The sequence below is a fragment of the Necator americanus genome, chromosome I (genome assembly GCF_031761385.1).
Source record: "Necator americanus strain Aroian chromosome I, whole genome shotgun sequence".
NCBI classification, from domain to species: domain Eukaryota; kingdom Metazoa; phylum Nematoda; class Chromadorea; order Rhabditida; family Ancylostomatidae; genus Necator; species Necator americanus.
In genome coordinates this window covers 11853109-11923479 of record NC_087371.1, presented here as the reverse complement: position 1 = coordinate 11923479, position 70371 = coordinate 11853109, and the positions used below count along the sequence as shown (strand labels likewise).

The 70371-nt window shown below is 38.9% G+C and overlaps 4 protein-coding genes across 6 annotated transcripts; 3 read left to right on the top strand and 1 right to left on the bottom strand.

The window, feature by feature from the left end:
- Window positions 1–13297: 13297 nt before the first annotated feature.
- On the top strand, window positions 13298–22939 carry RB195_005212 (uncharacterized protein; the record flags this gene model as incomplete). Its single annotated transcript, XM_064177568.1, has 8 exons — window positions 13298–13384; window positions 16514–16639; window positions 16707–16849; window positions 17136–17220; window positions 17290–17373; window positions 21745–21867; window positions 22161–22243; window positions 22639–22939. The coding sequence occupies 8 exons, from the start codon at window positions 13298–13300 to the stop codon at window positions 22937–22939; spliced, it is 1032 nt and encodes a 343-aa protein (XP_064034693.1).
- A 12203-nt stretch (window positions 22940–35142) lies between these two features.
- Window positions 35143–51434, top strand: RB195_005211 (uncharacterized protein; the record flags this gene model as incomplete). 2 transcript variants are annotated; one of them, XM_064177567.1, is made up of 15 exons in its annotated part: window positions 35143–35204; window positions 35800–35881; window positions 36906–37042; window positions 40586–40661; window positions 41264–41404; window positions 42826–42933; window positions 44673–44850; window positions 46840–46955; window positions 47034–47192; window positions 47567–47651; window positions 49096–49217; window positions 49649–49744; window positions 49841–49935; window positions 50021–50044; window positions 51359–51434. In XM_064177567.1, 15 exons carry the CDS (start codon window positions 35143–35145, stop codon window positions 51432–51434), a joined length of 1557 nt encoding a protein of 518 aa, XP_064034691.1. The 2 variants fall into 2 exon arrangements, with proteins under 2 accessions (XP_064034691.1, XP_064034692.1); XM_064177566.1 differs by lacking the exons at window positions 50021–50044; window positions 51359–51434 and having other exon boundaries at window positions 49841–49960.
- Window positions 51435–52554: 1120 nt separating this feature from the next.
- On the top strand, window positions 52555–62857 carry RB195_005210 (uncharacterized protein; the record flags this gene model as incomplete). Of its 2 annotated transcripts, XM_064177565.1 has the most annotated exons (13): window positions 52555–52692; window positions 56882–57018; window positions 57139–57340; window positions 58099–58200; window positions 59191–59313; window positions 59374–59488; window positions 59569–59641; window positions 59725–59863; window positions 60576–60660; window positions 60723–60812; window positions 60873–60995; window positions 62329–62460; window positions 62694–62857. In XM_064177565.1, the coding sequence occupies 13 exons, from the start codon at window positions 52555–52557 to the stop codon at window positions 62855–62857; spliced, it is 1623 nt and encodes a 540-aa protein (XP_064034690.1). The 2 variants fall into 2 exon arrangements, with proteins under 2 accessions (XP_064034690.1, XP_064034689.1); XM_064177564.1 differs by lacking the exon at window positions 62329–62460.
- Window positions 62858–64732: 1875 nt separating this feature from the next.
- On the bottom strand, window positions 64733–68572 carry RB195_005209 (uncharacterized protein; the record flags this gene model as incomplete). Its single annotated transcript, XM_064177563.1, has 13 exons — window positions 64733–64837; window positions 64952–64997; window positions 65500–65642; window positions 65708–65792; window positions 65932–66087; window positions 66141–66211; window positions 66271–66384; window positions 66447–66611; window positions 66667–66810; window positions 66897–67000; window positions 67791–67870; window positions 68273–68386; window positions 68439–68572. 13 exons carry the CDS (start codon window positions 68570–68572, stop codon window positions 64733–64735), a joined length of 1461 nt encoding a protein of 486 aa, XP_064034688.1.
- Window positions 68573–70371: the final 1799 nt, after the last annotated feature.

Genomic DNA, 70371 nt, shown 5'->3' with positions numbered 1-70371 from the left:
CAGTTGCGCTCGAAGCGACCCAATGGAGCGTAGCGGTTGGAATCGACAGGGTACCATCACGAACTACAACAGTGAACGGTGGTGGAAGTGGTCCTCACTCGATCCTAACCGCTGCGCCTCGCCGCATCGCTTCGCACGGCACAATCGCCTACGCAACTGCGCTGTGTTTCATGTCGTTTTGACTCTACTATACGTGAAAACGCTTCACACCGCACCGCGTCCACCAGCGAGCGGTTGAAAATCAATTAGATCTCCTCAGAGGCCAATTCAATTGAAACTAATGAAAGGGTTTCTAAGGGGACCAGAGCGTATACGAAGAAAGAGGCGCGTTCTAGCGTATCTCGGAGCAGCTAATGCCGCTCCCTGGCCATTTTTCGGGACGGTTGGGAGGAACTGAGTGGGTCCATGCTCACGCTCGTAATCTACACTTCGAACTCTGTACTCGCTCACAGAAACTCCAACATCGTCAGCTTCCTGACACACATTTTTAAGGAGACTTTTCAAGCAGAAACTGGTGCAGAATCTTCTTTTGAAGGAAGAATTAAATGGAGACTAGGGAATTTAGGCTGAAGATTCTAGCTCACCTTCCAAAAAGCATTTCTGTGAAAAGATTCCTTTTTTAATTCTATTCCTTCTAATCCTTCTAATTTTTTTAGTCCTAAACACAATAGTCTTCCTATGCTATCGACACACAAATTACACGACAACTAACTGGATTTAATCAAAGTGATCTGCCCTTGAGAAATTGATTGGTAGATGAAAAATTCGAACATCCGAAAACGTGGCGAAAAATTTACTACAAACTGTAGAACCTGAGATATATGTATATATCAGTTATTTAGCCTAAACGGAAACTTATCACCTTGACATAAATATCATCGGAGATTTCCAGACGTTCTAATAACATTAAAAACAACATTCAGAATTAAAAAAAAGAAAAGAAACAAAAGAAATGAGGCAATACTACCATAGTAATATTACTGGACTACTACAAAGGTTTCCATAAAACTGTAAAAATACAGCGGCTCAGTAGAAGATGGAGCTGTACAACAAGTTCATTGAAAATTTCCCCCGAATTCCTTGAAATTGTTGCAAGACTAGTAAGATGCAAATAAATCACAACTCGAAAAAATTGCAAAAACAATGATGTCGTGTTGAAATAATTGCCAGAAAATGTTTAAGCTCACACCTAAAGTCTTCAAATTTATTATTGCATTCTCCGTAACTGCCTCAAACCCGCCAGAAACTTTATCAAATCTTCCTTAAGAATTAAATCAAACCAAATACAAATACAACCAATTAGAAATACCACTTTCTCAGTGACGGTCGAGAATTTTCAAAGGAATTGGGGAGAGATAACTGCGAACAAAAAAAAAAACGATAATATCTTGGCGCACAGACTGAGTGGAAACAATTCCTCGGCTTACTTTAAAGACAGACGAGATTGACGTCTCTGTGGATAAACATATGGAGTTCAAGGTGTAGCCTAATTGTCCTGAACAGCGGCGTGTAAACTGCGTTTGTTCTTACGAGGTACGTCAAAATCAGACTCGTTTTTACACTCTCCGGTCCCCTAAGCAGTCTAATCATTGGTTTTACTTGGAGACGCTTTCGAGGAGACCCAATTGATTTTAGACCGCTCGCTCGCGAATGCGGCGCGTGCACAAGAGTGACGCGTTCTAACGTACCTCGTAGGAATAAATATCAGTTCCCACGCTATTTTTCAGGACGATTAGAGGGAAATGAGCGGGAACACGGTCAACTTCGTAATCTATAACCCAAACTCCATATTAACTCCATATTATTCCAAAAGAAGGGGACCCAACATCGCACACTTTGTGATGCGCTATTTCTAAACAGACTTCAAATATATACATTGAAGATGGGAACCGGATTGGTATACAGGAGACGTTCCACAAGGACAGCAGATGTTTTCTTGCGAAGATACCCAGCCAAACGGTTGCAGTCGTTAAGATCCCTCTCATAATAAATGAACGAGTTTCGAATCTATGCATATGCTTACAGTCTCAAATTCGAAAAAAAAACTGAGTTTTTCGCCATTATTTCACAAAAAAATAAATCATCTTCTCACCTTCTTCTCAGAAACATGAAGCAAAAACAAAATTCTCATTCGGTTCGTTCATTTTTCTGAGTTATTGATGATGAAATGATGATATTAATTATCGAAACTTGTTCCACAGAAGTCGAACGTGGCGAAATTAGTCGTTGTTTGAATAATGACGCATACAAACTTCTGCTGGAGAACATGGAATAGAATAACTTTTAAAAAAACAAGAAAGGAAAAAATATTAATAGTTTTGGGCACCACATCAGGAATTTTCCCATTCAGAGTGACAAGGAATCCTTTTTAGACGATTAGATGGCACTAAACTGATATTTTATGGAAACCCTTAATTGCGATGAGACAAAGAAGAAGTCTTTAGCGAAATGATCCTTAAAACATGGTTTTACAGGGCTTCTGTTTATTATTTGTAAATATTACTATTATTACTATTATTTATATCACATTTATCTGAGAGTTCTATGATGATATGAACAAAATATGGCTAATGAGATGGATACGACCACGAACACGTGAAGTATCATCATTTTTGACGGTAGAATTCAACGTAAGCTATGCAAAGCACGTCATCCTGAATCAGGCAAGTAGTGACACAGAGTCCGAATAGGGACCAACGCTGGAAGTGGGCTAATGAAAACGTCTGATTCGGTGATTGATCATCGATCGTGTGTTTGGGAGGAGTTCAGTCGATGTGCGCGGCGACCGCTGGCTGGGGGGCAACGCCTTTCTTGCGCTCGACGACACGCCAACAACAGCATTCGATGACTAACGGTGATGCAGTCGGTGCTGGTTTCGAGGAGAACTTTCAGCAAAATAAAAACCACATCGAAAATGTGGAAGTCATGCAAGGGGGTCCCCATACTTTCTCGTTACCTGCTTCAAGCGCCACTACGCTAACAACTTCCAGGACTATACGGATTTCGCGACGGGTCCGACGTTAATTGTCGTTAAACATACTAGCTCTACAACTGGTTCTCGATAGTGAGATGACTGGTGGTTCGAGTGAAGTGAGCTGAGTCGACTAAATCACATAAATTTTCTTATAGAACTGCACTGTTGGTTAATATTGTTGATTATGTCTTTTTTTTAATTTCCAGTGTATTTCATTTTGAAAAGTAGACAAAAAACTTTATAGAGGTATCCGTGAACTCAAAACTGCATTAGACATTGCGCTCGATTCAAAAAGTGAACAGTACGGATTGTAAAAAGAAGACAATGAGAGAAGGAGGAGATTATCCAGGGATCGCAAATTTAGCCAAAATCCACCGAAAAATCTCTTCTTCTCTTTGCAACTTTGTTTTTCTTTGGAATGAATCCGCTAATCGCTGTATTATCTTTTACCAGAACCTTATTCTCATAACCTCATCCAAAACTACCATTAAAGACGCAATTGAAGTGCATCATTTCCAGAAAATTCCCATGCGTCCTGAGAAAATGTCATCCCTACCCGAACTCCTAAAAAATACTCCTAGTCTTCCTCATTGTGAGGTAGAAGAGCGGAATGGTATATGAGTTGATCGTCAAGCGAACAGGATCGCCAGTAATTACCAACGATGTCATGAGCTTCCGGATCTCATGAACAACCAAGGATGAGGTTATTTGTAAATACTTCTCTGGAACAAGAATTGCGCATAGGATGGAAAGCAGACAAAGGAAATTACAGCGCCTCTTTTTGAGTTCACCCTGAGGTGCAAACGCACCGAATGTTTGCGTAAATACTCAAGTCACTCTTTCGTGAGGTCCAGCCTGGATACGTGGACTAAGCTTTAGCGTACACCGCTTTTTTTCACTCACACCTGTACTACGCGGATTGGAAACGATCCCAAGTGGACTAAATCTGGTTCTTACCCCAGTTTTTCCACTGCAAAGCTTTGGTAACTTTCAAAGTGGGGAATTTATTTTTTAAAACAGGAGGAAAAATTGCAGCAGAATTCTACACTTTCCCTCTCCATTTTCTTCCTCATCTATTTTTTACTTTGTTTTACATGAACTGAAGAAGGCATGAAAACGAAAAAACTGGCATTATCATAAATTTTTCTCTTTACTTTTGCAATAAAAAAGCATAAACTGAAGTTAAAATTGTGCGGAAACAATTATTTCTTATTTCATCATATTTACCTCCAGCGTGTGTGGCGCAGTTGGTAAGAGGTTCCGCTGCGTCTGCACGATCGACCAATGGTTCACAACTGTTCTAGCGCCAACCAAGCCTCTCATCCCTCCGAGGTCGGAAAATTGGTATCAGACGTGTCTGGGAGGATAAAAACACTGATTTCGTAGATCGGCTGCCCCCGCGGGTCAACGCATACGTAGGCTAAACACACGTTCGTAAACCTCAAACGATTCGGAATTGAAGTGAATGGATTGGCACATCCCAAGCCGATTGATTAACGGCAGTCACATTATCCTTTTACATTACCTTATTTGCACTCGCCTTTCATAATGAATCCGAAAAAAAAACACGAAGATTTTTCTCTTTCTCAAGTACTTCGAGAATAAACAAATATGTTGTTGACAGATCCAGAAATTCTCCGTACGTTCTGGTCTTTCTCTAAAAAATCGCCAGTTGCGCAAGAAAAGCTGTCAAATTTATGGTAGCGCCTGCGCAGCATAATTCATTGACTCGAAAGCTGGTCCAGTCACCGTCTGTTGCTGCATGAAATAATCGCATACTCGTCGAGGTAGCCGCTTATTCTCTGGATTCATCACCACGTTCAGCATCCATTTCTGACAGAACCAAAAAAAAATAAAAACCAAATAAAAATGTCATTCTAGCTCGGCCCTAAAAAATCATATAATTCATAACTCATATGCACCCCTCTTCTGATCAACTGTATAGCACACTGCTAAATGCTGCATAAAGTAATGCAGTATATTCAGGAGACTAAACACAGCAAAATCCACGCTTGTGTTGTTATATTTCTTCGCTTCTCTGGCAAAAAAAAATCCACTAATCATTAGTAAATCCCTCCTCCAAGAGAAGCCTTTTATCCACTTGATCGGAGCCACTAAGTGACCGTATATTCCAGTTGTGGAAAGAGGCGCAAAGTCATGAGCGATACCCTCTAATGATGGTTCTTCCGAGAAAAAAACGGTATGCATAGCAACGAAGTGCTCTGGGAATCGAAACAAATTGTGAAATTATTCAGAACGTTCAGAAGCGTCGATAAAATCCATTAGTAACCATTAGTAAATCTATGAAAAAGGCGGAAAATTGAAGAAAAGAAAAAAAGGCAAAATGGAAGAGGTTGATCTCATTAGATTCACTGTTTTTTGTTTTATTTTTTTATTTTTTTTTGATTCATTGTTTTCATTAAAAAAAAAACCGGAGACAGAGAAAAAATTACTTTAAAAAATTTACATCCATATGCAATGTAAATTCATTCAGAAGATAGTGAAAATCAATGAGAATCAATGTTCGTCGGTATTAGACCAACTGGCAATCTTGACGTAATCAGCTGTAGTGGTTTCAGTAGAAATTCTAAAGATTATTCATTATAAGTTGCTAATTTTTCAATACATTCGTATAACTCCAATTTTAATTATTTACCAATCTCAGAATCCAATTTTACCAGGAAATTATCCTCACTATTATTTCGGAATGATATACTTTAACATATGCCGAAGAGTCGAGAAGAAAAATTGCGAAACTATTTTTGAGGGGCTGATCGTTTGCTTTCAAACAAAACCCGCATGAACTGGCCTTAAAATGACAATAAATTATTTACGGGGTCCCGTAAACTGAATTCCCCACCTGTCCTCCCGCACTGGGAACCATTTATGGCCCTCATGGGTTAATGAGTTTTGCATGACATGTGCCTGCAGTTCTCCTCCACCGCTCTCTCCACATGGTCGCCCTATAATTCACCTGCCCTCTGTAATTCCCACCTTCCGGTATTCGCTCGCTTATGCATAGCTATGCATTCTCTTCGCAGCGGGCGGTACAGTGTATTGGCCGCTTACCTCTTTTTGGTTATGGAACACACAACCGGCCCCTTCTCTCTCCCTCTTGGTGTGCCTTGCTTTCCTTCTTAATGAGGGGGTTATTATAGGGCCGGCCGTACGGCCGACCATCGTCGTACCTCAACGCGCAGCCGTCTCCTCTCACCCTCCGCCTCCAAACTGCTCCCTGCCACCGAAACCAATGCCCCCACTAGTCTCCTTAGAACAGCACCTAGTCAATTATTGGCGAGCATTGATTTTCCGAGTCCGAATTGATCCTTTTCCAAAAGTTCTCCGATTTTTATCCAGAAATTCCGAAGACAGGATGTTTTTTTTTTCTGTTTTCTGCAAATCGCCTGATGTCCAGAAGTAAGACGGGGCTTACAAAATGTGCTTTCACCCGAGTAGTTACAGTATCCCTGTCATTCTATCCGTTATCACCCGATTCTTTTGTTCTAAGAATATTGATACCATCAAAACAAATTCATTATTAATTCCAACTATTCCAAAAACCCTTTTATTTATTATGACGCGTTCAAAATATATCAGAAAGTTTTTTCTAATTTGAAAAAAGTTGTTTTCAAACCTTCTGTTTTAATCCTTGTGATAACTCTAAATTTTCAACAACTTTTTAGAATTACGCGACAGTGTCTGCAGAACAAGCGCATACATAACTGCTCCTATCCCGTTTTTATGGATGAACCCGGAAAAAATCAAAAACGCTTATCCCGAACTTTTCACGTAATCCGCCTCTGATTCCTAAAAAAAATCTTCTCGATGTTAGTGAGTAGCTTCGTTCAAGTAGAGTGGTATCCTCTATGAAGGTTCTCGACTGACTCGTTCCATTAACTTATAAAAAAAACTCTACTTCTAAGCATATAGTTCATAATCGTTTCTTTCCTCATTTCTTCTCTTTCCTGTTCCTCGCCCTACTTATTTCCCAACATCTAGTTCCATCTTCTCACTTACCGCGTTCTCAACGTTACCGTGCTGAATCGATGGCGATCCAAGCGCACAGTGAGGGCAATCGCGCTCCACTTGTAATAAGAAAGATTTTCCATTAGTTGCCTCAATCCTTTTCCTGAACGGAGAAGCAAAATCGTGTTTAAGAGGTATCACACGATAAAAGCTTTTTCCACGCAACAGTAGTCCAGTACTGTTTTGGATTGTTACTTCAGATTACTGTACAACACGATATTTTCTACAGTTCCTCCACCTTCAGTTGACACCATTATTTAGTGACAAAAATACCCTAATTTTTGTGCATGGAGCAACCATTTGAAGACAGTGTACCAGGATACTGACGATGTTGCCTCCGCGGACCAATATACAGTCCTGGGTGTAGATTACGAGAATGAGAATGCCCACACTCAATTCTCCCTAATCGCTCTGAAGAACGGCGTGAGAAAATACGTTTATTCCTACGAGGCACATTAGAACGCACCACTCTTGCGCATGTCCTGGTGCCCTCAACAGTCTGTTTAATGGGTTTACTTGAATAGGCTGCTGAGTAGACTTCAGTGATCTTCGACCGCTCGTTCGAGGACGCGGCGCGTGCCCAATGGTGGAGTGTTTCCACGTACCTCGTAGAAAGAAACGCAGTTTCCCACGCCACTTTTCAGGACGATTAGGAGAAACTGAGCGGGGCCAGAGTCATGCTCGTCATCTACACCACGCTCATCTCGGTTTCCCAACTACGCCAGCTTCGTGATACGCTCCTTTAACCAGCTCTAAACTCTCCTGACTCTGACTTCTCATAAAATTTAAAAAAAAAACATCACTAGCAAGAGCTGAATAGAATCTAGTTAAAGTTTGGGTTCTCTGGTTAGTAAAACGCATTGCATTCCACTTTATAAACTGGTCTGAAATATATTTCTTACAAGTCAGAATACAAAATCGTTTTTTTTCTTCTGGAAATTCCTCGAAAGAATCCACAAACTGTTTGTTTTCTCCGAAAGTTTCGATTCTGCAGAAACTCCTAACAGTAGAAAGTTAGTCAGTACACTCGCCCTCCGTACTAGTTTTCCAGCAATTGTATTTGTTTTATAACTTCTTCCATATGTAGAGGTAACCATATTCGAAAATGTGTACCACATTTCTGAGATACCGTAAGGCCTTATACCACCGTTTGAATAAACATGAAATTTTACTTTTTTTTTGCGTTTGTTTTTGCAAGTCAATGATTTTGAAAATGATCATTCTTAAAAACGAAAACAGTTGAATTATAAGAAGCCTTTGCGTAGGAGCTCGTCCACGAGTTAAGAGTAAGAGGTTAAGGATCATTTATGTTGGACGGTAACGTCGATGCGTAGGTACGTATGCCAGTTTCTTGTTTATCCAGTTACCGGTTGGTTGTGCAATTTGAATCGTAACGATATGGATTATTCAATGTCGCGACGCCACGGACGATGGATTTCTGGATTCCCTTTTCTGATTTTTTTTTGGATTGCGAATGCATTCAACCACTTTTTGATTTTACTAACTGTAGCTGATTTTTGACCGCAAACTTTCACCAGAAATTACAGGGATTGATGAGGATTTGATGTTGCACGGTGCATCCTTGATCTTTTCCATTCCAGCCTACATGAACGTGACCACAATATCTTATTAGCCATCATTTCAGCTATATTATATTATTTTATTATTATATTATTTTATATTATATATTGCTATATATTATTTATATTATATTATTGTTTTATTTTATTATTATATTATATTATTATTTCAGCTCCAAACTTCAAAAATAGTGCCCCATGTTCGACTGTCCTTGAATCTTGGCATGATTTAATTGATTTGTTTGAGCTTTAGCCAAGATTAATATTGATCTTCTTAACAGATTTTATTTTATATTATACTTATATTGTATCATTCTTTTAGCATGAGTATTCTTATATTCTTGATATTATTAAATTAAAAATTATAAAATAAAATATTATTCATATTTTTATATTGTTTACAAAATTTTACATTATATGTTATAATGTTCTTCAGAAGGCTGTTTTTGTCTCATTCGCCATCAAATTCCCCAGCAGTACTGTATCTGCTCTTCTTGTATGTATATGGCAACATAACAGCATAGCACACCAGTATTCAGCGTAGCTATATGTAAATAAAAATAGAAACTTCGTTAACAGAAGGGACGTATTATTCAGAATTATTCTAATTTTTCTTTAATTTTTTTAATAAGCAGCCTAGATTCCAAAGCTCTTAAGCATCGAAAACTGCAATAAATTAATTTTGGGTGTACACTTTTTTTTTACAAGCTATTAGCATAATTTCTTAATATGCTGTCAATAAATTTTATTGACACATAAAGCGTTTCGGATTCTTCACTGAAAGATGATTGATAAGCTTGTTTCAGTATTTTTCTCGGGAAGCTCAACGATACTGTTACTGGTGAGAGCTACTTTTCAGAGAACTGTATTCCTACAAGCGGAATTCTACCCCTCACTTTATGGGCTATCCATGTCCGCAAAAAAAATAGAAGAGGTATAAGTAGAAATTCCAATTAAAAGGTAAAGCACATACAGCGTTGATTAATCCCTATGGGGATGCGCCTACGCGTTCCACACCAATTCAGAATCATTCGAGGATTTAGGAGCCTTACATCCTAACAACAACTTGCGGGAGCGAGAAGATGTGTCAAGTCAGTGTTTTATTCTCCCAGACTAGTCTGGTACCAATTTATCGACTTCGGAGGGATAAGAGGTTTAGTTGATACTAGAGCGGTTCCGAACCATCGATCGATCGTGCAGACACAGCAAAACCTCTTACCGACTGCGCTACACACGACTCAGGCGAATATGGTGAAATAAATATGTAGCTGTTCCCGCACAATTTTATTTTCAGTTTATGTTGTTCATGGCAAAAAAAAGAGAAGAATTTGTGACAACGTCAGTTTGTTTCTTTTTCGTGCTTTCTCTAGTTCTTGTAGAATAAATTAGGGAGCAAATGAGGAGATGAGGAGAACAAATGAGGCGCTACACCCGGCCAGATCTTTCAATTGCAAGTCAATTTAAAACCATTTTTTTGGATTTCTGATCTCTTGACGTGTAGATAGAAAAGGACATGGCTACGGGGATCCTTGTGGTGTGGATAAGCTCTGCTATGTTCCACAGTTAACAGATCTTGGGCAGCGGACCACTCACGAGCGCTACGGATAAATTTTTCTTTCAAATTTGCTTGAGCAAGTTACATACACCGTTCATACCATCTGTAACATGCGCTTACAATGTTGTGTTCTACGCATCTATGGTATTTAGAGAAGTGGAAATCTAAATGCCCTCCTGTGAAAGTCTGCGTCATGACGTGTTTGGAGCACAGAAAACTATTACAAACGTGGTCGACACTCCAAACAAACCTCACTGTTCTCTGAGAATCTCCGAAAACACACATTTATACTTCTACACAAAAAAAATTAGAGACTACAACGCTCCAGGTAACGCTTGACAATTCAATTTCACTATTGTAATTTCTATGGTGGTAAAAGAGAATCCGTTAAAACGAAATAAGGATAGAGGTTGAAAATTAAAAGGGATGGTAAAAGTGGTCAAGTTGCGATCTTTCCTAAACGTTCGAAATACTGTAGGCATTCCGCCATCACAACTTACTACAAACCTCAACGTCCTCTAACCTTCACTTACCTCCCCACCTACATCAGCACAAAAATCCTGCAATGATGCCTATCCGAAAATTCGCTCTCTAACCTCTAACAACATTTGAAATCATATAATCCTTTTTACTTTGTTTACGTCACAGTAACTGCAGGTACATTTGCACTTGTTGAAATCGATCTGATCCATGCGTGGCGCGACTTCACCGATGCAACGATGACTTCACAGTATTCACAACCACTTATTCTCTTATAATAACAAGCAAAATGTACCATTTTTTGAATAAAAAAGCTACACATTTCCGATTTTGCATCTGGAAAAAATTTTTAACTCATTCAAATAGAATACCTAATTTTTGAAGAGCACAAATGGAAGCTATAACAATTTTTGGTTTTCGTCTACCAATAGCAAAACGAAAACTATTTAAACTTCCGAAATAATTTTATGAGATCGAAATTTCTGGGATTAAAACAGAATATTTTCGTTACTAAAATTTGGCTTTTCACTGGTTTCTATAAATTACTTCACAAGTAACGCTGTATATGTACCTCACTACCGTCATAAAAATCCAGTTTGAATGGAATCCTGCGTTACTGTGAAGAGCCGAGCACAGCGTCAGAAAAAGGCTTTTCACGAGAGCTTGGGGTTATTCTTAAAGGACGAACACCTTCACAAACGTATCTGTTTTTCCTTGCAGTAACAGCCACTATCATCGATTATGGAAGAAAAATCTGCCCTTATAGACGACAATATTAGTCGTTCCTCTTGTGTCTTTCCTGTTCTAAAGAATATTTTGCATTTAAGCAGCCCAAAGATTCCTTTTATTTTTGAGTTTTCCACAAATATCTCTTAATTATTCCCTGTAACACTATTTCTTTCATCCTTCATTTCTCATTATTTGAGCCTTATCTCGAATCCCTTCTCTTCGGAGAAATAAATGCTACTAAACACCCTATTCTTAATTTTCTTTTTTCTTAACACCCTAATTCGCCCCAGTATTTGTGTGATTATGAGAATCTTGTGTGACAAACTAGAATTATAAATTATATAGTTTATCAAGATACTAAGTAGATGAAGTAGAATCCTTCCCAGAATCTTCTTTGAATCACTCTGCCCTGAAGACAATCTTTATCTCACTCATTTCTTCGATCTTCTCTTTCGTACACATGCACGAACTGTAAATAAAAGTGTGTCCGTTTGCAGCAATTTGGAAGAAAATAAATTTCTGCTTCTTATCTTAACCTCTGCCTTTTTCAAATGACCTGTATCATAGCTGTTTTTCTTCATCGCTTATGCCATAATTTTCAAAGAATGTTCATCGTTGTACGTTGTGGTTCTCGGGTACGTGAAAAGAGGGTCCCGGCGGATTTTCTATCATACCCTGATCATGCCTAGGCAGAGCAAGTAACGATGGCGCGCGTCCTAAAGAGATTTACCTTCGTTGCTACCTAAATAACTGAATCTATTCACCTACCGCTAATCATACGCTGCGTCACCAGCTGTAATTCACGAGCTACTAAATTGTTCTGGAGAATCAGACACATCCACTGGAATTTTGCGATGTGATGTGATCTCAGGTTTGTAACCTATCAGAAGCGGGACAAATCCTCACGTGAAATATGAGAGAAGAATGTATCCAAGGATAACGATAAAGTCACTGGCGTATCAAGCCACTTGCGATGCGCCAACGCGTTTTACTGCAGTTCGTAATGCAGATAAATGCAGTTTATCGACACCGAAGGGATGAAAGGCTTGGTTTGCAGTAAGATGGCTTCGAACCACCGACCTACAACGGACCTCTAACCGAGTGCGCCACACCCACCCGGAGGATGAAGGTTGAAAGGAGGTATTGCCCACGTTCGACTGTCCTTGACTCGTAGTTGTAGTACGTGATGGTCCGTTGCGTTACCAATTCTAGCGAATGAGGTAAGCGCTAGCCAATGTGTTGCTGTTCGACTTTGGCTACTGTTTGAATGCTTACTGTAGGCGATAAGGCGCTTGACAGAACAAATCACTAATGGCTTTGACTTTTCCAGGCTCTAACGAAGGGGAAAACGCCGAAACGTTAGCTGTTAATAAATATTAATACCAATCTTGCCCACAGCTCAAGCAAATCAATAAAAAAGTTGAAAGGATGCATCTAGTAGCTACAAATTACGTATATGAAAACTTTTCGTTAAAAACGGAACATTCCAGCTATCAAAAGTAACGGGAATGAGGATTATTGTTATTTTTACTTCTAACTACATTGTTTTTTTTAAAATTTGTTCTGCATTTTCGACAACTCTATCACATCATTCTTCTTCACATATATCCTTGTAACCACGCAGTTCTTTGCGTCTCTACGGCTGGAAGAGCATCTAAGACGTTTGTCTACGTCTCCATGAACGACCGTAGCGTGACTTCGCCTATGTATGTTTGCGTATCCCCAGGCACATCCAAAACCCACGTAATATCTCGGAGGCATCCGCTGAGAATCTGCCAGGATCCTCTCTACTGTTCCCCGTGGTTTTCATTTTGTTTCTAAGCGATACTAAACATTCTTCTCACTTTTGAATGTTCCTCCAGTAAAAACAATGAGATCGGAGCGGTGAAATTTCAGAAATCCACAACGAATTAGTGAAGAAGTTCGTCGAACCTTCCTCATCGCTCCTCCCCGATGAGGTTGATCGTAGTGGCTGCTGTGCTCATATCGTCGGGTCAACCATTTCCCGCTATTATCAACACTTCTATTGCTTGCGATAAGGTGAGTCTTCGAAATAACAACGCTTACATGCATGTAAGATGCAGTTTCACTTCAAAACTGTTTTTTTTTTCCTCTAGAAAACCGGTTACTGTAGCTTTTCTTACGATACGTACACATGTGTATCTCTCAAGAATAAAATCCTACGAATATTAACGTTATTACTCGTTAAATTCCATCGTCAGTATTCTGCAACTGCATAATCCAGTTGCTGTCTCGAGGCCAACTTTGCTTACTTTTATGTTGGCTATGAAAAGGGATGCCTCATGCTGGAATCGAACCAGCGACCTTCTGTTTACTAGACAGACGCTCTGCCCCTGAGCCAATGAGGCTTGTCCCTGCAGAATCCGAGCGCTCTGAAAATGTGACTGCATTTGAGGACTAACGTATTTTTGTGACTTCCTGTCTCTGTATTATTACAAAAATTTCGTAAAAGTTTTGGAAATAAAATTTTCCAAAACAGAGAATTACAATAATGAGTACAGAACTGATTAGTAACATGAACTAATCCGAAAAAATCGAAAGCAAGGAAAACTAGGGAAAGTCAATAGAGTAAAAAGAGAGAATCTGAGGAAATTTCCAACAAAAAAAAACGAAAAAAATAATTGATGATCAAAAATAAATATTCAGAAAAAAAAGCTAGTAATTATAATCATTTAGAATCGGTCAAACATAAGTTTTAGTTTACCTCGTTCTTATTCTTTCTTGTAGTTTTAAAATGTTCTTCTGGAAATCGCAGACGATCGACATATGTAGTGTTCCCTTGACGTTGTATCATAGAATTGCTGCAGAATGATTTTCTTCTTTCCTTCCTTGTTTTTTTTTTCTTGTTTTTTTTAAAATGGAATCTGGAGTGTTATAGACTAAAGTGCCTTTTTTTTTCTCATCTTTCTTCAATGAATTTCCATTTGTAACGGGTGTGTGAGAATATTTTTAGCACATTAATAGCATAATAGGGGCGGGTGTGGCGCAGTCGGTTAGAGGTCCGTTGTAGCCATACGGTCGAGGATTCGAATCCGCTCTAGTGCTCACCAAGCCTTTCATCCCTTCGGGGTCGATAAATTGGTATCAGACTTGTCTGGGAGGATAAAAACACTGCCTTGATCATCGGCTGGATCCCGCAAGTCATTGTATAGGCCAACACTCGTTCCAAAACCTCAACGATCACGAATTCCAGTAAAACGCGTTGACGCATCCCAAGTGGATTGATACGCCAGTGACTTTATCTTTTACTAATAGCATAATAGTATGATATTAATATGAGAATAGCATACACAAAAAATATGACAACAACATTTATAACCAAAAATATAAGACAAGTGTGTTGGAAACGACAACAACAAAGAAAAAAAAACGTAGAAAAGCTAAAAGAAGCTCAAAAAAAAGCGGTGGACGCCATTATTCATAAGAGTTAAGGCTTTCAGAACCTCACTGCTGTTAACAGAAGAAAACCGGTGCAGATTTTTTTTTACTTCTGTGACGGCAAGAACCAGTCGAATTCTGTTTAATTTTCTTCCTGGAAATGTTACAACAATTTCAGGTTCTCTTTTTAGAATTTATAACTAATTCGTGACTTTGTAAAAATTATTTCATCAATTTATACAGTCCCGATTCGAATTAATGAACTCTTCAACTGTTTATTCATTTATTTGTGGTCTTTATTTATTTACGGTCTTTATTTAATTATGGTTTTACTATAGAACGTTAAATAAAATCCCTTGATCACACAAATTAACATTTTTTTGAAAATATCTGTCAAGACAAAACATTTCAAAACTAATACCTTCTTCCATAGGACTCATCCATCATTAGGTAACCGTTAACAATTTTCGAAGGGATATTTACTATTTACTAACGGAATATGAGTTATTGGAGATATGCACAATCACTAGAATATAGTTATAGATATATGAATAAGAAAGTCGCTCTGGACAACTAAAATAACATTAACCCTTAGGCGACCGCGCCGTTCAACGGCTCTTTTTCAAAATTTCCTGGGTTTTTTTTTCTTGTAAAAAAGCTGTTTTGTACTTTAAGAGGTGAAGGACATGGAATAAAAGATTTTAGTGAAGATCACTAACCACAATATTAACAATTTAATTATTCTCATTATTCATTAAAATAAATTATATTATTAATTACTAGAACTATAGATGGACTTTATCTTCGCTCTGTTTCTCTCTTTGACGAAATATTTCGTTACGCGGAAAGATTCCAGCGCGAACACCGCTGATGAGAATACCAACACCGGAGTGGAAAACCCTAACCAAATAAAGCACCGATGAACGAAAGAACGACAAAAGATGTTGGCAGGAAAAAGTCTATCTTTAAAAAAAAATTACTCCTTTTTGCAATAGTCACACGTGTAATATTCTTCTAAGAACTGCGTACTAAAAACTAAAAAGAAGTTATTATCCGAAAAGTCGAAGACTTCAAGGGGTCTCGGAAAGTTCTAAGCATGATGTGACAACTAAACGAACTAATTCGGTGAAAAATGCATTCTGGCGAAAATTTATTATGCTATTCAACTTATTTGATCCATTATTTTTAAATCCAATTCAATTAATTCTATTTAATTAATTATACTTGAAATTTGACGAGCAAAGAAGGTCATGCAAGATCTACATGGTACGCACACCCTGGTTTCGTTCAAATCTTTAGAATAGAGTGCTCCAGGTGAACTAGGCAAATCCAGATTTAATTACTAATGATTAACTAATTATTCAATGATTAGTCAATTATTTAACGACTAATCTGTTCAATGACTGACTTTTGATATTTCACGATTAATCTCCAATGAATTCCCCAGGAATTCCAAACATAAGAGAAACCTCGAAGTGTCATTCTAAAAACCATTTTGCCGTGCTTGAGGCAATAAATCCAAATATAATTCTTCATTGCTCATTCTCAGAAAATATAACCATCTCTAAAAATCCACCACGCTAAACTTTTTCGCATTTCTGACTGCATCCTCCGTTATTGTCACCTTTAGTCTCGTTGAAAACAATAAAAGTGTTTTTGTTTGGAAAAATGTAAAGAACAGTTGTTGTCCATGTTTTCCATGGAATTTCTTTAAAAAAAAACTGTATTTCCTCCTAAAGCAGCAATGCACTCACGTATTTCTATTTTTAGACAGATTTCCTTCTACGAATAAAATTTAACGAAACATTCACTGGTTTGATACAAACCGAGAAAGGCGATCCTAATTGTGTATATGTGAATGCGTCAATTCTACGTAGCTCTGACTATGAAGTTAAGGTAAGTTGCCAAATTTATCGAAATACGTTTTTGTTTAAACTCCTTATCATCTTTTCCATCCTTGCAGATTCCACTCGTAGGTTGTGAGACAATCCGAAATGCGGAAGGGAATTACGAAAACGAGATCTCTGTTCAGAATGGAAACATTTTTAACTCAAAAACGGACAAACGATATCTTCTGACTTGTATTCCAGCAAACCCTATTTTCAGGTACCGTATATTCTGTAAATCATAATTTAAAAGAGATTTATGACAAAGAAAATAAAATTATCATGCGAATTGTAAGAAATCTTGAAGATCTTCTTCTTTTTTTCTTCTATTGTATTTTAGTCAGGAAATTCTCTTGATTTCACTGAATTAGCGCTTATTTCAATGAATTTTCTCAACTACCTCAAAAAATTATGCGAAGACGTCAGACGTTTGTAAAATTAGACTGAATCAAATTATCAGATAGTTTGAAGAATCAATGGAGAACGGTCCAATTTTATATTTTCAGGGATTCACAAGTAACCGTCTCCTTTGGTGGAGTTACCATCGACACTGAAATGACAACGGCAGTTTCGCTTGTGAACTCTCCAAAGGTATGCTTTGCTAATAAAATTTCCAGTATTTCTTCCAAAAAAGAACCTGGAAGTATGTCAAAATTGTAGGTTGACTACGAAGTTTCTGTTCGGGACGGGGATGATCCTTCCGCGCCACCGCTGAAACGACCGTTGGCTGTGGGAGATCGAGTGGTGAGTAGACCGGCAAGGGAACAATAATTATACTTTTCACGAAAAACCCCACGTAGACAGTTCTCATACTTCTCAGGCTATATTTTTCGGAATATATTTCGATTGCTTAAAGGTTGTTAAAGCCAGAAACAACAAAAACAACAAATTTCTGGACGAATCGAATCTCGTACACTAACTACACGAGTACGAGAGTTATTATCGTTTCAAGGCCGACTACGGGTAGTATTTGACGTGGAAGGAACACTTATTGCCTCCATATGACTGGCCGGTTCATAGTTGTTGCATTGCGCCCCGAAAAGCCAACCCACACTCACATACACACTCATATAGCAGGGACAATCCGCTCTAACATATTGCTATATATTTTTATGTTATTTCAGAGAATTTACTGAATGTCAAGAGTGGCTGGTATCGGAAAGCGATCAGAACGAAAGTATGAAATGATTACAGCTTGAATTACAGCTAAATCCACATGTTTGAATTTTGATTGCACAAGAAGAAGCTCAGATAGCTGAAAACCAGATTTCAATCATGTGATGAGCGGAAACGAAAATAATCGCCTGAACGCGCCATGGTAGTACTGTGTGAAGGTGCGCCTCGCACTTCACATACTCCATTCCATTACATTTAAACGTCTACACTTTTTTAAATCGTAGATAATGGGGAGGAGGGTGATTCCGTTCATTTCTTCCTAATTGCCGTAAAAATTTCCCGGAAGATACGGCTTCCGGCGTTCCGGCGCCCTATTTTCTACAACAAGTTCGATTGGAGCGCGCCAACCTTGTGCACGCGCCGCATCTTCCGGGCCGTTTTTTTACGGCAGGAAGAACCGGAAGAAACGGACGGAATCACCCACCTCTCCATAATCTACTATGCCGTATACGAATACTCCACCTGAAATCCGTACCACCTCAGATTCTTGGGGCAATGCCTTTAGACGCAGCGTACCACTAAACTTAAGATCTTTGAATCCCCTCGGGCAAATATATATTTAGTTCGGAGCGTAGATTGCGTGAACGAGATTCCGCTCGATTCCCCCTTAATCGTCCTGAAATAGGCGTGAGAAACTACATTTCTTCCTATGAGGTAAATTGGTAAATTGGTACGTGACACTCTTCTGCGTGCTCCACTTCCCTCAGCAGCCTATTCATTGGTTCTACTAGAACAGGCTGATGAGGAGACCTCATTGATCTGCGATGATTGCTTGTTCGTCGATGCGGCGCGCGCGTCTCTAACGATGGAGCGTTCTAACGTGTCTCGTAAAGAACAAATGTCGTTCTCATGCCGAACTTAAGAACGATTAGAGGAAGTTGAGTGAGGCCACGCTCATTCTCGTAATCTACACCCCGAACTATATATTTGCCCTAGGCACTTTCATGATATGCTGCCTTCAAAGTAAACCAAGGAATTATTTCCACTTAGTTTGTGCGCCAAGATCTTATCGTTGATTTTTCTTTGTTCGCAATGACCACCTCCCCAATTTGAAAAGTCCTGACCGACACTGAGAAGGTGGTATTTCCAATCGTCTTTAGTTCGATTTAATTCAAAAAGATAAGGCAGCAGTCTCTTTTAATCTATTTCCACAATATCTATTTCGTACACAACTTAGTCCTTGTAAAATAACATAGCTCAATTTACTTTATCTGTTTATTTTCTTTTGCATTATACATTTGTATCTATTTGTTTCACTATTATAGGTTAGAATGATTTATTTGGTTGCTAGATTTCCCTCCTATTTCCATACGCACCCTTTCCTTCCTAGTTCTTCCTCTAAGCTTCTATTTTTGCTCAAACCGTTCTTATTTACCCTCCCATAACATCGAGGGCAAGCTGTTTCAAAAAAGGATCACGTCACATATATACGTACTATGTCTGTTTTTATACCACGTCAATATAGAGGAGAGAAAGATATCAAATATATCTCCGCTAAACATATTTGTTTTATTTTTCTCATAACGGTGCTTATAAAACCTATTCCATGTTGCTGGTTATAAAAACGAGGAAGGCGATGCCTGGAAACTGCTGGATTTGTACCGTTATCACTGAGTCTAAACTCTCAGTGGATTTCTGCATAACTCATGCGCCATAACCTTCACTACCCCAGGTACTTTAAGTACGCAAAAACCCAGAAGAGGCAGCTTGAATCCTAAGGCAATTGGTACAGCAAGATTCACTCAAAAAGCTAGAGGCTCTGATGTCGCCTCACATTGAATAAGGCCAAAGGGATTTCCTTCAAACAGACCAAAAAAGTCAGAAGTTAGCAGGCAAAGATAACTCCTGGGGCTTAGCGTAGACAATACATATGCTAGGCGTGGATAGTGCAGCTGTCCCACCCGTACAGGCCTAGAGAAACCGACTGTGTCCCACAAGTGGTCTTTTTCGTGAGAGAACAGAAATCATACTTCAGAAATTGCTCAAAAATTAAAAGGTGTGATCCAGTATGAGCCCCGGGCACTAAACCATAGTAGGATTAAAACGACATGAAGTTCGGTGAAGTTTCTAAGCGGCTGCTCTCGAAGCCGTGCGGTTTGGAGAAGCGATTGGGACCTAGTGAGTATCCTGGCTGTAGTTGCTACGGTCCCAAGTCAATCCAACCGCTAGCCCCACCGCGCCCCTTCAGGCCCAGCAGCTCACGTAACTGCACCGAGCTCCATGTCGTTTCGACCATACCGTAACTGGGTCCGGACAGGAGAGATCCCCATTGGCGCTGCGTATATTTACGAGAAATCCATCGGTACCTTTACAGCAAAACAATGACACTTATATTTTTTGAAGCGCCTGCGAAGTCCTTAAAGTGACACGTTTGCGACAAGTTTCCGAGTACGTTAACTGCATGAAGCTCTTACAGCAAATACTTTATTAGTCATCTCGACACCATAAGTACGACATCGAATAAAATGACTTTGTCTCTGAAATCATAGCCGTGCTTGAGAAGCTGTCTGGAATCGTCGAGATTCAGTCAAGTGACTTCTTTTAGGCGTCATTACGCTGAGGCACACTTTTTGAGTGCTTGAAAAAGTCACCGAAAGCATCGTCAAGCAAGAACTAGTTCATTTTAAGCTGCAATCATTCACAGAGACGAATATTCGTCATTATACGTGCGTTGACTTCCAAAATTGTATGTAACAAGCTTCGGTCACTCAAGAAAATCCCCACGAAGACAGAACATCTGAAAAGGTGCAGAACCAGAAGGTATTGAAACTATCTGAACGGAAAATCCCGTAAAATGAAGGTGTACGCAGTGAAATTGTTATGGATGAAAGTGAATGGCACAGCTCGAGGCTTCCACTGACATTCTCTATTCCTTCCTCGGCGCCTTTTTCCTTCCTTTACAGCCGATCCTCGAGAGATAGCAAAAAAAACGTTCCTAGAAAAAGAGTAGGACAAGATTTCCGATTCCGGACTTCTTCAGCTTCTAAATGCATCGATATTTCCCTTTCGTTTCCTTTTTTTTTGGAAGCGAAGACTCTATTCGATACTGTAGCTCAGACTTTAAAAAAGAAATATCTAAAAAGACTGCAATAGTTTAAGGTTATAAAGGTAGCGAGACACATTTCTTCGGTCATTCATCTCCGAACATCAAGAAGATAAATAATTTTAAAGAGTGAACATAGGGCAGTAGGAAGAGAAGCGGCTGTAATTGCCCTTTGGGTGGTTTGAAACCGTCGCAGGGTTTCAGATGTCGAGAAATTGGTACCATAGCTGTATGGAAAGAGGAAACACTGACTTTCTGCATCGGATTGCCCCATAGAAATCGATGTAAAAGGGCCATCCTCACGCCCACGAAAACTCAAGCGATTCTGAACGAACTTTTTGGCAATGAACGATATTAATTAACTGTCAGTTCACCTGCATCGTTTGATTTGACATCCTCTGAACTTGTTTTAGTATTTTGAAAAGGAACTATTAACGACTAGAAGAAAACAACGCTTCACAAGAAAAAGATCGCTTTGCATAAGAAAAGCAAGAGCTCAGCATTGGAGGTTCCGTTTCGTGGATGCATTCATCATAGCAATAAATCAGCTCTGAACAACAAATCCTGCGAAGATTAGCGAAAAATAATAATCAAAATAAAACGATTAAAAATATGTGTTTCTCAGACGGGGTATCCTTTATTTCCACATAGAAATATTCATCGGAATTTTCTTTCAGTGATTATGTAACAGAAGAAGTCACTACAGTGGTGATTTATTGATTTTAGTGTGTTTCTTTTTTAAACGTATTGATTATAGCGTGTACCAAACAATGCCAAGCGCGCCTTTCTTAATTTAAATCACAAAGAAAAATTATTCCAGGATATCAAAAAATAAAAATAAGATAGAGGTAAAATAGGAGAATTAAAAATAAATAAATTCAAGTCTGCTTTTCTAGACCTATACCGTACATCTCGCTCCAACAACTCGAGGCAGGATAGGACGATGTTGGGCGAGCGACGGCAGGAGTGAGTTAGAGCTTAGCGACAATGACGGTTGTTCAGTACAGCGTTCTGGAGAGGCAAGTCTTTTTTCTTCCTTTTCTGAAATACCTCGATCAAAATACAGTACAAAACATTCCGATTCAAGTAGAACCCGGTTCCTCTATTTCCGCGATCCATTCGACAAATTTCCAAGAAATCTCTGGAAGTAACTGCCTGGCAGTCATAGTCCAATTAATCGATTTATTCGGTCGTTTTGTGATTTGTTAAAAAAATACAAGTCAGAAATTTTTGCATAGGGCTCCGGACGCTCCTGGTTTATTGCAACGGTACTTTTTCTGTCTTTCTAACAATCCTAATGCAACAATTCCAGGTATGGGGAGATTTCGAAGTGTCACGTGATGAGCATGGAACGACGTTTCTTAACCATATTAAAGCATGGGCGTTTCCGACCAGGTAAGTAGATACGGTACTCGTAATTCCTCCTCATAGTCTGATGTCGAACTCAGCGTTTACGATTCCCCATTGTATTTTCGGCATCCCTTCCGCCGAAGAACACTTTTCTCCTCGTGATTCCTTTGTGATCGCAATTAAAATCGCCAAATGAAATTCCGGGAAGAATGACTCAAAGAATAATTTTTGTCAGGATGACATTTTACATCCAGTTTCGTATTGTCGTCGAGCAAGACTGTGATTCACACAAATGATCTCCTGAATATTACAACCAAACGGTGGTGGTCGGAACCTCTACGCAACAATTACGCCTAGACTCTGGTCCCCATCTTTGCGTCTGAAACTCTTTCACTACCTCAACACTCCTAATCAAATCTCCTCCACACAATGAATTTCAGCAATGAAGTGAACATTTTCTGCAACCTGCATGTTTGCGCCGACTGTGAACAACTCTCGTGTCGTAGTCGTCCGCGACGAGTTCCAGAAACAAGCGGTGACGGTACGGATGAGCAAACCGGTGAGGACTTAGTGCCACCGATCCCAATTCGGACAAGTTTCCGATTGCGGAGGGAAACGGAGCCGCTTATTTCGACGAGGTTACCGATTGAGATGCCCTCCGCATCCAGTACCACTACTCTGTTGTCATTCATTTTCTGGACATTTTTGGCGTTGTTGTTTGTGAACTCAGCGGATTTCTGATGAGAATAAATATTAATAAAAAGGTTAAGCTTTTTTTTTGTCAACGAACAGAAGTGCCAAGGACAATTTGCTCAAAAGAGAGCCAATTGCGGCCAGTCATGCTGCTTTTGAACAATTCCTCTGTGTTTTGAATTAGCATTATTAACACTCTCAGGGCTGCAGAAACATCTTTCCAGAGGAGTTTGGAATTCCGCGCGAATAACGCTGTCCAATGCAACAATTTCGATGATATAGGATTTTTTTATTCTATATTCTATTCTATTTTTATTCTATATTTTTTATTCTTTTTTTATTCATGCTCACAACTTGTTCCATAATTTTTTTTGTACTCTTTCTTCTATGTGTGAGTGACAGCACATTCCAAACACCATGAAGACGACAAAATAAAGTAAAAGAAGGCAACGATTACCTTTAATAAATCTCCCTACAGAAATCCTAATCCAATATTATTGACGTTTACTATCCGTATTTATTTAAAAAAACAAATTATAGTTCCATAGCGAGAAAAAAGAAGGAAAATTATGGGGCTAGAACCTTCCAACATCTGAGTACGAATGCCTAACTTATAAAGTGCAGCTTACTACTTAGAGGGAGTAGAGAGGACTATTTAATCGGAGTTTATCCTATTCGACAGTTTTCAAATGGAGTATTTCTGAAATAATCTCTTCGAAAAATTATGGATCTTCATATGATATGATCTCAAATTGAGCTAATCTTACAAAATCCGCTAAAAAATACTTTCCATTTCTGCTTATTCGCACGATGATAAAGGATAAAATGCCTGTCGTTAGCCGATCCGCGTGGGATGAGCGAATGCGTTCACTTCAATTTGGAATTGTTTGAGATTTACAAAAAGGTTGTCTAGCCTGTACAACAATCTGCGGAGGCTAGCCGATGTATCCATCCAATGTTTTTATCCTCGCGAACAACCTCGTTAGCCATTTTATCAACTGTGGAGGGATAAAAGGTTTCGTTGGCATTGTGGCGGTTTCGAAACATCGAGTGAACGTTCACTCGAATTGGAACCTCTTATCAATTGCGCTACACACCCCAGAAGCGTATATGATGAAATTGAAAAAAAAAGTAATTGGTCCCGCACAATTTTAATTTCAGTTTTTGTTGTTATGGCAGACTATCACGCGTACCAATTAGTCTTGACGTAACTTTGTCACAGAATTCACAAGTATTTCTGATATTTTTTACATTGTATCGAGACCCCAGTCCATCAATTTCCCTTGTTATCGATTTTAATGTCGCAAATTGTTTCAGGAATAATCTGTGTTAAACTCTTATATCAAACGCAGGACATATGATCGAACTTGAAAGTTTGCAATGGGAGAAATTTGCAGCATTTCTTTCAGGGAAAAGAGAAGAATTTCTGTTCATGGAGAAGGTTGTCGCTGCACGTTACATCCTTCCAAGTACTGATACGTTTCATCAAACATTTCCGTTAAACATTTAACGCTTGCTGAAGGGAACTGCAGGATGAAAATTATCGTGAATATAAAAGAATGTTTCAAATGAGAATGAATATAAAAGGACTTTTCGAAATTCGATCCGATTGATGTGGAAAAATGACCAAAAAAATAATCAGTTGGACGATTTTTTTCGAGTTTTATAAGTCGGATAACATTTTTCACAACAATTTTCCTTTTACTTTTTGAAATTTCTCATCCTTAAGTTTTGCGCTTCCCTTATGTCTGTCTTTGTTTCTTTTGCACTCTCCGTGAAACTATTTTGAAAAATTATGCAGGAAGAAATTTGTTTCGTTTTTTGCACTAAGTTGAATTTCCTTCTCAAAGAATTTTTTCGATTTTTAAAAGATAAATATCCGCGTGAAAATGTTTAAAAGCACCACTTCATTGATCCTCAAACATCACAAAGTGAATCGATCCTCTTAACGAAAATTTCTAACAAAAAGAACTTTAACTTTACCCAAAAAAGTTATAAAAAGAAAGACATAGCTTCGTTTCATTTCATGACCATCTACGTCCAGAAATCGTTTTTTTTTTTTATTTTGCAAAAGTTAAACGTCGTTAGTTATCATAAATTATGTGCATCAGTAATTGCAATAATGCAACCAGTTCTTAACCATACTCCTACCGTTCCGGGGTCATTATGGTCTTCAGAAGCAAAAAGCAAAGAAAATCGGGGAAAATCTGTATGAAATAAGAAATTAAACTAAAGAAAGAAAGAAACTATAGAAATAGGAAGGACGGTAGCGCTGGTCGAAGTGCCAGCGTTAAGCGCTGCGTCCTGTAAGACACAACTAAGTAGTATTGTTGTACTAAAAAAAAAAACGCTTCTAAAATTTTCAAGCTAGAAAAAACTCAAAGAAATTTCAGAATAATGGTGAACACACCAATCAATGGATTCATCTTTTATCCTGAGCACCTGTCTTTTCTATTTTCAATTTTAAAATTGGGAATTTTTGTCTTAATCAACTAGAGGGAAATGACTCACTTGACTCTCGCCTCTTTCGAACTTTGGACGAGCTTATGGATAAGTCAACGATATCGAGGAAAGGCGAACGGTTATAGTATGTAATTTCGTGTATTAGTTGTAACTAATTATAACATTAAGCATTTTACTATTATAGTTGATATTATTAATGGATTCAATGTAATATTGAGCAAAATCCGTGAATGAAAAGGCCGCCTACTAAAACTCAAATAATTTAAAAATAACTTTTTGCACTTTGTGCATGGACCGACATTTGCAACATAACTATTACATCAAATTTGATGGGTTAAGAAATAGCAATAACATGTACAAATACCGACTAAAAATAGCCGTTAACACTTGGATTTAAACAAATTTCAAACTCCCCGAAAACCCGAATGATATCGTCGTTTTTCTACCAATACTACTAACGACCTGTTGACGTCATGAATCATAGTTAAACTCATATTCTGACGCATTTGCTTTAAACCTACAAAAAAAAGTTTATTGAAACTTAACACAATAGTTGCAACAAGACAAACATTATCTAAATATCTATTTAAGTATTAACTTCAAAAAAAGCGGTGTCACTGGAGGACAAGAGAGAGGGAGAAAAAAGTTAGAGAGAGAGCTAGAGAGAGACAAAAGGACAAACATGCTCGAGAAAGGGCAAAATTTAAGGATAAGAACTTCCGAAAAAGAAAGAAATACTGCGGTATTCTCATCTAACCTATAAAACTCGAAAAGAAATATTCAGCTGGTTGCTTCTCTTGTCATTTTTGCTCTGTCCTCAGATTTATCCCTAAAAGGATAGAAAAAACTAAATCAACAATAAGAAAACAGAATTTTCAAAGAATATGTATATATATTCTTTGAAAATTCTGTTTATGTCACGAACAAAATTTTTCAAAAACTGAATAGTTCTTTACTCTCCGCAGGAGTATGCTAAAAATAAAATGGAAAAGATACGTCTGTAGTTGGATTCAATAGACAACTGCCGACAAAAACCTCATAATGGTACGCAAGTTACTGTCATTCTTCAACTGAGCACCGACCTTTGTTATTTGATTAAAAACGATTTCTGTAAAATGTGCAACTGCGCCCAATGTCACAATTGCTTCGTTGATCCGATCGTTTCCATAATTCCTGCAGATTTTATGAAGTAAACAGTAGTCGGCAGCAGTAGGAGGGAGCGGAACGACGGTTGACGAGTTACGTAGTCTTTTTTCCCTCTCTTTCATAGCTACTTCAAGAACTGGTCGTACGCTCGCAATCCTCAGGTATTGCAAGGGAAAAAAATAGAAATGTGTGGCGCTTCACAGTGATTCGCTGAATGTTGTCAAACATTCTGACCACCGCAGTAGCGATAGCAAGAAAAAACTGAATAAAGCAGTTGAAGATAAAATATGAGCAAAAAGAGAGAGTTAACCGTGTGAGGGAACCGCTCCACAAGGAGGTAAGCTCTCAAAGAACACCAATACCAACACCAACGCTGTGAACCTTAACCTTGCGTCTGAACGCTACTGATCGGTTATTTATTTATGAGGAATCAACTTGGAGTTTGCCTTCGCCTTAAAATGTCACTCCAGCCCAGCTCCACTCCATGGAGTCGAATAAATATAGATTATAACTTAAAAGAGTCCGCCATCATTTTACTTCGTAAGTACTGCCTTTCTATCGTCTTCAGGTGAAAGCTTGAGAAAAAAACAGCAATTCGAGTCCAAAGAACATCTTTACATATATTTTATGAAAGGAAATCAGCTGTTTTCCTCTACTTTTAAAGAAATCCTTTCACCTGTGGCTTAACTCCAGGATTGAATGACGCCACAGCATGCAGGATTTGAAAACTTAAATCTTCTTTTTACGCGTGAGTGACAAGGAAGCAGGGGAAAGGGCAGCACCTGATCAAAAAGTACCCAGCTATCGATCACAAAACCCAAAGGGGAGGTCACAGTGACTGATCGAAGTCCTAATAGCAGAGTGGAATAATTTCACCTGATGATTCTAGGATGGTATGGCCTTTCCTTAAACAAATTACATATTATTATTAGTAAGGTTTCAAGCGTATGACTATTTTGCAGCCAGAGCTACTCTTCTTCTGAATCACCAGACAAAATTGACCCCATACCCTCTGTGTCACCTCGGCAGGAGAGGTACAATCAAATTTTTTACTAATAACTTATTTAAAGAGGTAGACATAGAAAGGCTATTCCCGAATAAACTCTCATCAAATGTGGCCTGGACATCCTTAGCTAGCCAGTAAAAAGGCTAAAAAGAAAAGAAAAACAAAAACCTCTCACGCTGCAGCAAGAGTTCTTTTTTCTCTTCCGTCTTCACACCATCCTTATCAATTTCTGCAGAGTTTTAGACTCTAAGACGGAGTTCACTTTGGGATTGGAGGCACCATTTCCTTTCCGAAAACGTTTTACTCTCGTCTTTGTTTAAAGGCTTTCTCGTAGCTCGTTCTTTCCGCATAATCACTCAATAATCCAGTTTGGCGAGGCTTTTTACGGTTCGACCGTATCCAGTTTGACATACGGGTTGATATCACTGCTTCAAAAGTTCAGCCTTGTTCCCGACGGATGTATGTGTTGGTACGTACACTATCGTCATTCAGAGAACCTAGAAAAATCCAGCATTCCTTTCTCGCAATTTCTTGCAAATAAGCTAGCAGTTTCCAGCGCAAGATATGGCAATTCCACGATAATTCCATCATTGTTTCAAAACGCTAACTGCTGTGTGACTTATTTTATGGGGCAACTATGTAGTTGTTTTGCTTCTATTCACGCTCGACGATGACAACATGCAATTTCACTGTCCAGTTTTGGTCATCAATGATCAAAACACAGATTTGCAATAGGAACTAGTTTGTTGGACAAAAATACGCAACGCTACAAGGTCGGATTTGTGCCTTCAATATTCCCGTGACCTTACAAGCATACGTATCTGTGAAAAGGGTCATCGTCATTCTAGTAGAAGCAAAAAGGAGGAATCTCACAGACAACGTTTCCGAAAAAATTTTCGATGGGTTTTCCTTCTCTAGAGAAGGGTTTTCCTTCTCTAGTAGAAAAGGTGCAGAAGGTGGCTCGGCTTAAATACCGCAACGAAAACGAAAAACTCCCACTACAAATGCAGACATCTCGAGAATTGGTTTACCCAACGATGCAACTTTTTACATCCATCCGATTCCCGATGGGCGCTTAAAAAGGTTCTTATTACTCAAACGAATATAAAGAGCTGCTTGGATACATGCTTCCATCGCAAATTTATTATACCCGTTTTCATTCCTCCAATTCTAGCGGAGTACTGTGTTGCGTCGTTGGATGAACTGATGTCTTTGGTGATCGTGAGGTGCTGGATTTCGTGAGAATATCTCTCTCACTTCACCACTTCACTCCACATTCTTGGGAATTACATACAGTAAGTACACAATGCAGTAAATACAATCCAGTCGAGGGAAAGATCCCAACGTCGGAAACTCTTCCCACACCCAGTGCCTTCAAGGAGAGTTAGCCTCTTCCTCACTCAATTTTACAAAAGTATGTTATAGTCGAGCACTAAGCTTTTATTCTTACACTATCAGCACATTTTCCAGGGATTCCACTAGAAAGGATTACATCTAGCTTGCTGCGCTTACTTCCTTTAACTACATCAAGACGTTAACTTGAACTAATTACTGATCTTATACAGTTATTCCCTCAACACATTTCGCTACAGTACCAATCCTGGGTCAAAATTTTACAAGAAGTTGTAAAAATATTGTAGATCGTAGCTTTGAAAACAACTAAATGTTACATAGCAAATTCACTTCTGAAGAGAAGGAAAGAACTTACAGTAGAAAAAATTATTCAAAATTAAGAACTGTTTAAGGGAGAGTTAAAAATTTACTGAAAATTACCCTGTGTGTGGATTTTTTTTGGAATCTCGACGCAAATAAAAACTGTTTACTAATCATACGTTTTCGTGCATGAACTAGAAAAAGTGGAAAATTATGAGGGTGCTGAATGGGCTGTCTGTCAGCTGTCCTATGAGGAACATACTGTAGAATTTCACCGAGCATGATTGTTGATCCAGCGAAATTACGGAAGAAAATCGTGTTTAATACTTAGGGTCAGATATCGCTTACTACCTCTATCAACCTTCCATATCTGGCTTGACGGAGATAGCAGGGAGTCGCAGTCCTGCATGAATCGTCGCGGTGGTCTACATAGCACTGAGATTCCTACGATAGTGATACGATAATGCGATGATACGCAGTCACCAAATAGAACCCCAGTGAGGAATCCATGGATCCATTCGACTGAGCGCGGGACATGTGAGGCACAGAATGACTTGAAAGAACAGAGCGAATGACACGTGATCTAGCACAAACCCTTTTTCAATTATACATTCTAAACAGACAAAGTTGCGTGAACAGTATTTTTTCAGTAGTTAAGCCGCTTAAGAAGAATAGGGACATCAATTTTTTAACGATGTCGAATGTACGATTGGAGAAGCCACCGAGAATAAAAAACGAACACTAGTGAATGTTCAAGAGACAGACTTAACGCAGAAGCGTGTCCAATGCGAATGGTTAAAGAACGCCCATAGATACATGTAATTGCATAGTTTAAGAGAATACTGCCTAGTTAGTCTAAAAATACCATTTTAAACCAAATCCGATGAACTGTCGATTTATAGGAATTCAATGCAAAGGATGGGTCATCGGGAAACGGGAAAAATAACGACGTCAACTGATGGGGGAAGAGTAAGAGAAATATCACGTCAAGACCTTAATTTTCACACTTTTCGTGACATTTCGTGGACGAAGACTGGTACGACAAACGAGTAATACAGTAATATATTGTGGATCCGCAAAAAACTTTGAAGGAAAGAGAAAATTATTGACAGAACTAGTCCGATTTTTGAATTTAAAGTTTTAGCACAGCTGGGAGTTTTTTTTTTTCTACGCACCCTCTATTGGGTCTGGTTAAACTCTTTCTAAACATCAAACAACGTTTCATGTAATTAGCACCTCCTCTCGACTCCCCAACCTCACATTGTGATGAGTTTCGCTTTTCTTCGCACATAGATAAACTTCACTTAAACGGCCAGTTTTTCTACGAACTTCTGGCGATTCACCGCCGACTGGCAACGAAGCCGGCGTATCTGGTCTGTGCTCCTGTTCAGACGGCGGTTTTTCGCGACCTCTTCGCCTCTTGACCTCGGCGCCAGCGCCAACACATGAGTCGGCGTTTCAATTTTCATCCATTGCGCTCCACTTTCCCTTTCTAAGGGCGTTCTTTCGCATTGCTGACTCGTACAATTGCGCCCTCTGTCAATGTGTTTCCTTTTTTCTTTTGTTACAACCGCGTACATTAGTGAAAAACCAGAAAAAGGCGCAGAAAAAGTGACGGCGGCCTCAAGTCTACAGGAAGAGTTCTTGATGCTTTGAAGATGAACTGACACGTAAAAGTTTTTCTAGTGGGATTTAAAGAATGCGGAAGTGAGCCGCTGTTGTTATCACAATTAACAACAACAACACCCAACAATTATTTAGAAAAAAAAAACGAATTCCCCAAATTTCTCGGAAAAATTCACTATGCGCTTCACAATTCGACTGATCCATACTAATTTTTACAAGTATGTAAACATGGTCAATCAGGAAATTTTCCCATTATTTTCCATTCGCTCTAAGAAACATCAACAGTAACGGCAGCAGTTAACACGTTAAGAAAGTATTCGCCAAAGAAATTGACCTCTCAAAACTTTTCCATTAGAAAAATGTCTAGAAGAGAACACTTGGAATCGGCTTTCTCTTCTGGGATTCTCGCAAATTTTCAGAACAGAAAAACTGATTTCATTTGAAAATAGGCTGCTAATTTATCAGCGAGCGAAAATCAGCGCCGATTCAATGATCCCTTTGTGGATTACGTCGATTATTATGAAGGACAAACACAAAGACCTTGGCTAAAGTACACAAATATCTCTTCGCTGAAGAATTTCCAGAAGAAATTATTGAGAAGATACGAAAAACGACTGTTACGATAATTGATTTACGGTAAATTTGTTCTATTGACACCGTTCGGCGACTGACATTCTAGTTTAAAAATTACGGCTCTGATTTGAAATAGGGTACCAACAAAAAAATTCGTAGTAAACTATGATCGGAAAACAAGAATTCTTCGGAAAAATTCAAAATTTGTCCACTAATCTGCAAGCCCTCAAGTCCTCTCTTTCTGAATACACAAATTTGAAGTTTGGTTGTGGAGCGACTGTATTGAAACGGTTCTTTTAAAAATTCAGACGCAGAATTCAACCGGTTGCTACGCACTACCATGAATATAACGATAGCTGCTGAAATTTATAGGTCTTTTCATTCCATTAATCCAACAATTTTTGTTATGAAAAAAACAATTATATGCTATTTTGAACGAATAAACACGAAACTATTATTTCAAAGAGTGAACGATCGCTTAAATCGTCCTATTTCGAAATGTCAAAGCATTCTTGAACGGTTTTAATCAAGTTTGTAAAAAATCCTCTTTACACTCAACATTAACCAATTATATTAACACAAAAAGTACTGTATGGTTAGTAGTTTAGTTAGTAATCAAAGTGTCAGTTTATCGCTAGACTGATTAGTGAAATGGAAATTATCCTACCACTTCTGCTCCATCAACTTTATCCTTAGGTTCCAGTGAGAAAATATTTCAAATAAACCAAAAATATCGCTGGACTCAGGATGCGCTCTAATTCCGTAAAAGCAGAGAATTCATCGGTGTATATGGAAAATCAGCTCATAGATGGCAGAGAGGATATAACCCAGGACATCTTAACATGCATCACCGTATGCAGTGCAATAATCTACTATTCATTTAAAAAAAAAGAAAAAAAAGAAACAACAAAAGTTCAAATTTGTGTTGAATTTCGAAGAACTGACAACGACGTTGTTAAATAAGTTAGTAAGCTAGCAAGTTAATAAGTTTAAATTCCAATACTCGTTCTCCGATCTTCTCTGAAACTCTCCGTGTTACTTCCAAAATTTAAATGAATATTCTGATTTAATTGAAATTACTAACCATAGGTGCGATAGGGACGAGCCGGACCCCTTCTCAGGTGAAGGAGTCTGGCTCATGGGTTGCAGCGCAGGTGATGAGGACACAAACCGTCCAGAAATTAATGGAGAGGTTTGCCAACCAGCCAAAAGTGAAGTAGGACCCTTCGCCAACCATCCAGAAGTAAGGGGGGTCGGAGCACCAGCTCCAACTATCTCATGCATGTTACTAACTAAACAAGTTCAGGGCTTACTTAGTTACGAATTTCAATTAAATTTTGACTTATTTGTGAAATTTCCAAAAATTCTTTTCTCGGGAAAAAATAAAAACTTTGAACTGAAATGTAGACACTAGTCCGTGTCTCGCATGAGATATGAGAATGTTCCTGGATCGTTACTATTGCATGATAAAGAAAACTGTTGAGAACAGTGCAGAGATCTAAGAAAACACAAATCTCCCAAAAAAAGCTAGTACTAAAACCTCCACGAGATTAGATGCGAAAAAATTCCGGGAGGAGAGCTAGGTTTCCTGAGTTTAATTTCTTATATAATTGTGCTAGACGAACTAAACACCGAAATAGGACCAACTTGTTCTCGAAAATGTCTCGAGTGGGAAAAAGTATAAATATACTGGTTTGTGACTTGAAATTATCTACAATTACTGGCCCTGACTCTGATTATAACTCACATTCATGCATGTTCATCAAATTCAGATGGTACCACTTTTCTCACAAACGAAATAGAAGGGGTTTTTGCCTCTTTTTTCTCACTCAGAATGCAAGAACAAAAATATTTCCATACAATCTTGTCCTTATGTCCCTAAATTATTTTAAATTTAATCGAAAGAAATCTTGTTCTAATCCGAATAACCTTACGCCCAACATTTCGAAAAGAAAATGAAAAATGAGCGTGCATACGCAGGAGAAGAAAGAAAATTCTCGGAACTATTTTATTCTACCGTAAACTAGATTTGAGCGTTACTAATTCGTTACGTATGTATTCAAGTAATCGTCTCAAAAAGTTTCAGCAATTTTCAGTGAAAGAAAGAAGAACAAATTGAGGCAACTTTTCTTGTGCTTTGGGAAAAATCTTTCTGTATATCCGAAACGAATGGAAATGGCACGAGAATTCCTCTCCTCTGCAGTTCCACCGCAAAAATGTCGTTAAATCGTTTGTTCTCATAAAAACAGTGCCGCCGATGGTAAAAATACTGTGACTAGCGGGCGACGAACTACGATAGATCGTTCAAGAAAATTAAGAGGATTTTTCGATATTTCAACAGTGAATTATTTGCAGACATCGGTCTATCGATTAGTTTTTCTACGAGAGGGAACGTACTTAAAATTTAGGCGAAAAAGAGAGAAAAACTGAAACTTTATATTTTTATTTTATATTTTATACTTTATATTTTTTCTTTATATTATTAAAAAATGGTCTCAGTCCCCTCGAAACTTTTTTTTTTCTAAAAAAAGAGAAATATCCGTATATTTAAGTCTGAGGAGCTAATTTTCCGCTTTTTCTTCTTAATGTACGAACATTTTGAAGAGTGGCGCCGATGGCAAACACTTTTCTCATCGGTTTATGTGTACCTAGGTCTGCATTCCTGATTTTTGCAAGCACCATTAAACAAGGTTATCATTCAAGAAAATACTACAAGATAGCAAAAAGAGGAATATTTCGATGCGTCCGAAAGAGGAAAAAAACTGTGCCATGAGGGCTGAGCATTTATCGTTTTTCTACATTAAACAACAAATGACGTTTCCAAACAACAAATATCTTTAATTCTTGATGTTTTTTTTTCTTGAAGACGCATGGAAATTTTAAACATTTAGCAATTGGGAAAGTAGTAATTATCCCCACTATCTGATAGTATAATAATATTATCCTAATATCTAATATATATATATATATATAATTATCCTCAAAGGTGTTTTTGAAGGAGTGATCTATACTAAGAAGGGATTTATAGGTTGCTTAGTCTCATGCTGAAAGAACCCTCTTCAGAGTAAAACAGTAACGGAGTCACCAACTTCCCATTACATCTCATCTTTGATTTTCAGGTTTACGGCGAACATCTCATCTCGCCACTGAATTCTCGTCCACTTAAGGAGAGAAGAACAGTGGGGGAAAAAATTGAACGATATCTCGAGCCAGTAATGGCACTGAACAACACGTTCTCTTCTTTCCCATTCGCTTAGACCTTATCCGACATCAAAAAGTTAACACCTTAGCGGAAGAGCACCCAGCAAAGAATTTCCAGATTCTGATTACTGTAAATGTTCAGAGAGAAAAAAAAACAGCAACAAACGTGAAGCTGGCGTCACGTTGTCGCAGCTTACTGCGGCGAACCCGTTTCGATGTTCGAAGGCGCATTACTCAAGGGACACTTCATCGGATAGTGTCCTCAGAAAAAATCCCTAGACCTGTACAATTGCACATCTACACAAAGTGAAAGTTCTCTATGGCCTTTCGAGCGTCCTTCTGGGCGTGGCTTGTGCCGCCCGCCCAAACCTGCATTTATATATCACGAACAACCGGTCGACACACAGCCGTCAGCTCGCACCACAACCGCGTCAAGCTTTCGGGTTGATCCGTGCCCTAGTAGCCGCAGTGACCTAGCTAATCGATATTGAACTGATTTTCGAACTGCGATCATTTTAACGTTACTGAGCAGCTTTTTTTCCACGAAAATCCGTTCATGATTTTTTTGTTCTAGCAGGTATCGATGATCTCCAATCATCTAGTCATCGTTGTTTTATCTTCGTTGCTACTCTGGACTAATGCCAAGTGAGCGCTTGTTTTATTCTTTTTCTTCTCTTTCTTTTCTATACTTTTTGAAGCTACTTCGACAGAAAAAAAGAAAGTAGAACGAAGTCCATTAGAGTAAACTCTACAATTGGAATTTCCATATTGAAAACCCTGTGCATACGTGTGCCTCTTCTTTAAGGAAGCAGTCATTATTTTGGGTGTAGAGCCTCTTTGTCAAGTTTTCCATTTTTCTGGAAATCTTAACGAAGGATTTCTTACGCTATTCCTTCAGCTTGCACTATTCTGTATTATTAAAACACATAATTGCATATAATTATACCGTATGTCCAACTTAGAGCCCTCTTCAGCATATCTGGATCTACAGCCTTTTCCAATGATTCCATAAGATTGATTTTTTTTTCGAAACGCATTTAGTGTATGTAAGAACAGATAAATAACTATAAATAGCATAATTGTTAAATAGTCAGCAGATAAACATTACATAAGAATATAGCAGATAAGTAGTGGTAACGAATAAACAAAAATTAAAAAAAAAACTATTTAGAAAAAAAGCAAAGCAATTCTGGAGGGGTATGAAAAATCGTCTTAATTACTAGTGTTACTTTTTTTTCAGAAAATTCTCTGTGTTACGGTTAAATCCATCCTCAAAAGACGATGTCGACTTTCTTCAAAACCTCTATATGAACGATGTCAAGGTCTGTTTGTTCGAATTAATCACATAGTTAGAGCGGCATGCAGTCTGGATTCAGCGATTCTCTCATCGTTTAACAGGGATTGAAATTGATATGAAATGAGGACATAGTAAAACACACCTGCACATGTGACTACTCCTGTTAGTCAGAGCTTCGCAGGCAGAAATAGGAAGAATTCTTTTAAGGGAGATGTATTCCATAATTTTCCTTCAAACCTCCAAAAAAAGAAAAAAACAGATTTAAAACGAATTTTCCTATCGGGGATCTACCAGAATTACATCTAATGAAACGGTTTTTATTCTATTTTTTTTTCTTTTTTCTTTCCTTGTTTTGGTAGTGATCCCTCCGTTTTCGCCATTGTCAAAGTTCCGCTTCGTGTGCTTTGATCCAGACGGAATTCATGGGAAATTCCAAAGCTAATTTCGGAAGAATTTCAAATGTCGAAAGTACGGAATGAAATTCTTTCCTATTCCTAGTAAACATGCTAAAAATGTACTGTAAGATTGTTTTCGGAAGGAGTAACCTCTGCAGACCTCCTCGGGGACTTACTTACTCATTTTCACGTTGTACAAACAGAAACCACTACGCGATTCAGTCAAGCAAAAATTCTCTCTCGATAGCACTTACTTTTTCTGTCCAGACACATCCGACTCAAGATGATTTCGATACCCAAAAACAGTTAAAATCAGGCGATAGATGCTAAAAAAAAAGTCAATCTGGATCAAAATTTCCCTACGATCCCCACTCGAATAGCGATTTTATAAAAGTTGCTGAGAACAACGAAAGTCTAGATCTTCTAGGTACAGAAGCTGTTCCTATTTATACTCTAATCCAGCTCTGCTTATGAAAAACTTCACAGGGGAACTGGATCTCCTCTTCCTTTACATTTAATGAACTATTGATGAAATCGGCAAATATTGTACGCTGCAGCGAATAGAAGAAGAAAAAGGGGAAATCTTATCGAACGTTTTTTTTCCACTATTTATTCTCCCTGATCGTTCTTGATCCAGTGCGTCGTTGTGTTCAGCTGGATTTCTGGAAGTCACCAACAGAACCTGGAAAAGAGGTGCACGTGATGGTGAACGACGAATCTGAAGACAGCTTTATGGAAGCGTTGGATTCGCGAAACATTTCACATTCGGTGATGATCGACGACGTGAAAAAGTGGGTTTTATTGGGAATTACGTCTGTGTATGTGTAACGACAGCACTTCACAACAACTGCACACTGCAAGATTTGTAGTTTCTACAGCTACGTTCAACATTTTTTCCCCGAGTTACTATAAATCGACCGGCGAGGACAGTTTTATTTTTCTTTTCGTGTAAAATATGTGCTGATATGTATAGCTAACACATTCGTTCCATAAGCCTGCTAACTGATACAGCGTGGTTCTCGTTCCAGAATCGGTATGCGTATGTGAAAGTCCATTTCCAGCTGCTTTCATGGATCAGCATGAAGCCGCACTACGTTCTATATCACATTTTTCTTCCTTTCACTTTCTTGTTCGATTCGATTTTCGCCAATCATGTCGTAGCGCGTAATCTGTGCTTTCTTGGGGAAACCACACTGCGTAACAGCATGATTCAGACAGTCTATGGATTTGCTAGCGCAGAGAATCCCGAGCGTGACCTCTTCAACTTCTACTACGGACCCTTTTTGTCAAGTAGCCACGCTAGTGTCGCAAACGATCAATATCTGACTTTTTCAAAGAAAGGCGTGGTAATTGCGTGGTACTTCTTGTCTGATCCTCGGAAGAAATTCTTTCGTCTCATCTTCTGCTGCTATTGAGGTCAAGTACAGCATAGGTCAACGATCAATTTAAATCCCTCCTCATGCTCTCCTACTGTTTCGGGGAAAAACTATTCAAGAAAAACGAAATTAGCATTAAAAAGATAAACCCACTCTGTCTACGTTCCGTTTACCATTCCTTCAGTGAACCCTGTGAATGATTTCTACCTACTAGTTTAGTTTCTAACAACATATTCGTAGAATTTGGAATTGAATGAATTTCTTCCATACGGATCAAATGATGGGAAAACTGCTAATGATAACAAGCGCTTCATCCCTTTCTCATGCCTTTTCACTAATTCACTTATTCTTTTTCAATTATTCATAATATTTTCATTGCATCTGTCCTTCAACAACATCTGCGTTAAAGCAGGATGCGCTGCGCTTCCCAGAACTTAATCTCGACCACTCATTTCACATTCCAGTGCAAGAAAACCGTAATTGTACACGTTTATTGATACTAGCCGAAACCATACATCATTTCCCTTCTTCGCCTATGTTCTTTTTCGCTAACCACACCCTCGTACGGAACTGCATCTTCTGTAGAATGTTCTTTAAAAGGCGTTGATTTTCTTCTACAACGATGTGGTGCTATGAAAATTAGAGCGCTGGCAATTTTATTGCTACATTTACCATTTTTTAATAGTAGCGATCTATAGGATTTTTTGGATTGCATCCCGTTTCAACATAGAGTTCGTAGGGTTTTCATCTCGTGAATATTACACCAACGACAACAAATTAATCAATCACGTATTCTCCGCCTTTGTTTACGATTTTCTCCGACCTTTCCACTAATTTTTGATGTCACTTCGCCAGAAATCGTCCCAGAAAATCAAAATCACTACTTTTTTGAAGTCGGAAAATCATTTCCCAGCAGTGAATTCGCTTTTGACGCTCTGTCCGCGCGCTTGGCGTAGATGTCTCCGATGTCACAAATGCTGATTTTTTCTTACCCGGAAATTCTATTTTAACCCAAATGGGCTTTATATTCATAGCAGGATAATTCGAGAAAATGATCAAAAAAATTTTTAGGATGGTGTAGACATTTTATTCAAAAAATAAGAAAATTGTTATTGAACAGGAAAGAAGATGAAAATCCAGCGAACGTATGTTGCAGTCTAATGGAGAATTCCTACATGTTCTACGCTTTATTTTTCAGACAACCAATTCATGTGATTCTTTTCACCATTCACTAAAATTGAATTCGGGAGAACTTTTCTCTACTCGTTTCAATAGTTCGAATTAGTGTTGGTTCCGCTTCGAGTTGTATCTGCAACGCGTCTGTAAATGTCATATCACCACTATTCATACCATACGCCAATTGTGACCCGAGACACGTCCGAGTCTGACCGGACTGAACGTTACGGTCAGGCCACAATAAGTGAAAAAATTGGAGGGAATTTCAAGCTTTTGACTTATACTGACAGATTTAACTTGAACTTGAAAAGTTAATAAATCCAAGCTCACATTCAGCCATTAGACGTTTTTGCACTGACATAGTACCTGTTACAACTAGTCCCCATAGACAATTTAAACTAACTCTATTAAAGCTAGTTTTTTTTTTTCAAATAAAAGACCCTAAGAAATCATGAAAATCGTCAGGTTCGAATATCCTTGCACTTCCATTATGTCCATTGAATAGATCGCAGAAAAATGGCAAACTTTTCGAAGAACTCCATCATGAACATTCCTCACGTTCTCACGTTTTCCAAAACGCCAATAAATTGATTTCTGAAACCGCAGGAAACTGCTTGGACTAAATTATAAATCCGACTAAATTTTGCTCTTCTCTCAAAGCAAATGTAAATCTGGATAGAATTACGAGTCAATCAACATAGTATTGAAAATAATTCCACAAGATTACCTTATTTCCTTAGCTTTGTACCAAAAAATACTTTGTGGATTTTTCGTAGAAATGAAAGGAAATATAAGAGTTTCGATGAGAGACCCAGCATCCAGTGCTAACACACAACACCTTTTTCCTGGTGCAGCGAGATCGATTTTTCGATTTTACGTCGATCGATATAAAAAAGCATACTAATCTTGTGTTTCTTGTTTCTCCTTCGGGAAAAAAAACTCTTAAGCGATCTTCTACTGTTTTCGAGACAACTGAGATAATCATAACTAGCTCTCAAATTCAAATGGCAAGCATTTTCATTCTACGTACTGTGTATGGAAAAAATTGAAGCAAAGAATAACAATTAATAAAAACCTCTCTCCCTTTTAATAATCTCCACTTTTGCTTCCGTAGAGTTTGTAAATTACTTCTACTTTGTGTATAAAACTTGAAATTCAATGAATTTATTCAACTAAGGTCAAATAATCACTAACATAGAAACTAAAATAATCATCACTAAGACTAAATCATTACAAAAGTTCTTATTAATGACCATCGATTCCACATTTCTCAGCTAGTAGAGTATTCCTGCAACTTTCTGTAATCCTAAGCCTAAGTCGTTCGTTCGTGCGAACAGAAAATCCTGCCTGATGTTCCCCACCAACGCCGCGTTAAGCGCCGGAACATCTGGTCACGGCGGATCAGCAGCACCATTGCGGCCATGGGCGTCCCTTGCCAAATGTGCCGAGATAGGGAGTGGTACCCTTTTATCCAAGTTTAAGCTATTTTGTATCCAGTTCTCGTCAAATTTCATCGAGAAATCCCCAAAAACAAATACCCAGGGGGCATCTTATTGAAGTACTTCACTTTGACATAGTATCTACGACTTCGAACTGGTTTGAATGAAAAACGTTACCATCAAATATTGAAGAAGAAACACCTCAACGTCATTCCTTAGGCAAAGGATCCTCTACTGCACCGATTCTATCCTTTCAAAACAACAGAGAATCTAAAATGAACATTTTTGGACTCCATTGTTTACTTTTTGAAATATTTTTGACTTTTACTAATATTTATTTCAGGGTTATCGTCGATCAAAAGGAAAAACATGAGAAGCTGAAAAGTCAATTGCGAATGAGGGATTGGCGTGATGGGAAGGTAAACCTATCATCCTTTTCGTGTTTGAACAATTTTTTTCCGAAAAAAAGATCATTGTCAATACGTGTATGCGTTACTCCGCTTTCATCCATAAAATTTCAAGTCGTTGCGAGACCGAAATGGACAGGAGATACCAATTGAGCTATTCTGAACTCAAGAGAGTTCTCAAATTTGCATTAGAATCAGTTGTTGGTACGAGTGTTACGCACCACTCGAATTTTTCTCCCGAATAATCAATAATTCGAATAATACTATTCCTAACTTTTTCTCAAGCGGTCCAAGTTTGATTGACGATGACCCATGAAGATTCAACCTGAAGCGCTTCTCAAGTGGCTAGTACTTCGACTCGAGTCACAGTTCGATTTATTCGGAGCTTTAGTCGTTTTGACTCCATCGAATTCATACTATAGTGATTACGTGAGTAATCTTCTCCAGTACAGTAACGCAGCAGCACCACATTTTAAAACGGCTCCACTACAACAGAAGAAAACAAAGACTAGACGGAACAACGAAGGTAGAAATTCGAAGCGACAGATTCTTAGCTGATGGAGGATCAAAACCCTTTCATACTACCTACACGATCGAGTACATAGATTTTACAGGTGCAGTTCAACCTTGCGCAATACCACTCATTTGCGGATGTGATCAATTACATGAATGCGCTCGCAATCACCTACCCCGAAAGGGTTTCAGTCCAACCGATTGGTACAAGTCATGAAGGACGTCAAATACCGTTAATTAAGGTAAGTAGAATTAATCTGGAGTTTTTTTCCCCGCTTTGCTCATATTCCATCATTTGTGACCTGGGTTCACATCGACTAATCCACTGGTCCGTAGATGACAGAACAAAAGCATCGTTCTCAATACTGTACATAGAGCGACAAATGCCTTTTGTCCTACAACGAAAAAAGCCAAAAAAAATCACAAGGTCCACTGATTTTCAGAATCGGCAGAATAACTATGAATGAGTTTTTTTTTTTTTTGAAAAGCGCAAAATGCGTATTTTCTGCGATACGGTAGAACCATTCTCTCACAATTCCCCATGAATACATGAGTCTGCACAATTTTGAATCAAATTAACGTTTGCCTTCATAAAACGAAAAAATTTCTTGATAAAATCAAAAAAAGCAAATTTTCGACTTCAGCAACGAGGCAAGTTATGTAAATAAGAATTATTTTACATTTATTTACATATCTACGGTATGCCAATGTGTGCCTAGAGCTTTGGCATTTCCGTGCACTTACACGGAGGTCCAGTTTCCGCCGTTTTCTTTACAGTATGTGAACTTGTTCTTTTGTATAGAGAAGTTCTATATAGTGAAGGGGCTAGTCTTTGAGTGTTCTTTTTGTGTTCTTTGTGTGACCTCGAAATTCGATCCTGTTGATGTTTTTCAAGGTGGATGTTCAGAATTTCGGCTTCTAAGCAAACACGTGAATATTCCGCTCGAGCTCAGTGCTGAACGGCACGTCCTTCTTAAAGAGGATTCTCATTCAGTCCATGCTTCCTTAACTTCCTTAATGTATTCACAAAAACTCTGACAGTCCTCGGCCCACGAGATGCTGATGCTTTACCCGGAATTTATGCTGGTATTTATGCGTGTATCGTAGCGTGCAAACTCGTGATGCGGTCATTATTCTGATCTGTTCTGCTGTTCGACCGCCCGTTCGCCGCCTTGTTTGTTTTTGTGCACCTGCAAACAGTTCGCGTAGCACACGCTGTCGTCATTGAAAGTGCGAACTTGGACACACCTTGAACATACACCGGGGAAAGAAAGGACAGGCGGTGGATAGATCCGTTCTCACAGTAGATAAAAAAAACGATCGAAAATCACACTAAAGCTCAGTTTTGGTGTAGCATTCTTCCATTCCGCTAATATGTACAGTAGGATTAAGATGACACAAGAGAATTCACGTTAGAGAAAAAAGAAAAAAAAGTATCTACATTCGTTCACACAGCACATTTCCGTGGAGACATCACTTTTAAACGAAACATTGCGTTCTTTTATTTCCCTCCCTTTGAATAACGTTCTCATGGTTCCTACTTCATGCTTATATTCAGTATTTTTCATTTTTCGTTCACTTATTATTTGTTGCACTCGACGTCAGGAACTCCTCATTCCATCAAGCAAATTTCTGTTTCTGAAAAATTTTTCTTTTTTTTTAGATCACTAATAAACGTCTCGGAGGACATAAGAAGGGAATCTGGGTCGACGGCGGAATTCATGCCAGGGAATGGGTATCACCATCGACAGTCCTATACTTCATTCATGTTGTAAGTGTACAATTTTCAAATACGCACAATTTTTTTTTCCTACCAGAAAAAAGTGTGAGACTTGGGTGCAGGCTTCTTCATTTTTTCTTCGCCGTTGTCAAGTGAAAAAAAGCTGTTGGAACAAACATCACAAGCAAGTTCAGTTTTTGCTTTTTTTTCAGTTCCCCGTTCTCCACTTAAAATCACTTCTTTTGTTTGGATAAATACCTGTCGCTGTTAAGTGTCGGAAATTAGAAAAACTTTCTCGTTTACTCTACTTTTTCGAAAAAAAAAATTCTTTCGGCATTGTTGTGACGCAAAGCCGCACAAAAATATCCAGAAAAAAGGACAACAAATAATGGAATTCTCAAATGACTATCTTTCTCTTTCGTTAGAAACACAATGGTGCAACCTCATCAAAGCAGTACAACGATCATATGGCGGTAGGAACAAATCCCATTATCATTGCAAAAAGTTTGCATGCCATAACATAGAACATTAAAACTCATAAATAGGAACAGTCAATAGAAAAGCAGGTTCCGCTTCCCGTATGTTCATAATTCGTTCTTTTTGATATTTTAAACCATCCGCATGAAATTATGTCTCATAGATACTGAGACCAGCGCAGCACAATACTAAAAGCTAAAATGTAAAGCAACTCGAAATTTCCCGAAACCCCTACAAATTATGTATTTTTCAAAATTCAAAAAGACAATGGAGGCTGCTCTTGCCAATCCCAAAAACTGATTATTGAGACACGTCATTAATAATCGTCAATTAGACCTCCGGAATTTTTCGCGAAACTTATCTGGCCTTAGATTCAACTACATCCTGAAGACTCCAAATTTAAACTCAGCTTAAGCTAGATTAAATTTATTAATTTATGAACGCTATAACAAAACAGCAACGCAGAGGAACTGTTGTTTGAACCTTTCCGCTTTTTTCAGTATTTCAAATCCAGTCAATGTAAAATATGGACCGACATCAAATTAATAAAAAAACTCTGGACTTCGATTACAGCGATACTTAGAGCTTGTGAGCTCAAAGCTGCGAGTGTGTAAATTTAGAAGGGAATCACGTAGCCTAATCCAAAAAGCATTTCCAATAATCTATCTACTAAAGACATTTATCGTAAAGGAACTCCTATCTTACTTCCCTCAACAGATAAAAACAGCACTCAGTGACTACAAGACGTCTCCACTCCACGGAATTCCCTTGAAGCACACTGTGAAAACAATTTTAATTGGAAACTCTTGAAACTTTCCTTTTTTCCCACTTCCTGTTGTGTAACCCCTCTGATTGGTTTTGAGAAATTCAATTCTGTTGCTTTAAAATCAATACGCATTCAGTCCACTTAGGAATATCTATTATTCTACGTCCTGTTCGTTTCTGTCCTCTCGCTTTGATAGGCTGATAGATTTAGCGCAAGGTGATAAAGCTGCCTGCTAATCCGAGAAAACTTCCACTTCGCTCAATATTCTTCGGATCCTCCCTTTCGCTACGTCCTCTGTTCTGGTTCTACTTCAAGCATAACATAAGCACCAATCAACATATTGTTTATCAAAGTTGAATGCCGTCCTTATTGTTCAAGATCGCTTACGATCCCTGGACAGCTGAATCAGGATCGGCTGAAGATGCCAAACAGGAAAACGACATTCTAAGTGCTGTACACTACAGCTAGTGATCCGAGATCTCATGCTTCCAGAAATTCTCGAGCTTTGAGATCAGTGAAGTTTTTATGAAATATTGTACCATTTCAGCTTGTCACTCAATACGACAAAGATCCTCAAGTGCGACAATTCGTGGATCAAATAGAATGGTACATCGTACCGCTGTTGAACCCTGATGGTTACGAGTACTCCCGCAGCAGCAGTGATCCGGAAATTCGTCTTTGGCGAAAGAACCGTAGTCCACCGAAATGCATTCAACAAAGCACAGGTACCTTTGATGTTTTTTAAGCAATTATGGACGAGAACCAATGAATAACTTAGCTTTTCGGGATTTTCTCACGTATCTGTTGATTCAGAAAATTTCTCTCTCCATCCACTTCACGAGTAAGGGCGCTCTACAACTTTCTGATTACTGTAACTATAAATTATTACTTACATGAGGTTACTGCGCTGAAACTAGAGCGATATACTAGATTACGTATGTTTTGAGCAGTAGCGCGCTACCATGCATTGGCGAAACAGGTCGAGAGCTAAATGTTCGCATCAATGAGCACATGGCCGGCAAATGACGAAAATATGTAACCTCGGAAAGAATTTGCATGAAAAAACACAATGGTAGCGACATCAACGCGACATTAACGATATTAGTAGGCAAGACTGAACTCAGGGCAAAGAGAAAGTTCGAATAATTGTGGATTACCGCCTACGAATCCAAAAGAAAATCAGTACAAACTTGACAATCGCTGGTGACATCTTTGGTGTGAATGTAAATGGTGTCCCAAACGTAATCATCATGGTTAGGTTAAAGTCAGAAATTCGCAATGATTATCAGTGCAGATGTGGATGCAAAAATGGCGAAACCCAACTGGTTGGACTCGCGCTTTTTCAAAGTTATTTTTAACGAACTCTGGCCAATATCAGCAGAGTAAATAAAAGCAATCACTTATTTAAATCGCAGACGTAACATTTTCCAAGCCCCTTTCTTTTCCCCTCACAAAAAAAATTATTTTCTAAATATCACCGCGTCAAATCATTCAAATAAAAGTTCAAAATCATTAGAACTGTGCTAAACGACTATCACATACGGTAAATGAGAGAAAAAAGACGTGCAATTAATATTACTGTTGTCTTATCAGCTTAGAGAAGAAGTGCAGTAGAAGCTAGTATTATATTGTCGGAATTAGTATTATATATTGGTATTTTGCTATAGGAAAGTCATACAGTACGACAGGCAGAAAAATTCCTTGATCCAATCAGTATTTTCAAAATTATTTACACACGTCTTCCGCACGGCACGATAGAAAACATGATTTTCCCTGGAGGGATCAGACTGGCATAAAGCTGAGTTTTACCTCCACCATAATGTCTTCTCGGATTCGAAATTTTCTTCTTTTTTTTCACTTTCGTCTAGTAATAACAGGTTTCTCACATACTCAACAACAAGTACCTGAGCGTATGGGTGAAATACAATGTTTAATGCTTTACGTCTTCAAGCACCCAACCGAGAATGTTCTCACCACCAACTCACAAACCTCAACGAGGGCTTCATTCCTATAGCAGGGATGTGGCCGATCTTGCTGCGTTTTTCAAGGCTGCGTACAATATTTTCTCTTTTTTTTTCTTTTTTAAAGACTGCTTGTAATAAAAAGGGTTGAGAAAGACCGCTAAACTCGATCACACTCTTCTAATATGAACAAAGGCATCAGTAAGTTCTGTGAGAAAGTTCCGATTAATGTGCATAGCTTCCACGTCGAGACAAGGAATGTCGCAGACTAACTTTCACAAAGGAATCTCTTACTTTGTAATGAGTTCTGGAGAATCTTCGAGAAAAAAAAATTCTTCTATCCATTTCGAAGTATCATTTATCATCTAAACTGCAGCAAAACTGTTCTTCCATAGTCAAAGAAAGATGTACCGTAATATCACTACTAGTTTGAAATTACTGTACTTTTTCGACAACTCAAAACTTATCCTATTTCTGATCCCCTTCACTATCCTTCTTTAAAATATTCGCATCTTTTCCCAGCGATGTGATGAATTCAGTGGAGATCAAATACGCGAGGAAGTCAGAAAATAAATAACATGCACCAGGCTAATTCCCAAGTATTCGTGTTCATTAGAGCTATTCAGTGCTCCAGAAAAAAACAACAACTAGCCAACTTCAATACCATGTGAAAATCAAATTAAGCTAGACGATTTCTTAAAAAAAAACATTGTGAAGATTGACAAAAAAAATAACTACTACTGACTTTTACAGGCTTATTCTCACCGCCACGTACGGCCTGCTGCCAAGGAGTGGATCTCAACCGAAATTTCGACTGGTTCTTCGGACAAGTCGGCTCATCCACAGATCCATGCTCTGAAATTTATCAGGTTTTGCTGCATGTTCCCCATATTCCCCGAAAATAAACACAAGAAGAGGGAATCGACAAACAAACTACTTCTTTTCAGGGCGCATACGCATTCTCCGAGCCGGAAACGGCAGCCGTACGAGATTTCCTTCAACGTCACAAAGTGCATACTTTCCTTACGTTCCACTCATATTCACAAATTCTAATGTATCCATTCGGACATCAAGTTAGGACTTATTCGAACGATCTCAATGACTTGGTACGTCAAATCTCCTGAATTGACTCTTTAATTTAATTTGTACATAGCAAATTGTTCTTAACAATGGAAACTACGTATATCTTAATGAGCAAGGATTAACTAGCTTTCATGATATTTTGACCTGCTCTGGAATGGAAAATATGTGCAAGATGTTTTCAGGACATTTTCCTGCTAATATTAACTTTGAACTACCCTAACTAAGACAAATTCTGGTTATTCTCCTAGAAGCATCATCAGCTAGACATAATTCTACTCAAACTGAAATTTCCTTGAACCTTTGTATGATATTATTGGTATTTCACGTAGACAAAAGAAAAACAGATAAATTCCTACGAGTTTCATTTTTCCAACGACGCGATTCCCACACATTTCAGAGATCAACGGCTTTAACTGCCTCTGCACATCTGCGACGAATGTTTGGTACCCAATACAAGGTTGGAACAGGAGCTGACACTCTTTGTGAGTACCATTTCTACACTTTCAAAAAAAAAACTGGAACTTCCTTCTGCCATGTACAAATGTTCTCTTTTGATGCTGATTTTTCTGTTGCACTAGTTTAAAATATGATTCATGGTGAGTGGTTTTAAAAAAAGGTTGTCAAAATGAAAACATACGTCTTCATTTGTTAGATGACAACACGTGCAAACCGCAAAAATTTTTCTTCGACAGAAGGAGGCGAGAAGCGTGTGTTCATAACCAAAAACGGGGAAACGACGAAAAGATGAGCAATAATATTAGTAATAATAATCTGATATTTGGTCCATGTCTAGTACATTTTGACTGATTTAAGAATAGTTGCAAAACTGCTACATAAACATATACGTAAACGCACATAAAATGCATAAAATATAGTGGCAAATTTTTGAGAACATAACTAGGAACAACAATCATACTACAAATAACTTTGAATATAAATATAGTTGAGGGTGTAGTGTAGTGGTTAGAGGTTCCGTTTCCTGCACGATCGATCGGAGGTTCGAATCCGCCCTAGTGCTGACCAAGCCTTCCACCCCTGCGGGGTCGACAAATTGGTACCAGACTTGTCTGGGAGGATAAAAGCACTGACTTGACCCATCGGCTAGCCACCGCAAGTCACTGCATGGGCCAGTTACACGTTCGCGAACCTCAAACTATTCTGAATTGAAGTGAACGTGGGGGCGCATCACAAGCGGATTGACCAACGCCAGAAACTTTATCCTTCATCTTTTAAATATAGTCAGAAAAGTATTTTAGTTATTTTTCTCTAAACCGTTACAACCATAACCAGGTGATCAGTGTGGATAAGCAAAGGCATTCGCATAGCTCTCCTTATCATGTACTTATTTTGATTACGATAAATAGTAAACTTTTGTCAGTGAAAGCCAGATCAAAAAGTATGTAATAATAGGGTCAAATGTAGCATACCACGAAATTGACAATGTTGGAATCTTTCTGGGAAAAGGTATGGTCAGGGGTGTAGATCAGTGTGAGTGCGATCACGCTCAATTCCGCTGCGTGTCCTGAAAAACAGTGTTGTCGCATGTTTCCATCCAACAAGGTGCCTTATAACAGCCCACACCTGCAACCAATTATCTGCTGATCCTACCCCTTCCTGTCGTTGGCAGACGCGACTTGTGCGCCTGCACTCGCATGCGTGACGCGTTATAAAGTGCCTCGTAAGAAAATTCGATCGACAAGACCGTTTTTCAGTGCAGATAGTTGGAATTGAGAGTGATCATACTCGTGACCTACACCCTAACCCTACCTCTTCGGTAAGAGATGCCAACATCGTCAATTTTTTTGACGTTCAGAGACAACGCGGGCGGCTTGAATACGGGCTTAGATAATCTTCCGTTTACGTTTCATTCCATTTTACTTTCCTCGAAATTCTGTCGCTTACCGTGCTATAGTCCGATTTTTTCAGATCCCGCTTCGGGTGGCTCAGAGGACTGGGCTAAAGGAAAAGGTCATGTGAAATACTCATACCTTTTTGAGCTGAGGCCTGAAGAGCAGGTGTGGGACGGATTCCTACTTGCTGAAAACCAGGTAAGGTGAAGAATTCGAGAACAAGAATGTGTGGAGTTGATTGAAGACAAAACCTCTCGACTGGCCTCGATCATTTGGCATTAAAGTCACATGCCGTGGCATTCGCAGCAACAAATGTCCATCGACGAAAATACCATCTCTTTCACATCACGATAAAATATGAAAAATCAAAAAAACGTATCCATATACAGAATATGCAATAACTGATAAGTTCCCATTCGCTTTTATATAGGTAGTTTCCTTTCTCATTTAACGAAAGAACAGTAGAATTTAGAAGTTCCCAAGTTCCAAAGAGATATGTTCCTAAGCTGTCGAGAAAAAAAGGATTTCAAAGAGTTAACTTATTTCCAGAGCATTTACTAGATTCCTCCAGAGCATCAGGTGTTCCAGCGATAATATTTCTTAGCAAATGTAGAATTAAGCTAATTTAGATCATGCCAACAGCGAGAGAAACATGGGAAGCCGTAAAGGTCATAGCCACCCAGACATTGGCTATCCCAACTGTCGCCCGAGCTCCTGCACGGCATGTGAGTAATTCACCGAAATTCCTACACTCTACCACATTTTTCCATTACAATCGTTCACTTCTATCTGACTTTAAAAGTGACCATACTCCATTCCAGTCACGCAACTGCGTGGATCGTGACGCGTTGTGCGGCAGCTGGGCGCAAGGTGGCGCCTGCGGTACGTGGCCGGAGATGCGGCAACGATGTCCGCGGTCGTGCGGCTTCTGCTCAAAGTAGTCATCACACAAACGAATTTCTGCACACAAACTCTGCACACAATTCGCCTGCACCCTATAGTGTTTCTAGTCGCTTCGCTATTCAGTAAGGCTTTTTACAGTTTCAGTTCTAAACATTCTTACAGAACTTCCTTATGATATTCCCCGTGGAAAAACTCAGGAAATCCCCAGGAAGTTACACGCTACTAACCGCTTTGGGTTAATGAATGCCGAGACCAGGTTAGGCTGGCACTCTCACGACTACATGCCTTCGTGTTTTGTTGACGAGGTTTCTATGGATCTGTCATCTACTCGTTCAGTTCGTAACTGCCGCCAGTTGTCACCTTTAATCCCATTGAAATGCAGCATCACAGTAGCACCAACTCGGTTTAATGTTGTTTTGTCAGCAAAAGCAGCAATACTTGCTGTAAACCTTTCCACTTCCTGCAAAACATTTATTAGTACACCTTTAGTAGTGTTATTTTTCGTTTTCACCTCGGTGCTAACTGAATCATAGGGACCTCTTGCAAAACAGCGAATAAAACCGTGGTCAACAGAGTTCTCAAACAATTTCTTTTGGGGAACTCGAAAATAAAAGAACCACTAAGATACTGTAAGACCTCAAAGATTAAAACAAAACTACAAAAGTGAAAGAGGTTGAACATTGTCAAAACAAAAATAGTAGCGAATGGGTTTACGGTTTCTCTTCGCCTTTATTTGTGACCTCTTTGAGTGCAACAATTATCTGACTAGATTTCCATGCACATAACTCTCGACGTAAGAAATGCTGGTTTTTTTTTCTCTAATGACGTATTGTTTTTCGTAGTGGTAAATTGAATAAAGAGATGACACCCCTATTTCGTAACTTCACTATTTCCTTTTTTGTACGGCATTACTGAAAACATTTTAAACATTCATAAAAGCAGAATGTGAAAATATCCTTTCTTCCGATTATTAAGAACCGAACTAAGTATTAAAAAATCCAACGGACGCCAAGAAAAAATGTAAAACTTTTTCTGTCCTTTTTTTAAAATCAATTTCACTTCGTTTACGAACTTTGAGAAAACCACACAACCAAAAAATCTTCAAAGTGTTATAGTTCTTCGTCTTCATTTCAGATACCTTTCTCCAACAGAAACTTTAAAAAAAACAAGTCAATGTCAGTCGCGAACGTAGGCATTCACAACTCTCTTGAAGAAAGAAAAAACACCTTCGCATTAATGCAGTATTTTATTAGCGGTTTTGCGCGCAATCACATAACCTCCTTCGCAATTCCTCCCCATTAAAAAAACATCTTGCTCCCCTAATAACGAATAAATCGCTTCGGGAACACCAGCATACCATTTCAACAAAATTAAGCTTAACCTAAAAAAAACCTTATTTCAAGATCAACACAGCTTCTTCACCGTTTTTTTTTCAGGCATCGATCCCATCGTGCCCGAATTCATCATGCGAAGAAGCATAAAGCTTTCCACAAGCCAAATAAGAAAGGCTAAGTTCCCCATCCTCCCTTTCACTTACAGATCGATGAAAAGCACCACCATTTAGGAAGTATTCGCTCAAGTTTAAACTGTGCGTAAAAAAAAACTCAATTTAAGACAATTTCAACTAATGTGATGTTGAGCCTAAATAGCGTTTTCTTCCTCATTTCGCCTCCTAATATCTTATAAAAAGCACTATGCGATATTTGGACGCATATGACCAGTTATTTTTTATAAAATTTGAGCGGTAGTCATTTACAAACACCTCCTAAGTGGTAGCGTTTTCCTCCTAAATCAACACGGGACTTTCTTCAGCAGTTTCGTCGTCACTATACCTGAACATTTGTCATGAATTTAAGATGATTTATACCATTGATTTTTTAGTTTGCTCGGTTCTCATCAAAAATTAATTGTTGAATAGTATTGAGGTGTTAAGTAGTTCTTGAAGCATCTCTACGGCAAGTACCTACATATACGAGAAACATCTATGGTGTAATTGCCGTGGAGTTATCTCGTGTTTGCTTCGAACTGCTACAACTTTGACAAGTTTTTCTCTCGAGGAACTTTTTAATCAACCTCGTATTGTGAACCGACCAAGAATGTCTCATCGCTGTGTTATTTTCAGTTTCTTTTCTTTTCTTGCACAATCATACGCTGTCACGTAGGCACTGTGTTTACATTTTCGGCCTGTACATTTTTGTACGAGATTTCGCTGTAATACATATCTATGAAGTTTTTGTTATAGAAACTAATTTCTTTTCACTTTGTTTTCTTTTTTTTTCTTTGTAAAAACAATTTCTGAATTTTGCCTTAACCATTTATCTTGTTCATACGTCACTGCTTCTATCACCTTTGTCTATTTGTCGTTCTTCGTTTTATATTTCTTTTCCACTCTCTGTCTCTCGATTCACCGCATTGTTTTCTGCGTGAGCACTTGTCTAGCCGGGTCGAATAAATCTTTCAAAGTATGCAAATCTTATGTGATGCTTACATGGAAGACACTCAGCAGCAACAGAAGATGTGATAGTGGGTCTGGTGGGGGTGGGTGGTGATGATGGCGAAAACCTGCACATACGTCCGAAACTGGATCGTCGTGAAATAGCGCTCCGGTGACGGAGGCGCAGGAGCAGTCGCCATGCGACGAGCGCGCGATGTGGTTGTCGTCGCGACGTTGCTTCTCGCGATTGATGTCGTCGTCGGCGATTTGCCGGCAAGCGACGACAATATCGTCAGTGTCTACCGCCTTTTACCGAGAAACGATACTCAGTTCCAGGTTATCCAAGCACTCTACGCTAACGCCACCGCATTAGAGGCAAGTTCATCCATTGCTTTCTTCTTTTTTCTTGACCTATCCAGGATCTCATTTCTCCGCACTTTCGATTTCTCCATAAAACAGTTTTTTTTAGTTTTTTTTTTCTTTAAAAAGACTGTTTAGTGCCACTTAATGAGCCTAATTCCCTTAGATAGACAATAGAGCTGATCTGTGTCTCAGAGAATCATAAGATCGAAAGCACATATGGCTTCACAGTTAGACGGAGCGTTCTGATAAAATGTTGGGATGTGGCTAAGGATAACGAGTACACTTGTAATGTAACTCAGAGGGACAAAACAATTATAGTCTCATATTTGACTTGGGTATACACAGTACCATGGTAAACGTGACCTGGTTTGATTTAATTAGCGCCCACTTTGATTTGAAAGACCTATCAGAATCATCCCCTCCCCTGAATGAACTCTGCCAAAGTTGACTAACAGCGGCATTCGGGTAACGTATTCCATTTAGTATTTGCTCATTCGTGGTCAATGTCGCATGGATATAGAATTGCGCAAGTTCGTCGTGATGTTTTTCCGCATTTCAAACAATCCATTCCCTAAAAGTCTTACTCTTTCTTCATCCTCTCTTGAATTCTTCAATATACACTCATCTGCGTGTCAAGGTCGGCACTGCACGACCGTCTTGGTTCCTGTCCTTTTTTTCAGGTTCGCGTAGAAGCATCCAATCAGCAGTGGTGGCTTTATGATTGATATGAGATCTGTGGCCTTCAGCACCAGCCCAATATTCTTGAGAACGATATTCATAGCAATGTTCTAGCTTCCCTGGGTTTTTTTGCCCTCTTGCCTACCACAATGAGAGAATGTATTTGTATGGCGCAATGCAATGGTAGGTTGTAGTGTTGCATGTCAGAACCATAATTGCTGACCCTGTCCTCAGCGTAACATCAATCACAAGCAAGAGCAATCCTTCAAAAAACCCGAAAAAAGTCACTCTACACCGGAAATTCCCGCCGCATTGTCTTGTTTGTCCTCTACTTTGTATTGACCTTGAACTTAAGTGGGCCGCAGTAAACGCTTTTTGGGAACTTAAGGCTTCATCGACGAGAAAAAAGAACGGAATCTATTGATGTCGGGACCGGAATCTGCTGTTGAACTTAATCAACCACTCAACCGTTGTTTCCACGACTGACTGATCAAGCAAAGAACCAAATGCTAATTTGGTGAACCAACTGTTCCTTTAACTTTTAACAATTGTTTTTCTAATACGGGTAAAAAACTAATTCAAATCAAAGAAAGTTAGGTTGTGGAACATTCCTGAAAGCTATAGGCAAGGAATAAGAAACCTAAAGGGCTTTCATGGCTCCTCTAGGTTTTCCTTTTAGAATGAGTCTCCTACAGCCTATTTGTTTGGATTATTTAGTTTCTTTTCCTGTGAAATATAATGACACAAGACATTTTTTTTCTATTTCGTGTTTCATGGGCTTAACACTCCATCATTTCCTGCAAGAAAACCTAACTTTACAGATCTGTCTTTTTTCCCCGTCTAATTCTTTCAACGTTTTTAAAGATAAGGTTTAACCTCTAAATGGTTAACTGTCCATCAACTATAATTTCGATTTACTCATTAACCGTAAAAATACCAACATGAGTATGAATTATATATATATATATAATAAATAGTATATAATAATATGAGTGATAATGTGAATATCAGTAACATATACCAATACGGTAATACAGGGTCATCTGACTATCAAGCCTTTTCGCTGACCCTTTCTCCATCATCTTGACTATTTCCTCTTCTAGAACACGTCCCTTTCGCCTCTATAATTTTTTGTCACGTAAATCCACAAACACCAAAACCGAGCGCTCATGATACTTTCAGAAGGATTTGATTTTGCACTGATCTATGCGTTCATGGAAAAGATCCGATCTTATCGACTGTTGATGTCAGCGACCGCCAACCAAGACGTGTTTTTCCGATCGCTACGGTTTTCTCCTCTTTATCACGGATTTGCATAAGCATAAACATATCTATAACGGCGTATCCATGTCGAATTGACAGTTTAATAGTTTCCGCTTCCATCCTAAAAATGTGTTCATTAGGTGTGCCTTACCGCGAATGTGACCACATTACTTCTAGCCGAATCCTTTCTAAGGTTGTGCGCTACAGTTAGTGTAACACGTCCTTCCGCATCATTGAAATTCCCCAAAAATTACGCGCTGCACTTTTGCAGACTTTGCCTAACACTCGCAATTTTATTTACGGACGAACCAGTTTGCCGCAGAGGTCAAAATGCCGAAAAATCTCGTTCAATAAGCAGGCATATGACGTCGCGTGGCCGGCGGCGAGTTTCACTCGGGTGTCGCCTCCAGGCGTGACCTGTTTGTATAAAAAGATTCGGCGATGATCCCTTCCGTATAACTGGAATTTCGCATCACTGTGGCAACATTCCTTACATTCAAGGTTACAACTGATAACACAGCAAAAAGTAGGAAATAGAGAGTTTTTACCAAACTCTTTGAAAGACCTAATTTGAGATTTGCTTCTTGTTCGCTGGTTGTCGAAGAATTGATTTTCAAACATCGAAAAAGAAACGGAACATAAAACGGAGAAAAAAATCTCATTAATATCCATAAGTTGAATAGTTATCTTTTTTGTATTCGAAGTACTTTGCATCATTTCTGTTGTTTGAAAACTACACATAAATATTAGTGTATCTATGTCTATCACGGAAATACCTAATCTCAAATACTTTTAAAAGTGCTCAGCATCATGGTTACTTTTTTGGAAGAGGGCTGTAACTTCAGAAGAAGTTATACGTTGCCCAAGGAAAAAGCATTACACAGCAGCTCCGTTGTATCTCTTATGACTTTGACAGCGCCAGATGAGTTTACTCCAATTCACTGCAGAAAGCACAATTTTTCCCGGAAAGCAATTATTCTTTAGGGAAGAAAATAATCACATTACAGGGCGCACAAAGGGCAAACGTAATTAGCTGAACAACCAAAAAACCGTAATAAACTAATATTTTTATACCTTCGCAAAATAAAAAAATTTTCCTCATTAGCGTCTTCGGAAACTTTTCGACATCCATCAAGTTTGTTGTCGAAATAAAATAAAAAAAGGCATTGTCTGACCGAAAGGCACAAAAAAATTTATAATCAAACTTTTATTTTATTCAAAAAAATGGATGGTAAAAACTTTTATCTCCAAATAAAAGTAACTAAATCTTTTTGAAAAATCTAAACCTGGGTAGAATTAGCCTTTCTTCGTGCCCCTCAACTCATGTGTTCATCCTCAAATTCAAGACTCGACCTTCTTCAATGCTAAGCTTCCTGAACTCCATGAAGGTGTAAAAATACTTTTAAAAATCAAGTTTATGAAACGTGATGCGCCTCTTTTGGCATATCTTCTTCAACTTCTATCAACTACACAAATTTGCATCACTTTTAACTGGAAAACGGCAGTGGGGTTCGATAACATCGGATTCTTTAATTCGATATATCGAAAAAAACATCACTTTACATTCATTTGTGATGAATCTTTCATACTGTTTTATCGAGTTCAATGTCTACTAGTTCATCTCCCTGTTCACTAGCTGTAAACTCCACAAAAACCATTACAAAATTATGCTCAATTATCCGTCTGACAAGTGAAACTTGCCTGACCCATGGTATAAACGATTTCAAGCTTTCTGATACTAAGAGTGAACACGTTTTTCTAATAAGCCTCTGTGACTCATGATGGCGAATGCGAGCGCCTTATGGTAGTTAATGCTTTTCCCTTCTTCGAACGAAGTTGAGCTGATTAAAAGTTAAAAATTTTAACGAAACCGGTCGTCTTTCCACCAAGTCTGGACCAGCGAAGAGGCGGAAGAGGGAAAGGGAGAAGGCTAAGTTGCAACCATAAGTGTTGCAGATTTTAAAAACACTTTTTGGGCTTAGAATGAGGTAAGCAATATCAAAAGAGTTAATCCGAAACAAAAGGCACAATTTACTCCTACAAAAGCTTTAGAACCACAAAGAAGAACTTCAGATTCCTCTGCACTTATTTTCCTACGATACTATTATCTTGGTCTGTGCATTATAAGGTTCGTCCGCATTTCATCGTGCAGACTGCTCAAACGCCATTCTAACTTCAACGATAACTACCTGTTCAACCACTTACAAACTCTGATTTACAGCTGAACTTCTGGAAGACTGCGAAGAACCTCAATGGATTTTGGGATGTTATGGTGGACAAAAATGTCGGGGCCAGTCTTCTTCAACACCTCGACAAACATGAAATCGCTTATTTAAAGACCGTCAACGATGTGCAGAAGTTTGTTCTCCGTTTTCTCTTTTCCTGGTTCCTTTTCCATTACTTTCCTGCTATGCTTCATCGGTTCTTTCCTTTTCTCATATTCTTCTCAACGAAACAATTCGAAAAAAATATGTACAGACTAATCGAAACAAAGGAAAAACGCGAATGGCCACGAAGATTGCACGACGACTCGTCCGCGCCGTTCTATGATTTCCACCGCTATGGATCCTACAGTCAAATGGTTTCTTGGATGCGCGCGCTGGCCAGGAATGACCCACAACACGTGCAGTTCATTTCCATTGGCATTTCACACGAGGGCAGGTCGATTGATGGTGTTGAGGTGAGAGTAGAATTACTCTAATCATTCCACCATTACTGTCTTGTACGATCTTCAAGAACGTTACAAGCTAACGGATAAGGATATTCTACATGGCATGGGTCAATTTCTTTGGGATGCGCCAAAGCATCTGATCTTAATTGAGGACCTTGACGGTTAATAAACTCAAAGGTGGACTATGTAGTGAATTGCCACTCCAACCGATTTAATAAAGTCAGTGCCTTAATCCTGACTGCCAAATCTGGTACCTATGTAGCAACTCCGAAAGGATTAAAGCCAGAACTGGTCTTCAATTGCAACCTATAAGGTCATAAATACTAAGCATATCACGAAAACAGAGTTTTATGATACATTTTTTGCTTGTGGGAGAACTCATTAAACGAGTGGTCTCTCGAACAGATTATCTCATTAAAAGCTCTTACGACAATAAAAAAAAACCAGTCATCGAGACCTCTTGATGTGGACTCGTACGAGTTCTCGTCCAGCTCATATTACGGGCTATTCGATTTCTATCTGCAAACTTATCGCTCTTCGTAGCCTCTAAAGCTTAAAACGACAAAATCCGAAAGAAGTCCGGGCGACCGAGTCCCCAAACTACTGTATGTGGCTAGCAGGCGAATAGAAATTTGAAACCTAGCAACACAGCCCTTCGTTCAAAATAATGTATAATTCGAAACATTTCGCATCCTCATTATCACGAGCAAATGTGCACTATCAGGTTTTCTAAGACTTCATTCCCTTGATGGCTGTTCTCTTTTCAGATTGGAAGTCGAGATCGGACAAAACGCATCTTTTGGATCGACGGCGGCATCCATGCAAGAGAATGGGCGGCTCCACACACCGCGCTCTACTTCATTCATCAGGTATACTATTGTCCTCGAAAGAAAATCACTGTTCTTCATTGCAAATGAAGCGTGAACGGTCACTGCGACCAATGAACAATTGTCAACCTGGGCCAATGGACCTAGAAATACGAAGCAGAACAAACACCATAACCCCCTTTTTTTTTATTTTTTTTTTTTTTTTTTTTTTTTTTTTTCCCTTCTTTTTTTTTTTTTTGGGGAAAGGCCCCCCCCCTTTTTTTTCCCCCCCCCATGAAAAACCCCCCCCCCCCGGGGAGGGGTGGCTTCCCGCTATCACACCTATGACCATAACAACATCTAGTGAACTCTGGAAGCATGTCACCTCTCTTAAAAACCCCTACATAATGCGCCTGGCGACAACGCATAATTCATTCTCCGCAAGAATCTCACGCGTCGACGATCGTGAGAGAATGAGGAACGACCTAAGAAAAGAACTTCAAAAGAGCGCCGACAGACTTCCGAGAGAATCGCATTTTTTTTAATAGGATTCCGGTACAAAAGACAAAAGGATTGAGAAGATTAGCCAAGCTGCGGATATAATCTCCACCTTGAAATGGTGCTTACTAGCCGGCGACTTCCTAAGAGACCAAAACGATGGCACATTTATGTTCTCGCATCTAAGTGAAGCAAAAACAGGAAAAGAAGAATGTGCACTGACACAGAAAGATATGAGTGGGTGCGGAGGCATAGTGGCAAAGCTCGGCAAAGCAAATAAAGACAGCTAACAATGGAAAAGATTCATTCTGAAACCATGTAACTTTGAATACTGAGAGAAACTTGATTTCAGAAATACATGTGGTATAATCGTGCCGTAAAAATGCAAGTGAATGATCCTTGAGTGAACGCAGCAGCAGAAGTAAAGCTTTCTAAAACAAAGAAATGAAGGCTTAGCATAACATCCACAAAAAGTCACTCTTTTCGGTTTCTTTGTAAATAACCATTCCTTTTCACGTATTAGACCATACTTCCAATTACATTTCCTCATTATAGTTGACGTCAAGACATCAGACAGATCCTAGCATCAAAAAACTCTTGGAAGAGATCACTTTCGTCATTGTGCCGTGCGTAAATCCTGATGGTTACGAATTTACGCGTTCTTCCACAAATCCTCACGTAAATTTTAAGTACCAAGATCTTTTCAATGAATATACAAATGATTGTCTATATCCGCAGATTCGTTTGTGGAGAAAGAATCGTTCGTCGATGCAATGTCGCAAAGATAGTTGGGGTCGGAATCGATGTTGTCGAGGCGTTGATCTCAACCGAAACTTTGACTTTCACTTTAAAGGTTCATTCAAAGATTTTAAAGACGCTGTTCTTGAGCTTTGTATTTCTTGTGAAGTCCTTCAATCAATTATCCACCTCTAGAAAGTGGCTCTAGTGACGATCCCTGCTCGGAGATCTATCAAGGAACGGGCGCTTTTAGTGAGCCAGAAGCAAGGTTTGCCTAGTTATCATTTCAAACGCAATTTTCGGTTGAAGAACGACTGGTTTGGGAAAATGAATAAAGTAGTGTTGCTACAGAGCTGTTCGTGATGCTATCCTCTCAAGACGCTATAAAGGGCGTGTAGATGCCTTCATCACTCTACATACCTATTCCCAGATTTGGATACATCCTTATGGACATCGAAAGGACAGCTATCCTGGCGATATTCAGGAACTGGTGAGTTTTTTTTTTCTTTACGGGAACTTCCCAGTTAATTTATGTAAATTCCTATCAACGAATTTGCTAGCGTGTGCGAACACGCACTGCAAGTCTTTCTTTTGAGTAACTGTTTTTCTGTTGCCGTTGTCGAAATATTTGTGAACTGTAGTTCAACTACACTTCATACTGGCACAAACATAAATTATATGGAAATATTAGGAAGAAACCTAGTAAGTGAACATCTTTAATGCTTATTTTCAAGATTTGGTGTATGCCACATTCCAAAATACCACGAAAATTTTCACGCTTTCCCATCCGCGGAACAAACATCAGATTAAAGGAGAACACGTCCACGTTCTACATCAACACTCTTAAGCGCTAAATGTTCAAAAAAAAAGTGCGACCACGCCCATCTACGCAATTCGAGACAATTTCTACGCTACAGCGATGATTTGGGAAATAGATCCAAAAAAAAGGCAAAATGAGCTGGTTGCAAAGGTCATAACAAAGGATCACTAGTGTCGCTTTTTGTTTTTCAAAGTCTTTCATCTGTGTTTCTAATCTTATTATCTTCTATGCTCTTGAACAAAGTTTGCGAAATCGGGCACTAATGGATGTACTAATTCAAAAAAGGGTTTGAACAAGATCCAAAAAATAGACACAAAAACTGTCTTAGCGGCTTACGTTCTGAACAAATGAAAGTGAATTCAATTGTTGCAAATATTTGCAGTACGATGTAGGAAAGAAAGCGGCTAAAGCACTTCAAGAAGTCTACGGCACTAAATATGTGGTCGGAAGTGGAGCAGACACTCTGTGTAAACCTTTTTCTTTTGCTTCCAGTTATTATTGTTCGTATTTCGACAGACCTACAATTCAGACCCTGCATCTGGTGGCAGCGAAGACTGGGCGAAACATGCTGGAGGCGTGAAATACGTTTACCTCCTTGAATTGCGTCCAGATGAGAAAAGTTCGAAATTGTTCTTGCTATGCTTTTTAGAAAGGCACATGGCAGCGACCATACTTTCAGATTGGGATGGTTTCATACTTGGCGAATCGGAATTGATACCTACGGCAAAGGAAACATGGGAAGGTGTCAAAGTTGTTGCAGCTGCTGTATTGGAGCGTGTGCAACACAAATCCGAAGCAATCGGTACGTTGTGAATTAATAGTTTCAATTTGCAGGAAAAAATAAAGTATAAGTTTGAAAAATGTAGGCAAAAGCAATGTAGAAGGGCTGAGTTTCTTCTGCAGCATCCTGGCAGAGATTCGGGAAGCAGTGATAATAATCTAGAAGAAAACATGCTTTGCGAATAGCAAAGAGCTTAGAAAGAGATTTGGACTATGAGTTTACCTATGAAAACAATTAACTGGGAAGTCCCCGTAAATAAAAAAAAGTAAATAAAAAAAACTCACCAGTTCCTGAATATCGCCAGGATAGCTGTCCTTTCGATGTCCATAAGGATGTCGTTTCACTTGGTCAGTTCTGTTGGTGAGAAAACTTGCCTCTGATTCTTGGATTTGTAGGATATTTCACCTTTTTGCTTCCTGATGAGTACGTCTCAACCCCTATTTATAACCTGAAAAAAAATCCCTTAAACGCTGGTTTTCACCTAAACCAATGCGCCCAGCCTATGAAATTACCTACGAATAATCCTCCTATGAATGTTACAAAGTGAGATCGAACGAACAGAAGATGATCTACGATGAAGAAACTGCATCAGAATAAAGAAACAGAAAAGCAAAAAAAAAATTACGAGAAGCTATGTTATTAAAGTATCCCAATGTTAAATGAGACACAGAGAACCGACACTTGGTATAGCTGGTTCACAACCACATGAAGCTCGGCGCAGCTGCGTTAGAAGCGGTGCAGTGGGGCCGAGCGGTTAGGATTGAAGGGGATCGAGGTAGGACCATCGCTGCAGCGGCAAGTGGTCCCAACTCGATCCCCTTCAATCCTAACCAGTACGTTCCACCACACCGTTTCAAGAATAGTCCCTTACGCAACTGCAGGGAGCTTCATGTAGTTTGTGTTGTCGACTATACTCGGTGTGGCTGCTGAAATTAACCTAGGCTGAAAAGATTGATGAGTATGGACCAACAATACCACTTTTGGGCGATTTGTGATCAACACCCCGATTCTTCAATTATTCGTTATTACTCCGATTCGTGAATTGTTCCTTCCTATGTAGCCAAGTCCGGAAGAATCCCACTAACGATTTTGGATTAAATGCCAATGTATGGTATTTGGTCCATAATTGTTCGATTTCATTGCATTTTTCCGATCGTTCCGAATAAAGTGCCAAAAAAAGCAAACGGTTGCAGAGCGGTTAATTGCGCACGTAAATGAGAACTGGATCTAAATGACATTTGAGATATGTGCAGCAAGTAATTGACAGATTCTTCTGTGGACTGGGCGTTCATCTACTCATCTCTGTTTCAGTTCAAAAACGCAAATACAAACTTCTGCTTGTGAGCAATTGAAGCAATCAAAGCAATATCAAAACTCTCCTTCATCATATTGAGTGAACAGATTAACAGATTAGCGAATAAAATCGTCGCAAAAGCAATTTTTCAAAGCAATTTTTCAACTTCCTCAGTTTGCGGAGCTGAACAAGGTGAGTCGAAAAATTTCTGTTTTCTTTCTTGATAACTATCAAAACGAAATCGAGGACCTATGTACTGAAGAGGTGCGAATTTTTTGTTTTTGTGATGTATAGGAACAACGACAAGGACGAGCAATTCACGAAAAATTATCGACGTCTCACCATTTCACGTGAACAGACCGTGCCTTGATTGAATATTTTGCGAGAATTGGATTTCGATCTTTCCATAAGTTGACCTCTTTCAGAAGCGCCAACAGCAAAGAGGTTCCGTTTCGGCGACGGCACCGAGGGTTCATGCTACGATCTACGCCACGCGTGTAAGCGTTGGGTGGCCGAACGTCCAGAATTATGTCGAACTGTGCCAATCTTTATGCGGGAAAATTGCGCCTATTCCTGTGGAAAGTGCTGACCAAACGTACAAATTCTCATGTGGCCATATTAATTCTTAGATTCGAATCATTTTGAGGGATTCTATTACGTTAATCTTCTTTTAAAAATGCCATCATTCACTTTGTAATGGGTCCTATTAAATGTCTACTTTTCCACTCTTCCTCTATGTCTCAGTTCTTGTCCTCCGTGTTCTGTCGGCTGCGTCCGTTCATATGTCGCTCATCTTTCGACGACGCTTTACGCTTGACGTTGTGCGTTTCGTTGCCATTTGGTTGTACATACTTGTTAATGTAAACTAATGAAGTTGAAATAATGCCAAATCACCAAATTTTAGAACATATACCAGTCATCACATCATTAAGTATTGAATTGTAGCAAAAGAGATGTATATTTATCGTTCGTCAGTATCCGTCCTGTATGCGTATTCCTTCTCTTCATCTCTTTTGGATTTCCAAGAACATCACGCCGAAAGCGAAAATCCCGAATTCTTAGTAGTCTAACACCGCAAAAATCAACCTCATAGAAGTCGGCGCTCAGGCAGCGCACTGGCTACACTAACGAGAAAAGGAGGAATGACATCAAAACATTAGCTGTATTCGATCTGCGCCTCCATCAAGATTAGAACTAGTCTACTGTTCTTACCTCTGTATTATTCTCGAGGGTGTCACCTATATCTTCATACCTTGAGCTTATTTATTTATTTCATTAAATCCACCTTAACTGCGTGAATCAACAAAGAACTACTTTATCCAAGTAGGATAATGAGACAATAAATGTGATATGTAAACGACAGAATATGCCATATTACCGTCGGAACCACAGAACACCGAGTAATCTCAAACGTGAGACATAAAATTGTACCTAAGACTCATTTATTCAATATAATTCAACGGCAACTATTTGGTAAGAATACGACTCCGACAATACGTACACTGAATAGAACTAGAGTAAATCAAGACTAGCTGTAACGAGATCGTTATAACAAGTAAGAAGTAGAAGGAGTGAGTGCACTAACTAAGTTAGTATAAATAATTAGACAATAGAAAGACTATGTAAACAAGCACACAACAGGTTAAAAACATCCCATGAAAACAAACATTGGTATCTCAGATAAGCACCGAATCTCAACGTGTACCTACTACAAATCAATGCCAACGAAATTGGTGGCATTGAAGATATTGGTTGGTGCAAAAACAACAGCCTTTTTTTCTGCATCATTATGTTCGTGAAGTGTTATTTAAATAAACTCTTTCACAAATGCTGTTATGATATATATATATATATATATCATTTGAAAGGATTTCTGTTGCTCGATTGATCGATGTTAATTTTTTTTTACTTATATTGCTTGTTCGTTGTTGCTGTTATGTTATTGTTATTGGTGCTTTTATGTCTGAAATAACGTCATATTTGTAGCTGTTGTCAAAACGTCAACGCGTAGAGTACAGGTACCACTGCACAGCTTCTGAATGTACTTGGTGTCGATGGTTTGAAAAATTTCGCTACGTCGATTTTGGGCTAGAAGATGGGGAAGGTCGCAGTCGAGTCTCAGAAGTTCACAATTACCAATTTAGGGCAATAATTGAAGTTTATAGGAGTAAAACCACGCGAGAACTTGCTGAGGAGTTCAACATAGACCACCTAATCGTTGTTCACCAACTCAAGCAAGGTTGAATTTGATTAGTTGAATTTAATATTTGAAAGTTGCTGTTTGAGGACAGCCAATGTTTTTGTACCAACCTATAGTACATATCTCAGGTGTTTCTCGATATTATTTGGCAACATTCACAGAATCATTAAGTACGAGCGAAAAACAAAAATTAAACTACTGCTCCACCGGCATCGTAGCGAAAGAGATCAAAGGTAACCCTGGTGCGATTACAGCTGCAGGCCGTCATGAGGCTTCTTCTGCATCTGTATTTTCTTTGCCATTTTCGATCGGCTGAACCTCTATCGGATTTGAGATAGAGAACGCCCTCCGAGGTGATTCAGGGGATATCTGGAAAACAATATCTAGAAGTTAGGTACACAGAAGGAGATCAATCCCGAAATCATACCGAATATTCAAAATAATGAAAAATAAAAACAATGCCTGCTAGTTTCTCTCGCGAACCTTATTTGAGCAGCACATGATGTCTCGGATCCACACGTAGACGCTCCTGTAAACAAATTCAAGCTAAATATATAGAAATGAATTTTTTCGCAAAATACCCGCATTTTAAATATTAAGCTCATTAAGGAAAGAAAAAGCTCGATTATTTGAAGTTTATGAAGGTTTTTTGAAAACTAAGACGAGAAGGGGCGGGTGTGGTGCAGCGGTTAGAGGTTCCGCTTCCTGCACGATCGATCGGAGGTTTGAATCCGCCTTAGTGCTTGTGATCAACGAGCCTTTAATTCCTTCAGAGTCGATAAATTGGTACCAGACTTGTCTAGGAGGATAGAAACACTGACTTGACCAATCGACTAGCCATACCCCAAGTCATTGTATAGGCCAGCTACACGTTCGTAAATCTCAAACGATTCTGAATTGAAGTGAACGTGGGGGCGCATCCCAAGCGGATTGATTAACGTCAGAAACTTTATTCTTTAAGGACAGAAAACTGTCACCATCTTTTGACTGGAAATTGCTCAGTTATCTTTAATTGCAATAGGAAGACTTACCAGATGATATGTCCTATAGCGAACCATGTGGCGATGTTGTAGCCAATATAGCTCAGCAATTCGTACAGACTGGGATCTTTGCTCACCAACACTTCAGTTACGCGCATAGTGCTATACTCAAGAACAAGTCGAGCGACATAATCCTTAAGTGCATGATCTATCTAGTTACATAACGGTAGCACCACCCGACGTAAAGAAAAAAACCTACTTGTGTTGATTGGTACGCTGCTGGAAGATCGTACTGATCTACTGTACCAGGATATGAAGTCAATTCGCATGGATACGGATTGTCTCTACAACGAAACCCTTTTTATAGAACTTTTTTTTAAAACCAAACGCTCCAAAAGCAGATTCATTGGTTACTTACAAGACTAAATTTGGACAATAAAAAAACAAGAACTTTTCTCACAAAACTCTGCAAAAAAAACACACTTCCGACATGCAGCGACCTCGTCGGCACCAGGCAGATCGCTGGGAATAGGATTAGTCCACGCAGAGGGTCGTGTGACATCTACATATCTTCTTGCGCAGGCTTCATATTGGTCGATGGTACAAACTTGTGTCGAATTCACTCGAATGGAAAAGTCCCTAAATGATAACCAATTCTATCTTCGTGATAGCTTCGAAACTTCGCTTCGAACCTGAACTTCCGGATGTCATACGGTATCATCTCAGCAAATAACGGGTGGCACTGGCAATATTGGATTGAAACCTGTAAAAATGCATTTCATTCACAGAGATCCAGAGAACCAAAACATGGAAGAATCGCACCATAATAGAACACATCAAGAAATTGGTTCTGTTGTTTTGCCGCGCATTTCTGTCTGCCGACTGGGCTTCACCGAGACTCTGGCCACAATGAGAATGCCGGGTGTCAGCTTTTTTCTAAAACGCCACCTTGGCAGCACATCTATTCCAAGATTAGATGCTAAGCTATTTTGGTGAACCTCTTTACGCATTTTTAGCCGAATTCCCTTTTTGTCCAGCAATCGAATTGGATTCTCCAGTTGATTCACAAGGGCAACTACGTCATCGGCGTTTTCTCTCAAAAAAATATCCACACCAGGATGAGAAGGCGTCGTTTGTTGCATATACCACGAATTTCGCGACGTCTAAGAATAAAAATAGTTCCACTCACAGCACTACAAAAAGTAGTAACGGTGAAACCTGAAAGGTTATTGCAAACTGTTTTAGAGATGATGATGAGTTTTGTGACATTGAACGGTCGTGGAACACCCAGCAGAGTCCATGCGTTGTTGGTACTTGATAGAGGATATTTTTACAACAGTCGTACGCTTGTATCAAGATACCCTACAAATTACATTCCAAGTTTTAATGGTTGACAGCATTGGTGGAAATGAAGCAAAAAAAAATCCTTAATTGAAAAAAAACTTTACCTGGTAACTACAGCTGTTGATTACGCTCTGGCACATATACTCCATGTGATTAATGCTTTGGTTTCGGATATTCTGAGGTAGATATTGGAACAAGATTGTTTGTCCTGCAAATAGTATTGAGGTATTGATCAGATCATCAACGTAACCTAGACGACAAGGGTAGAAGAGGAAGGAAGAAGGTAGGAAGAGACAAAGGTAAAGCGAAAGCGAACAATTTGAAATGGACCCCAATTCGGGGATGGACAGTGGCGAGGCCTTACCCCAGGCTCAGGTTTACGGCCTGAACCATAGTAGCTTTAGCCTTATATCTTAGTAGTTCCTGTCTGAACTCAGTTGCTTTACAGTGGACAATTTGCATCGAATGTACATGTAGTGTTGTATGACTTACTTGACTTAACCGGTGAGCTGATGACATCGCCTGACGCCATTAGCTGGATCTTACGATATAGTGTCAGTGTGATATAAAACACTAAATGTTCATCACAACAAGTATATATTAGAGAAATCCTGTCTCAGTTTAGTGGGGAACCGTTTCAAGATTCTCTGGTACAGATTTACCTCCGGTGTTCCACTATGCAACATTATACAATACCTTCTACCTGGCTTTCTACAACATAAATACTATGCAATTGCACATCTGCGTATACGTAAACATTGTAAACACGGCATGAAAATAAATAGGTGCAATAGGGAGAAGCCGGACCCTCCTCAGGTGAAGGGGGTTTTTTCGCTAACCGCCCAAAAGTGAAGGGAGTAATTTCGTTCTTAGTTTTTTCGCCAACCGTTCAAAAGTGAAGGAGGTCCCTTCCTCAACCCTTCAAAAGTGAAGGGGGTCAGAGCACCGGCTCTGACTATCTATGATGAAAACGGTGCAAAAAGTGTTATAATGTTTACCTTGATTCATATAACTCTGTGACATTGCTACATAATCAGCGTCTTCCTTTAACGATGGATTTGTCCATTCGAGCAGGTACCTTTAAAAACAGCCATTCAACCACATGCAGTAACAAAACACTAAAGCATTATTCGATTTGAAGTAAAGAAAAAAGCACCCGAAAAGAACACGTATCTATTTTGCTCCCCTATGTACTAACAAACGCCTCTATTTACTGACAAAGCGATGATAGGCACACCAATGCATCGGAGACCAAATTAATCTCCATCCATGGTAGTGACCTATTGTTTACCCATGAACAGGACCACTTTAAAAAACCATCCAAAGCTTTCAACATGCCCTAAATAGTTTCTGAGCCGACAAGTTACTACGATTAAGCAATAAAGTTTGTAGATGCTTCTGTTAAGCTTCTTTTGGAGTTGCACTGATGATGACGAAGGAGTAAAAACCATGTATCTAAGGAATGCTAGACTACATTTACCTCATTGCTGAATCCTGACGCAAATTCGCAGTCACTGAATTGACACCATCTTGTGAAAATGGCATACGATTGCAAATAACGAGAGCTGGTATCGTTAAAGGCGAGCCATCGACGCTGTTTCGAGAAAGTATTTATGATCATCATTAGATCCATATAACAAAACTACCTTCTGATTTGTTCCTTCTCTGTACTAGCAGCAGTGCGAAAGATGAAATAGAGTGACTGTAGGGTAAAAAGGACGGCACAAGCGATAATAATTAGTAACAGTATTATAATACTGATAACATTTTTGAACGACATTTCTGCAACAAATACAGATCCAAATTGTAGGAGATCTATGCGTGAGCGAAATTTCGGAATCAAACAAAATTTCTAGACAACTCGAAAAGTACAGAATTGCGAGAAAAAAATGAAAAAAGAAAAAGGTATACCATAGCGACTACAAAAGTGATGAAACAGGAAAAAAAATCGTTGCTAAAGCTTATACGCACTCAAAACTTTTCCCACTGCTTCAACTCTCCGTACAAAACTTGAGACCAGTGATTTCTCATGTCCCACGTTATAGGAAAATTTTCGATCCAATCACTTGACCACCTCCAAAACATCTCCATAAAAATCGTGGTTTTTGCATCTATGAAGACGATAACGATTTAACGAAGCAAACAAGAGTAGTATCGAGTTTGATAAGCTGTACACCAGGTTGTTAAATAAATTTATTTGCTAACGTTTCAGATATCGACTTCTTCAGAGCATGAAAAGGGCGATTGAATCTACAATTTAAACGATCAACCTCTCCACAACTAAACCGATAAACTAAGGTTATAGATTTAATCGCCATTTTCAGGCTCTGAAGAATGCGATATAACCGAAACGTTAGCCAAAAAAAAAAATTATTTAACAGCCTCGTGTACAGTTTATCAAACTCGATACTACATTCAACTATGCCGAGGTTCATTGAAAGTCGAACTTTTCAAACAAGAGTAGTTGATTTAAAAGAGGAAGATAGTCTATGACTGCAGAAATTGGTTCACCGAAGCGATGCAGCCTAAAGAACCACAGCTTCTTTTGATAACAAAAAAAAACGATGGAAAAATTCTGAGGTTAGAAGAAATTCCGAAAATACTTCTACTAAATGGAAAGATTAGAGAATCATAGGAGTAATTTGGCGATAGTCCAATTTAGCTACAGCCAAGATTGTCAACAAACTTTATTACGGCCTATGTTTCGGCGTCGTCGCCTTCGTCAGAGCCTGGAAAGTCAGATCATTTGTGATATATCCTCTCAAATGCCTCATCCAGAACAAGTCATCATTCCCTAAGATGCTACATCCAAAACCGAAACCAAAACAGCCCAAAACGTTGTGCTTACCTAGGTAGCCGCGTTGCCGTGATATTAGCGGATCTCCGCCTGATAAATTCGCTCCGCTAACACTAATTAGGATGCGACCCGCATTTGACCCCGTAGATCAAAACCCGCAAAGGTCTTGATATAGAGCCAACCCGTTGGTCACAGCTATGCATTTTTTCCTTTCTATTCATTTTGGACTTTTAGCGCTCATCCAAAACGCCTCCAAAGTTCTGCGAGCTTTCGAGTTCGTGCGATAGGATCGTGGCAGCTATGCAATCAAAAGAGCTTCAGGCAAACTTCTGATCACTGTTCTTGCATTTTCGGAAGTTTGTAAACAGCAGAATCTCAGAGAATATAACAAAAGATTTGGCAATAGGCATTTTTATACTGATTGAACAAATAACAGGGAAGAAGCCTGCGAGAATTCAAAGTGCGAAGTAAACAGGCGATAAACTTGATTACGCACAGAAATATGAATACGGACATGAATACTTCCCATTATTCCAGGGCTTTCGTACTATAGAAAGGGAAACTGCAAACAGCGTTAACCTTTGTAGGTCGACTTTGTCTCTAAACCACATCGACTAATTGTGAATAGCACATTGATAATGCCTAATCCGCCATGTGAGAATTCAGAAATGAGTTGTGCACGGTGACCAGCAATCAACGGAATTTGAAGGCAGTTAGGTAGTTGATAAGCGGGAACAGGATTTGGATATCGTGTGTGCAGTCGCATGTGTGCAAAACATTAG